At 41.5% G+C, this 72,089-nt stretch overlaps 1 protein-coding gene and 1 non-coding gene across 2 annotated transcripts; both read right to left on the bottom strand.

Moving 5' to 3' along the window:
• Window positions 1-38,508: 38,508 nt before the first annotated feature.
• On the bottom strand, window positions 38,509-43,597 carry LOC131240102 (uncharacterized). Its single transcript, XM_058238151.1, has 2 exons — window positions 43,529-43,597; window positions 38,509-40,829 (listed from the first exon to the last, which is right to left on the bottom strand). The coding sequence occupies exon 2, from the start codon at window positions 40,801-40,803 to the stop codon at window positions 39,076-39,078; it is 1,728 nt and encodes a 575-aa protein (XP_058094134.1). The 5' UTR covers window positions 40,804-40,829; window positions 43,529-43,597; the 3' UTR covers window positions 38,509-39,075.
• Window positions 43,598-57,389: 13,792 nt separating this feature from the next.
• Window positions 57,390-57,496, bottom strand: LOC131241679 (small nucleolar RNA R71). Its single transcript, XR_009169236.1, has one exon. It is a non-coding gene; the product is annotated as a small nucleolar RNA R71 (small nucleolar RNA).
• Window positions 57,497-72,089: the final 14,593 nt, after the last annotated feature.

Raw genomic sequence — 72,089 nt, 5'->3', positions numbered from 1 at the left:
CATTGACGACATGCTCGTCAAAAACATTAAAGCAACCGACCATGTAACTGATCTGGAGAAAATGTTCCTCATCTTACGAAGGTATAAGATGAAGCTTAACCCGAGCAAATGCGCATTCGGCGTGGGCTCAGGCAAATTCCTCGGATTCTTAGTCAGTCAACGGGGGATCGAAGCTAATCTAGAAAAGATTAAAGCTCTGCTTGACATGGAGTCCCCTAAGACGATCAAGGACGTTCAACGGCTGATTGGAAGAATAGCTGCCTTAAATCGCTCCGTGTCTCGAGCTACTGACAGGTGTTTCCCTTTCTTCAAACAGTTAAAGGGTCGACAAATTTTTGACTGGACAGAAGAGTGTGAAGGCACCTTCTAGCAAATCAAGGAATACTTAGGGTTGCCACTGTTGCTTTTTAAGTCCGAATCAGGCAAACCGTTGCTAGTAGTATCTGATGCAGCCGTAAGCTCGGCCCTGATTCGAGAGCATGAAGGCAAACAACTGCCCGTCTACTACATCAACAAAGCTCTCGTTCCAGCGAAGACGAGATATCCGACCCTAGAAAAAGTGGCCTTATTAATGGCTATATCATCCCGGCACTTGCGGCCATATTTCCAAGCTCATTCGATCATCGTCATGATCGATCGGCCTTTACATTAAATACTACAGAGACCAGAGTCCTCTAAGCGATTAACAAAATGGGCAATCAAGCTTAGTAAATTCGACATTCATTACAAATTCCGAACCACAATTAAGGGACAAGCCTTGGCAGACTTTATAATCGAAGTCACAGTGCAACCCAGAATTGATACCGCTGACTTAACAGAGTCATCCGATTGCTCCCCTCTCGACCCTCCCTTTTGGTCTCTCTACGTTGACGGCTCATCCAACTCTAAGGCAAGCGAGGTAGGGATAGTCCTGGAAACTCCTGATAACACAGTCATTCAGTATGCCTTGAGACTTGAATTTCAGGCTTCTAACAATATAGCTGAATATGAAGCTCTCCTCCTGGGACTCCGGCTAGCAGCCAGTTTAGGAGCCACTCACCTGAACGTGTATAGTGACTCTCAACTAGTCGTCAACCAAATAGCTGACATATATCAAGCCAGGAAGGAGAGACTAAAAGCTTATATTGCAAAGGCCAGAGAAATGATCACCGGGTTCCTTCAATGTTTTATTACCCAGATTTCAAGGGCCGAGAATGCTAAAGCTGACCTTTTAGCAAAGCTTGCCTCAGCTGAAGAAGATGATATCCCCAGGTCTATTCCTATTGAATTTGTGGCCGAGCCAAGCGTTGGTGGAATCGAGCCTTCAATCGAGCCTTCCACCTTGCTTCCCATCGATTCTGAATCATCCTGGGTCGACCCAATCATGAAATACTTAGAAACTGGCGAGCTCCCAGAAGATCGAGCCAAGGCTCGATGACTAAAGGTTCGTGCAGCTCGCTACACCGTGCTAGGCAACATATTATACAAGAAAGGATACTACGCACCCCTCCTGCGATGTCTGAACCGGGGGAAGTTGACTATGTTGTGCGCGAAATTCATGAAGGCATTTGTGGTAATCACTTAGGCAGCCAATCCCTAACTCATAAAGTCATTCGGTAGGGGTATTATTGGCTGACCGTTTAGCAAGATGCTAAGAAACTCATTTAGGTTTGCAATAAATGCCAGAGATTTGCTATATCCCTTGACAGACACCTGAAGAGCTGACGCCAATGGCCGGGCCTTGGCTTTCGCCCAATGGGGAATCGACATCATTGGTCCATTCCCTCTAGGGAAGGGACAGACTAAGTTTGCTGTTGTCGCCGTCGATTATTTTACCAAGTGGGTCGAGGCCAAACCTCTAGACAGGATAACTGAGCAGAAAATCATGAATTTTGTTTGGAAAAACATCATTTGTCGATTCGAGATACCTCGAACTATTGTCTCCGATAACGGGAAACAGTTCGACAATAAGCAATATCAGGAAATTTGCTGAAATCTAGGGATCAGGAACGTTTACTCATCCTAGCGTCATTCACAGGCAAACAGACAAGTTAAAGTCGTCAACAAGGTAATTAAACAATACCTTCAGACTAAGCTAGACCAAGCCAAAGAAGCATGGGCTGAAAAACTTTCCAAAGTCCTTTGGGCATACCGAACTACAACCCGAACTGCTACAGAAGAAACCCCCTTCTCGCTAGCCTATGGCTGGGAAGCAGTCGTCCCTATGGAGATCGGCCTACCTACTGCCTGAGTAAGTTCAGATGATGAGCAAAACAATGAGGAGCTGCTGACTCTCAACCTTGACCTCCTAGACGAAATCAGATAATTGGCTTGACTCCAGATAGTTGCTTACCAATGATTAGTGTCTCGGTCTTACAACGCCTGAGTCAAAGTCAGGCGGTTTCGAGCATGAGATTTGGTCCTCTGAAGAACTTTTCAAAACACTAAAGAAAGCGGAGCAAGAATGCTGGGCCCCAATTGGGAAGGCCCCTACATAATTGTCAATGCTATCCGACTAGGTACTTATCGACTGGAAGACCTAATAGGGTAGCTCCTGCCTCACCCATGGAATGCAGAGCATCTTAAGATATACTATCCATAGCTCGGATAAAAGTGATGCATACTCAGCTTAATTGTTTAACACTTGTAAAATTAAAGGAAGAAAAATGTGTAGAATGCTGAATAAGTGAAAAGCATATATTCATTGATCAGTAAAGCGTTACATTAGTCAGTTCATTGATTACAATTGAGTCGAAATAATACAATGATAAGTGTTCAACATTAGGATATTGATAAAAGACAACGCTTGACGCTGTTAACATGCTTGGCCCTGAGGCTCGGTGTGCTTGAAGTACTTAAAACAGATGTGGGGAGAAAAAAGGAATTGTTCTCCGCCACGCTAACTTCAGGGCTCGGCCTTGCCCATCGCACCAGGAGCTAATTAGGAGATGCTGATGGAGCTGTATCAGGAGTAGTAGCAGAGGTGTCATAAGTATATGCCTCGGGGTCAACTGCTACCTCGCCACCGGACCTCCACACGCCCTCGTTAAAGCTGGACAGATCTAGGTAGGGAAAAGCTGCCCTCTCGGTAAACCAGGGTCCGCTCCTCCTCGAAAGCCGAAGATGAAAGGAACTCTTCCACCACCTCCTCTCTTGCAGTCGTAAGGGCGGCCTTGGTCCCCTTCGCAAGCTCCTGAAACTTCCTCTGAGCCACGACCCGCTCTGTGACTGCCTGTTCAAAGGCTAGCCTGGCCTCTTCCAATCGTAAGGCTACGCGATCTCTTTTCGTTGTGGTTGATACAAGAGCAGCCTTTACCTCCTCAAGCTGGCCCTCCACAAAGAGAGCCTGAGACTCGGCAAACAACAGCCAAGACTCTGCTTCCAACCGCCGAGTCTTAGCATCTGACAGCCTAGCCTCCGCTTCCACAGCTCGCTTGGCCAGGGCAGATACTTCGGCACGGGCCTTCAGCATACAAGAGACGAACTACACAAGGAAAAAAGCTCTGTTAAAATAATAGAAAATCCAAAACAAAATGACCACGAGGGGTGGCGACATTACCTCGAGCAATAGCGTCTCGATCCTGCCGAGCGTGTTGTCCACGGAAGCCGCCTCTAGAAGGCCAAAGAACTCCCCCACGAATATCTGCCGACTCGCCTAAGGAAGGATCTCTTCAACCTTCTGGCAGAAGGCTATCCTCTCTTCCTCAGCTGCTCTTATCCTCCATGGCTCCCTCTCTTCGGATCTTAGAGCAGTGGAGGCTTCAACCGGCTCAGACTCGAAAGCCTCCCGAAGCATCTCAGAAGGCACCGTCACCGCCTCAGTTGCCCCTACCTCTGAGGCGGCCATTTTTGTCGCCTCCGTGCCTTCATCAACCTCGATAACAGTCGAGGGAGCAGGGGGCAGTCCTTACCGAGCCCTTTGAGACTGCTTTATGTCTCTTCGAGGCCTGTGAGCCCGAGCGAGGCGGGGGTCAGATTTGAGACGGCGGACGGAGAGAAGGCCGAGCTTTAGACATGTTTGCATTCAGAGAAGAATGAACATTAGTACAGTCGGATAGGCAGAAATAAAAAAGACACAAGGATAACTCCTCACCAGTCACTACGGAGTCAAAGCTCCACTCAAAAAGAAGCTCTGGCTAGAGAAGCCTCTTACAAGATCTCCTTTCCGGGTCAAGGGCTCGGAATCTCTGAATCCAGGTCAGAATCTGAGTAAAGGTTCGGAGGTTACTTCGGTATTGCTGAAAAGTAGAGAAGTTACTTCTTCGATTCGGTAAGAACGAGTTAAGAAAAAAAAAAGTGGCTAAACCACATCAACTCTACCTGCTGCGGCACAAAAGGCTCGAGGAACAAATGGGTGGATAGGTCCAGCCTCAGCCGACTCTCACCTACTGAGGGCCCAAAACCACCTATCCCTCCAGTGCTTGTTCGATGAAGGGGAGTTAGTTATTAAGAGCCCACCGGTGTTTCGTCAGGAGTAGAAGAAGAACCAACTAGGGTGCTGGGTGTGAGCCTACACTTGGTTTAAATGGAGAAATTCATTTATACTTAACTCGGGCTGTCGTGTCTCGGCCTAGAGCACCGCACAGCCGAACAAGTCCTTCCACCCGTTCAGTATGACCTGTCCCGGGGCTATCCCCAGACTGCCCAGTAGTTCCCGAGTAATCTTTTGAAGCGGCAACCGGATACTGCATTGAAGCGCAACAAGAAAAATTGCAACTGCCCCAGGTGGAGGTTGGTCGAGCAGCTCTCTAGGCCGACGAAGATTCAAAATAATTGAATCCAAAATGTGATATTTGGACCTGATCTTAGACAGATCCTTTGCTGTCATCATTGAAGGTACAGGTCCTTTAACCCGTTCTTCGGTCTCAACTTCATCCTCTTCGCCTCCCTTAGAATCATGGTGGCCGGAGGAGCCCCTAACGGCCATACAATCAGGAAGCAAATCCAATGCCTCCACTGACGTCACCGGCCTCTCTGCCGGAAGGTCCATAACCCTCTGTGAATGGTGAAAAAGGAGGTCCGCCTCTCTGGCAACCTTCGCCAACAATGAGAGTGATTCTAAAGCCGCCCAAAAGTCGCTCGCTTAGTTTATTCTCCCTCCATAGGGCTTGTGGGGCCTGACATTGTTAAAAGAAGAGAAAGGGAGGAAGAATGAGTTCACCAAGAGAAGTCCAAAAATGCCGAAAGTAGACGGTGGCGCAAAGGTTTATAGGGCCGGAATTACAAAAGGAGAGAGGAGGCAGAAGCACGAGGAAGGAAATTGAAAGAAGGCGCGAAGTGGTGAAAGCGCGTTTAGGGCGACCCCCTCTTATAGAGCTGCCATGTGGCTCTAACATTAAATGAGGAGCCGAAGCGACGCCTCCTCGATGCCTTGACTTTACGCATGGCGACTCCCCGTGCGCTACCACTGAATATGTGGCCATGTGTGTCTGACCTTCATATGCCCTGATGCTGCAACAACAACCATTCCACTCGTGCATCTCGATAAACGAGTCGACGCGTGGTCGAACGAAGTGACGTATCTCAGAAGTCGCATAAACCGCCTTATACTCAATAAATCCTTCATCATTACTCGGCTCTAATACAGTCCGACTCAATTCACATACTCCTCGATCACCTAAAAGGTAATACATGGAGTAGGAGGGCTTACTGTTGGGGAAAAAATATAACAAGTCCTTGAGTCGGCCAGAGGATCGAAAGAGTAGTGAAGCAATGGCTCGGACTCGTCGGATGCCGAGTCCGAATAAAGCCCAAAGTCCATAAGAACCCCGGATGGAGAGATGTAGCTTGGACCGTGAGGTCCCTGACCCAGCCGTAGCCTGAGCGTCTAGAGCCATAAAGCGAAACCTCTGAGGAAGTGCACCTCAAGGACTAATTGAAGCCTCACAGAGGAAAGCCTAAACCGACAGATTAAGATCAGTCGGTCCTAGAGCCGCCCAAACTTTAGTCCGACTCAAGTATTGGGTTGGTCAATGGAGTAGGCGAAGAATCAGCTATAGAGTTTGTCTTAGCATGACAATGTCGGAAAGATAAGCATCGGTCGAGCTAAATCGCTCCATATCTGGAAGTTACCTAGTAAAACTCTGGATTCTGCCCAAGGTCTTCGGGAGATAAGATAATAATCTCCAAGAATCTATAGGTAGCAAGGATTACGGATCCTCAAAGATTGAAATCTACATTTACGGGATTTACTCTAAGGAATACGAAAGCCCTACGGGGTATGACGCTATTATAAATACAGAGATCCTCATGGTAAAAGGTACACAAAAACTCTCTCCCAGAACCCCTCAATACTATAAGACCCAGATTCCTAGCCTAACTTTGGCATCGAAGGATCCCCTGCTCTAGCCAGGGTCTCCTTTGTCTTCTTCCTGTGCAGGTACTCGAAGGTCTAAAGAGGGTGGACCAAATTTATGCATCAACAGTATGGATGACACAGAAATACAAAATATCATCAAGGTGGGAGGGAGCCCCACAATAAGGGTAGGTAACTATTTTTATAGATCAGGGCATGAGCCATAAAAGGAATAGGAAGGCTGAAGTGAACTACTCCACGAGAAGTGGGGAATTGAAAGTTACCGTGGAATACTTACTGTGGTGTGGTCCACTTAAGCCTTTAATCTATCTCATTTTTGAACTCATGCCTTTAAACGGTTTGTCAAAATGGATGGACGGCATGGATAAAACATATACATCACGGTGGACCCACTAAATCCCCTGAAAGGAACTTTAGGTCCTGGTAGAGGGTAGTGCCGAACCCGCGCCCAAAGAGGAGGTTGGGCCTACTATGGATGGTCTACGGGGGTTTCTGTTTTTCTTTAAAGGCGACCTAAAGGTTAAAAAACAATCAACTTAAATGCTATTGGTAATGACTCCTTTTAAAAGAATAAAAGAAGAAAAAAGAAAAAAACGAAGAAGAGCTGGGTCATACATCCATGTGACACTCGTGAACCACTGGAATGGGCGCACCCAAGTGATGATAGCTAAATCTGAAATGTCAATCGAAGATCCTTAGTCTGGATATGGTGTTGAGTAATAATTCAAACTCGTTGACTTATCCTAAAATAGTTTGATCTCTGGCCCGCTAATGGACGGTCACAAGAGAATCAATCAACTACCACAATCAGAACCTCCATTGGACGGTGACCGTCCGATAAGCATCATTTTTTTAATGGGGGCCCAACGAATCGCACGAGTCTCATGGATGGGAGGAAGCTATGTGGGGCCCACAGAGATGCCCGTGACGAACGTCAGTTTCTCGAGACCACAAAAGACCAGGAACCCAAAAATCAGGCAGATCCAAAACTTAGGTGGGCCACGCCACACGAAAAAGCGGGAAGACGCCCACCGTTGGAAACTTTGTGGGGTCACAGAAGCTTTATATCAGGATGATATGTGTGCCTACATTTTATCTGAGAGGTAGTAACCCTATGAATGGTTTGGATTGAATGTAAACATTATGATCGGCTCTAGGAAGGTTTCAATGGTGGACATTTCTGTTTTCACTTTTTCACTTTTTGTGGTTCACGTGAATTTTATATCGTCGTGATTTTTGTAATCCCATCCTATTATGATCTTGAGAAAGTGATAGACGGAATGGATTTTTCACGGGCATCTCTATGGGCCCACATAGCGTCCGACTACAGTAACGTCCAGAGCCAGGCCATTCGTGTCTGGCTGATACAGCCCTCAAAAAGATCATGAGGTTTGATAAATTTCACACGCGTGTGGGACTTTGCATATCCGCAATTACAGTTGCATGTGTCATTATGTGATACGTGTGAGATCTGATCGCTTCTTTGGGTGATCTACAATATTTGGATATTGTGGCATACAAAATCAGGTCATTTCATACTCAGGTGGACGTCAGCCTATGAAAACAAATGAATAGCCAGAAGAAAAAAACTAACTCCTAATGAAAGTGTTTGATTTTTCAGATCTAATCATTATTTCTATCCTCATCGAAAGCTTATATCTTTCACGCGTGTTTCATACTCGTACGTGTAACCGTGTATGGATGTGTAAGGTTCTTCACGCGTGTGGAATTAGCAACCTCGGAGTAGAAGTGTGCATTTGTGATCCGATCCGGCAGATCCGACCCGATCCGACCCAATCCGGCCCGTTCCGAACAGAACCGACGGCCAAGATCGGGCCTGATCGGGTTGTGGTTTCCAGATCCAATTTTTTTTCGGCTCAAGTCCAGATAGACCTTTGTCCGGACCGACTTGACTCGGATACCCGAACCGGTGGGACCCGAACCGATAGGCGAGCGGGTAGTATAAAATATATTTTTTATTTTTTACCCTAATTTTCCTAAAAATGGATGGACGATGTAGATAAAACATATAGATTGTATAAAATATGTTGATCAAGTCATGAGGACCCAGATGAAGGGAAAAGATAAATATCAGCTTGATCGAAAACTTTTATGGCCTATATAACGTTTTTAATGGTCAAAATTCATTCAACACTGTTTTATATAATGTGGTCCACTTGAGATTTCAATATACCTCATTTTATTTTTCTAATGACTTAAAATGATCTATAAAAATAAATGGAAGGCATGGATGAAACACATACATCATGGTGGGGCCCATAGAGACCGGACGGCCGATGGGTTGGAGAGTAGCCAGTCCGTTTCCAGCATACAGCTATAACACGTCTGGCCTCCACGAGCCGCAGGCGCTTCTCGAGCTCCATGCTGTACGGACAGTTCAAAGGAGATCAAAGTTATGGACCCCACAGTGATGTATTTATCATATCTATACCGTTCATATACTTTTAGAGATAATTATAGAGTATCATGCAAAAAATAAATAATATCCAAAGATCATGTAGCCCACACTACAAATAGCAGTAGAGAATGATTTTCACTGTTAAACTATTCGTGTGGTCCACTCGATAGTTTGATCCGTCTAATTTTTCGTCTCAAGCCTTAAGACGAGATTGGAAAATGGATGAACGGTTTTGATATAACACATACCCTATGATTAGATCTACAGACCTTGCTCACTTGGATTAAAAAAACCACCCTGTACAGCAAGCAGGTTGCGTGGAAGGCAAGTTATTTATTTTCGTGCACGGCACGTTCAAGATTTAATTAAAACGCTCTATACGTTAGATTGGAAGTTCTTTCATACCCATGTAGGGCCCACCTTGATGTGTATGTTTTATCTAAGCCGTTCATCAATTGTTACATATTATTTTAGCCATTGAGTACAAAAAGTAGTTATATTAAAGATTAAAGTAGACCACACCATATGAAATAATTTAATTAAATTTATATATTCGAATTTTATCCAACCCGATCCGATTCGGTTTTCCTAACCGAGTTGGACACTGTTCAAGTAACGAAAACCATGCATCAGATCTGTCTGAATCATGTGACCTAGATCCGGCCACGGATCGGATCAAATTCGGGTCAAGCCTATAGAATTTCAGATCAGGTCGAGTTGAACCTAATCCGATCCGATCAGGACCGATGCCCAGCTCTACCTCGAAGTTTAGATTGGATCTTCCAGGAAAATTTTCTCCGCTTTTGGCGCAGTTGCCACGTGTAAAACAATTGCCAGAAAAAGGCGAATATGGCCGACCAAAGACCGTTCAATGGCGATGTTTAAATTACCAATATACCCTTTATTGAAACAATCAAATGTTTATTCCAGACGCCATGCACTATCATCAAGCGCCATACATAAACATCCCAATTAGGCGTATATGTGAGGGATCCGGTCCGTCCATCACATGGTACCTCAGTGCAAGATCCTGTGAGTCCCATTCATACGTTGAATGTAGATCGCTGCCTATCATTTTCTTAACCACCCATGTCTTGGTACATGTGCGGTCCACCTAAACCAAAAAAGTTGGCTGTGGGGACAGCCTTGTGAACGCCCCGGATCATTCAATCGTGCCAGTTTGGCACGTGTAAGGCGCTTGAAGACTGGTTGTCTGGAACTAGCATGCCGTGAAAAGTAGCAAATGAGGGCACGACTGGAAAAGGAGTGAGAGTCAACGGAGACGACTCTGAGAAGAAAACGCGTGGGAGTCGCACTTCCAAACCATGCTCTTTGGCCGTCCAAACGGGTCAAACCAGATCGTGCGTGTGAAATGAAAGATAAAGACGATTTCACGTCGAGTTTGTTTTGCCTCCGTCGCGACTCACCATCCGGCACGTCTCCGATCACTGGGGCAATGGGGCCTACATGCTCAGTTTTAACATGATCAGAACCGTCCATGCTGTAACCTCTATTCTGTACGGGCTATTATAAGATTCTTACGCTGGACGGATGATTGTGACCATCACAATCTGTGTATGAACTTAGAACAATGAAAGAAAATTTCCTATGGTTGGATCTCATCTCTAAAGTCAGAGTCGTTACAATCGCCGATAAAGGGTAACTTAGGGACAAGAGCTTATTTCTGGACGCCAGTTCCTGTGACCCAAAATTCTCTCCTAAATCATCTTAAGAAGATAAGTATATTTAGTAAATAATTTACTTATCCACTTCTAATCTCTTTCACATGATTCTCTCAACAACTTATGAAAAGTAAAAAAGCTAAAAAAAAAAAACATTAACTAAATTGATTAAGTACTTTTTAAGTTTTTTTTAAAAAATACTTGTTACTAATGATAGGGCGAACTCACTTATCAAAAATAAGTTACTTATCTACTACTATAAGTTAAAAGAAAGGGTAACTTATTTGTTGGTATCCAAACGTTTGAGCTCTTAAGGTGTGTTTGATTTTCTAAATCCCTTACAAATATCTTGTAGATGGAGAATGATTTTTTTTAAGTAATCACCGCATGGTTCCCAATGCTTAATTTGACTTACCTGGCTACGTAAACACTAAAATTGAGAAGTTGCCAAATATATATGGGGCCCAGTGTGATGTATGTGACTTATCCACACTGTCCATCTGTTATGCTAGTTGAAATATAGAAGGTTCAAATCATCAATCTCAGTAGGTGGGCCCCAATAGGGAAAAATTAACTCTTTCCCATCAAAGCATCCTTGAAGAGGGTGATTCTAGGCACAAGTGAAAACGAGACCGAACCACTCATCAACTGAGGCCTTCAACTACTATGCTTGGGCCAAAAGTCAGGCTGGTCCAATCCACTCATATGGCTAGCCACAAGTCTTGGAAAACGGGCGAAAAGAAAAAAGAAAAAAAGAGAGAGTAGTTCATGTTCTACTTGCATGTGGCCCACTTGATGAGTGGAGCTACTTGACTTTTCCAGCCACAGCATAATCATAGTGGACTCCACCTGATGAATGGCATGATATTGCATAAGTTGGCTCCGTGAATTACGTGCACCTCAGTCAGAATCTCATGCTTGAATATCCACATCGTTGTGGTCGCTGGTGGGTAACGCAAGTGCGACACACGTGGAGAGGAAGGTTCTGCCAGCCTGGTTTTAGGACTTGTTCTCGTTGATGACTTGGACGAGGTTACAAGGCCTCGATCTAGTCAAATCCCACACCACAAGGCATGGAATTTTTGAAGGGGTGACTTGGGTAGCTGGATTTGGTTGAGTCAATGAATCTGGTTGTCACTCTCTGCATGTCTTGCTAGGGAGACCAGGATCATTGACAGAGGTACAATTGGAGGTGTGGGTGCAAATGCGTTGGGTCAACCTGATAGGTGATCTAGGTTCATAATTGAGACCCATAGGGCACCTCTGCGTCCCAAAGTTGAATGTGAACTATTAAATGGGTTGGGTCTAGGTCCTCTTTAAAATCAACCCCACTTGATTCGGACTGACTTTGTAAATAGAGTTTGTTCTAATGATAGAGACATAATAGAAAATGAAAATTTTAGAAATAAATAAAAATGAAAATAAAATAGGAAGACTTGAGGCGTATGATTGTAGCTGTCTTAAAGATAGATTTTCTTATGCGGGGATCAAATCCTCAATGTACTAAGTTTCAACAATTCCGTCTCTAGAACACAATAATTCTCTTCGATGATGGATGACTTAGATCAGGTGCACGCACGGTCTTACATATAAAATAAGTAAAAACATTGAAAGAATACTGAAAATTTTGTTGTTTTTGTAGACATGAACTTATAAGACAAAAATCCTTCTAAACAAAATATATATTAAGGATACAACTTTATTTTGTTGTTTTGGTAGACAACTTGAGTCGATACAAGGCCACACCTATTAGGAGAAACATTATTTTAAAGAGAACGTCATGCTTGCAAGGCATTTTCTTAGTTTTCATTAATACAAATTATTACGAGAGAAGCTTACTATAAATATTTTCATAGTTATCTTTTTATTTGATGTGGAACAATCACTTCATAAAAATATATGAGAAAAACATGATTTTTTTTTTCCATGTTTTTAAATATAATTTTTCTTACAAATTGGTCATTTTCAATTATACTAAAGTAGAACTGACCTAGACTTAAATTCAACCCAGGCCTAAGAAAAGGTGGTTAGTTACAGCATGTGAGTTTTTGCTTTAGCAATAGTTTACCTTTTTTTTTTAAAAAAATAAATAAATAAATAAAACATGGTTACCCATCCACTGCTGTGCCAATAATATGCCTCATTGTCAATGAACAATAAACAAAAAAATCACACTAATTGAACTGCTCTGACAATTTGATTTTACCTATTGAATATAGGTCATTGGTGATTCTACCTCTTGCACCACTAATACGATGATACGGACTATTATTTGTGTGAAAACCCAATTGTAATTTTCATACATATTTCAAACCAACTTGACCCATGTGATAAATGGGTTGATCGAGGTCCAAGACCTAGACACAACCCATTAAATCAATGAGTCAACAATTTTTGACTTAGAACCTAACCCAAATTTTACTCATTATACAATGGATTGAGTTTAGGTCCAAAATTTTAACCCACTTCTTAAATGGGTTGGGTTCAGGTCCTCATTTGCCATCCCAATCCGACATGACCCATTTGCACTCTTTAATGAAGGTATTTCATTTGCACATCCAATGATACATGATACACATGTACTTGAAGCTCATAGACATGGCATATTATAAGTAATATTCAAAATTAAACTTGGGGTCAACCCAAGCCCAACCGAACCTCAAGAGGACCCAACCGCAAATCCAACCTGACTCAAATTCCAACTTCAGGTGCCCAACCCAAAGTCCTTCACACTCAACCTAACCTGATCCAAATACATTTGATTATTCCTATCCTAACCTAATGCGAACCAAGTATGCTCTACCTAAACTAAATCTAACCCTAACCCGAGGACCTTGACAACCTGACTCAACTCAACCTGAACTCAAATTGAGTCAATCGGGTTTAAGTTGACCTGAAACCAAGTTTCAGCCATATGCACTATCACTAAGCCACAATCTGACAGTCTCAATCATGAACGTCGAAGGACATCTAAATTTGGACACAATCTGGGTGGTTTAGTTCAACTTGTATGTTGCATATGCAATTTTTAAATAATTACTTAGTTAATCCAGTTAATCCATCACATTCTGCCTGAGTATCAAAGCTTTCCACCTTCATGTGAAGTGGAGCCCGCTGGTTTACCAAAACAAGAGGTGGAACCAGCTGGGTTCGGCTGCTTGAGGACTGAATTTCCTACAACCCGTTTTGACTGTTATAAGTAGCCGGGATAACCAAAAGCTCTTTGGGCCCACCACGATATTCATACTTCATTCATCATTTTCGCGTGCAAGCTTACGTTAATGTGTGAGAATCCAAAACTCAAGTGGACCAGTTGGTGATTAGTTATTATATTTTAACATATTTTTGTAGATATTTGAGGTGGTGGTTGATCCAAACACAGTTCTAGAAAGCCATTGAGGATTCTTATTCCCATTCTCCATCTTCCCCGCAATTGACTAAGAGAAATACATATTTCCATTGTATGCTTCCAAATCCTACATTTTTAAAAGCTATTTTGGGACCTGAATTTCAATGGATATTCAACGAATATGGCCGAACAAAACAATGCCGTCCATTACTGAGAGAATTCTTATACATCCAATCAGGCTTACTATAATTATATAAAAATGATATAGTCTTGCTTGTTGCATTGTGAAACTTGGACAGTCAAATTAATAAATCTAGGCTGTCCACTAGGTCTGGAATACATGTCATGGCAGGGAGCGGATTAGGTGAGACCCAGGTCTCACCCAAGACGGTGCATCTCTAATGTATCTATTCTGTATCCATGCCGTCCATCCGTTTTTCCATATGATTTTAGGGCATGATCCAAAAAATGAAGAAAATTTAATTCTCAGGTGGACCATACTCTAGGAAACAGTGGTGATTGAAAGCCCTACCATTAAAAACTTCTTAAGGTCCACCTTAATGTTTCCGTAGTGTTTATTTGCCATCCAATCAATTGATCAGGTCACGTAAGCCTGGATGAAGGAGAAAAAAATAAAATCAGCTTGATCCAAAACTTTTATGGCCCATTAATGGTCAATCACCACTGTGTCTCATGGTATGGTCCACCTGATAATTGGATCTGCTTCATTTTTTGGGATCATGCACTAAAATGATCTGGAAAAAGGATGGACGGTGTGGATACAGAATAGATACATCAAGGTGGGCCCCACGGTTAGGGCTGCACAATCTTAGGTGAGGCCGGTGTGAGCCGATCACCTATAAAATGAATGGCCATGATTGTTTATGTAAAAATAAGTCAAATCAACGATCTGAGCCATCCATTTGGTGTAGGGCTGTCAACGGTCGGGTTCAGGTCTCATTTTGTCATACCTTCTTGCCATGTTCAGGTCACACTCGAAGACTTTGGAATTGAATCAGATCCGGTTTAGGAATCCAACATATCTTTGGATTTAGGTTTCAAGTTGGGTGGAGGACAAATAATAGGATTTACAGAGTGGGTCCTATCCTATGAATGGATTAGATCGCACGCACATGTGCCAATTTGACACATGTAAGGTAAATTAACGAGCTCTTTCACATGCGCGTGGCTTAAGAAATCCAATTTTATTACTAGAATAATCAACGTATTTAATATATATAAAATAATCACATTATACTAAATGGGCCTAATCTGAACCGTATTGACTTGAGTTTATTCAATTTTAATTGAATCCAAGTTGATGGACCTGACCCGAATCCCACTAGATCGAACTTTTAAATGGGTTCAAGAAAATAAGACCCATGCTCAACCAGATTTATTAACGGTCTCAAAAATGGGACCTGGCCTTGTTAAAACTGGGTCAGGTCCATTGGGTGCCTGTGGCTTCGGGGAGCCACTGGCCATTTTGATTTGCCGGGGACTACCGTGATCGGTTGTTGTTCTAAAGCATCTCTATTGTTAGGCAATTCTAACCGTCGAAGAAGGTGATGGACCGAACCATCTCTTTGAGTGGTTTTTAAAATGTAACTTGTCATGATGGTGTGGCTCTGCCCTGCCGAGTGTTGGAGAATTGGCCCTGTAGAAGCACTTTAATCTAGATTGAAATAAATAAGAGAAAATGAAAAATTCAAGCAACTACCGAACACATAAATTTTACATGGAACTCTTGAGGGAAAAAACCACGATACAAAGTGGCAATAATTTACTATTTAGAGAAAATTACAAGGATAGAAAGAATTTAGAGTAAAAAAAATCCTCTCTCCCCTTGAAAGCTTTCAAAATACCAAAAAATAATATAAAATTATAACTATCTCTTAACCCTAATATAACTAACCTTAAAAGTTACCATTCCGAAGGAAAATGTCAAAATACACCTCCGAGAGTCCACTAACACTTGTGCCTTGTTAGCATGAGAAACATGAGTCATATGTAGAGGTGGGCACGAGACGACCCGATTCGGCTAACTCGACTCGTCTGATTCAATCCAATCCGACTCGATCCAAACTGAATGGGTGAGTCGGTCCGAACTAAGTAAGCTTCGCCCAATCCGAACTCAAATCGAGTCGAGTTCGAGTTACCTAGTAACTCGACCTGAAACTCGATCTGGTTAGACTTGACTCAATCCGAAACCCGATTCGACCCAACTCTCTAACCCTACCCAGACCCGATCCCAACCTTTCTCTCTCTCTCTCTCCCTCCCTCCCTCATCCTCCTCCTCTTCCAATCCAGACAACCACCCACCTCCATCACCCTCCTCATCCTTCTCCTCTCTCTCATCCCTCCCTCCCTCCCTCCCTCCCTGATCCTCCTCCTCTCCCTCTTCCAAGCCTGACAACCACCCACCACCATCACCCTCCTCCTCCTCCTCATCCTCCTCCTCTTCCAAGCCAGACAACCACCCACCTCCATCACCCTCATCATCCTTCTCCTCTCTCTCATCCCTCCCTTCCTCCCTCATCCTCCTCCTCTCCCTCTTCCAAGCCTGACAACCACCCACCACCATCACCCTCTTCCTCCTCATCCTCCTCTCTCTCCTCTCTACTCCCTCCCTCCCTCATCTCTCAATCCAACTCGGTGACAACTCGACCCGACTCAGTACTTCTGACTAGATCAGACTCGGTCTGGATCAGTCCAGGCCAGACCGAACTTGGATCGAGTCAGGCATGCTAGACTCGGTATTGAGTCGGATCGAGTTCAGGTCAGGCCTATTTTAAAACCGGATTGAGTTGAGTCAGCCCTAACTCGGTCTGACTCGACTCGATGCCTAGTTCTAGTTATATGAGCTCATAAAAGTGAATAAACGCGCAGTGATTTTGGTGTCACAATTTTAACAATTTCCATCTTGGTAACAAAATCCCTTTCTTGCCTTACTAATCTTCTTCTAAGCATCACCATCATCATTTTGTGCACACGTCTTAATTCCTTTCTTGCCAAACCCAAAGAAGTTGAGCAAAACTTGAACTTCTTTGTAGGAACAGCCTTACGAAGCATGTCTGTTGGATTCTCACTGGTGTGAATCTTTTCAAGAGGAACATCTCATTCTTTTAGCATTTAATGGATAAAGTGATGACGAATATCAATGTGCTTAGTCCGAGGGTGATATACCGAGTTATTCACCAAATTAATCACACTCGCGCTGTCACAATGCACAGACACAACTTCTTGCTGAAGTCTCAACTCATTCATCAACTCTTTCAACTAAACAATTTCCTTGAATGCCTCCGTCACTACCATGTATTCAGTTTCAGTAATGGAAAGTGCAAACACAAATTGAAGCTTGCACATTTGAGTGATAACTCTACTTACTAGCAAAAATGAGTAATCGGTAGTAGATCACATTATATTGTCCACATTCTCTACATAATCCAAATGAATATACCTTGTGAGTCTCTTCTCTGAATCTCTGAAACATAAGACGTAGTTTGTCGTACCTCATATATACCGAAGTAATCATTTCACTGCTTCCCAATGTTGGTTACCGAGGTTTGATATATATTTACTCACAACAACAACTACATATATAATATCTGGTCTCGTACATACCGTGACATACATAAGACTGCCATCTGGACTCGAATAGGACACATGAGACATCACTTTTCTTCATAAAGCCGAAAGTGAGTAGCGTGGGGAGTGCTAGCCGGTTTTGCTTTTTTCAATCCAAACTTGATTAAAACTTTCTAAAGATACTCTTCTTAAGACAACCATATCTTGCTTCTATCATTGTCCTTGTGTATATTAATACCAAGAATCTTCTTTGAAGCCCCAAAATCTTTTATTTCAAACGTTATATATAACTAAGCCTTCAACATATTGATTTCAGATATGTTATAGTTGGCAATAAGCATATCATCAAAATATAACACTAAAATGATGAATTTTCTGTCACTCAATATTAAAAAAATGATCACAATGATCAAATTCACTTCTGATAAAAATCTAGCTTAACATGAAAAAATCAAACTTCTTATACTATTGTCTATGCAACTGTATTAGGCCATACAACGACCTCTTCAACCTGTAAACAAGATCTGGGCCATACAATGGCCTCTTCAACCTGTAAACAAGATCTAAGCCATACAATAACCTCTTCAACTTGTAAACAAGATTTTTCTTTCCTTGCACATCGAACCCTTTCGATTACTTCATATAATCTGTTATTCTAATTTTCCATATAGAAACGTGGTTTTATCATCGAGTTGTTCCAATTCGAGATTGTATTGGGCAACCAGAGCTAATACAAATATAATAGATACTTGCTTCACCACTGGTATGAAAATTTTACTAAAATCAACACATTCATTTTGAGCATATCCCTTTGCTACCAATCTGGCACTGTACTTGACCAGATTCTTCTATAATATCCACTTACACCCAATCTCCTTCTTCCCAATGAGAAACTCAACTAGCTCACACATTTGATTTTTATATAAAGAATACCTCTTCATGCATAATTGTCATCTACTTTTCTGCTTATTTATCTTCTAATATTTTTTGCAAAGTAAATGGATCTCACTCATTTGTAATGAGAGCAAATACAACATTAGAATCATCCCTATATCTCAATGGTAACTTATGATCCCTTGGTGGATTTCTCCTAACAGGTGGTGGATCCACATCTTCCTTTATCTCAACTTGTGGCTCAGGTTTCTCAAGTGTCTCACCCTTATTTAATTCCATATCAACAATTGACTTTTATATTTCCTTTTGCTCATATTTTCAAAATAAGAAACTCTCATCAAATTTGACGTCCCAACTAATAATGATCTTCCGTGAAGCACAATCTAATAATCTATAACCTTTCACCCCATCACTATACCCAACAAAGGTGCACTTTTTTACTCTTTGTTATAATTTACCCCTTTTAATAGACAATAATGAGAATAAGCATCACAACAAAAAATCTTCAAACCTGAGTAATCAACCGCTTGACCATTCCATACTTCCTAAGGAATTTTACAATCAATAATTATATATGAAGACCTATTCACCAAATAATAAGTTGTAGAGATAGCTTAAACCCAAAGCTCTTTTTCAAACCCAGAATCGCTCAACATACTTCGAGCCAGTTCCAAAAGAGTTTGGTTCATACGTCATACCACACCATTTCACTCTAGCGTATGCCTCATTATGTTGTGCCTAACTATTTATTTATTCTTGCAATACTAATCAAATTCTCTTGAAGTAAATTCCTCGTTGTTATCTGTCATCAGAACTTTCACTTTCCACCTTTTTTTTTTCAAAAATTGCTTTCCATATATTGAAAGTGGCAAACACATTATATTTATGTTTCAAAATATAAACTCAAATCTTCCTAGAGAAGTCTCATATAAATGTGACAAAGTAAGACGATCTTCATCTAGAAACAACGGGCGACGACCCTCACATATCAGAATGCATGTAATCAAGTTGCCCTTTACTGATATGTTTCTCGATTTTAAAATGCAACATCAACTATTTCTCATATATGCAATGCTCACATAGATCTAAATTAAAGCTTTTAAAAATATGAACTAACTTATGATTAAGAAGTACCTTCATACCCAACTCGCTCATGTGGCAAAGTCATGCATGCTATAAACGTGCCGATATATTATCCACTATAGATGCTGAAGCTCTACCAGATATAGTATTTGTGATCAACCGGTAAAGATTATTTCTCTGTTATACCTTCATTACTATAATAGCTCAATTTGAAACATTCAGGACACTATCATAACTGAAAAACTTGTAACCAATTGCATCTAGAGTTCCTAGATATATCAGATTCTCCTTCAAGTTTAAAACGTGCTCACATCTGTCAAAATATGTTCCATCCCATCAAACATTTTGATGCAAACCGAACCAATTCCAATCATCTTGTATCCATGATTATTGCCTATAAGAATCAATCCACCATTATACTTGTTATATATGGTAAAGCAATTCCGATGAGGACACATATGGTACGATGCCCCCATATCTAAAATCCAATCTTGACAAAAAAAATTCGATCTTGGTCACCAATAATATATTACAGCCATCGTATCATTTATCAGATTCAACTGAATTAGCTTCCTTCGATGGATCATTTAAATTATCATCCTTTTGGGTTTTAAGAAACTAACAATCTTTTTTTAATTGTCTCATCCTTCGATGATTCAAACACTTCAACTTTCCTTTACCTTTGACTTGGATCTAGATCATGATTTTTCTTCTCTCACTTAGACAGTCTTCCTTAAGCAAACAACGCATTCGTAGAGATACCTTCACCACCGCTTTGCTGTCACAATTGCTTCGACTGAGGGGTTGTGATAATGATCTCAATGTCTAAAGTATTCTTAAGATAGCAAAGAGTATCAACCAGATACTCGAACGACTTTGGGAGATATGTCAACAAAATTATGGCTTTGTCTTCCTCGATCTCCACCTTAACACTCGTTAACTTGCAAACCAATTTGTTGAACATGCTAATATATTTAGATAGATCCAATCTTTCTATCATTTTCAAAGTATAAAACTGTCTCTTCAGAAATAAACGATTGGTGAGAGACGTCATTATGTAAATATTCTCTAACTTCGCTCATAAACCTACAGTAGTAGTCTCATTTATGACATTGTAAATGACTTCATAGACTAAGCACAATTGAATTGTATTAATTGACCTTTGATTTAGTCCATCCCAATATTCTTCATTTACAAATTCTGGATGATGTACTTTCTCAAAGAGTGTATATTGCAACATTTGTTGAACTAGGAGAGCTTTTATGTTAAATCTCCATAGTTCAAAGTTATTTTTACTCGTGAATTTCTATCTCAAACTTCACATTTGATCCTCTTGACTCTATATTTCAAATTCAAACTAATAAACTAACCCGACTTTGATACCACTTTTTGAAGAATTGACTATGGTAGTACATTAATCTGGATTGAAGCAAACAGGAGAAAATGAAACATTCAAGCAACCACACATAAAACACACGGTTTTTACATGAAAAACCCTTATGGAAAAAAACGATGGCACAAAGTGACGATCAATCTACTACTCAGAGAAGATTACAAGGATGTAAATAACTTATAATAAAAAACAGTAGCTCTCTCCCCTTGGAGGCTCTCAAAACACTAAAAAAACAATCCAGAATCACAACTCTCTCTTAACCCCAACATAACTAACCCTAAAAGTCACCATTTTTAGAGTGAAATGTCAAAAATACTCATCCAATGGTCCACTAATACTTGAGCCTTGTTACCATGTGAAATATGGGTCATGTGGTCTCATAAATGTGAATAAACTCATAATGATTTTGGTGTCACGATTTTAACATTGATTACTAGATCATTTCTTTAAGATGGATCCATGTTTTTTTTTTTTTTTGGTTTCTAATTTTTTGTATTATGATATCAAAAAGAATTTTTTACCACAAAATTAACGAGAAATCCATATTTTACCAAATAATGTCTCCATAATTAAATGGTGCTCCCTAAGGGATGAAATTACAAAAATGCTCTCATTTATTTTTTTCTTTAAAAAATGAAACTCAAGACTTATGGGACCACTTGGTATGTGTTTAATATCCAACCTGTATGCATCACCCCATGCTGATGGCAAGAACAAAACTTTCGGTCAATCATATCATTAGATGGGGTACAATTGAATTGGAATATTTTGAATGGCATGCCTTATGATGTTTTGGAGTCATACAAGCTCATTTCCTAATTATGAAGATTGCTTAATAATTTAAGTTCTCAACGCAAGTAAAGATTGTGCTAACATGTTGTGTCTTCCACAATTTCATCCAGATATGTGATGAAAGTGAGATTTTGGATGAAGAAATTATAATAAATATGATCAGGAAGATATCCCACCTTCATCTACTGAGGTCCATGGTGTAAACGAAAGAAAATTTTTTATGAACATAACACAACGTGTCATATAAAAATAGATAAGGAAAATGGATGAAATTATAGTGCGAATGTGGAATGAGTCTCATCCAAGCAACTGTAGATGGAAAACTAGATATGAGTCAAGCTTGGCCTAGAGGATTTTGGGTTGGTATTTGGTACTTGGCCTAACCATGCCATCGACTTTAGAACTAAACTCCTATAAATGCAATGTAATAGACTATTATATAGGTTGGTCATGATCAAATGCTTTTTAATAATCAGACTATTACATAGCACATCCGAAATGGGGTACTGGTTTGAATTTTTGGTCCTAGCACAAAACTCCTATAAACGCTATGTAATAGACTATTACATAGGTTGATCATGATCAAATGCTTTGTAATAATCTATTATAAATGTTGATTATAATCAATGAGTTAAGGAGTTGCTAATTAGTAAATCTTATAATTTGAAAATCTTGGAAAAAGAAAAAGACTCGACTGAATGCATACTTGAGTTGACAAAACTTGCCATATTTCATGAACATTGAGAAAAACTTGATCAGGTCACGATCTGATCAAAACTCGAGAAAAACTCAACTCTGTACAACTCAACAAAACTCAATATAAATAAACTTCACTTGACATTATTTATATATTATTTGCAATTCTTAAATATTAAATAATTCTAAAAATACTCCAGGAAATTAGTACAATTTTCAAGGAACTAGCTTGAGTTTACGAGTCGACTCAACTCGACTAGGTTTTGACCCAAGTTGAGTTTTCATGTTTTTAAAGTATGGTAAGTTTATACTATATATATTGTTGGTAGTAGGTAACAGTTTTACTTGCACAATTAATTTTATAAGGCAGATAACTTTGAATATTCAAAGGAAAAGAAATTTTCAATGAAGTTAGGGATTTTAAAAAATAAAAAATCTAACTGTTATCCAATGTACAATTAAGAGTTTCCCCAGTCAAAAAAAAAGAAGAAGAAGCTTGTAAGCAAGTTAGATCTTACTCGTAACTAACATTTGGACTTCGGAGGCCAATTTTTGTTTTGGACAAAGCATATTTACCAACTAGCTTATGTAAACTCCATAAGGCCCACTATAATGATAGTGTTACATTCATTGTGTATTTGTTGTGTTAGCTTATGTTTGGATGTTGGAAAAAAATCAAGGTAGATTAGGAATCAAATGTGCCATTTAGAACCATTCCCTCTCTTTGGGTGCCTCAAACACTTGCCTGTAGATTGCACCCTAGCATTTTTAAAACAAATGATTGCCTATTACTTGCTCAATGTGTTGGGATTTGTTTTGCGGAATTATATAGAGATAAATTTAGGATAATAATCCAAGAGCACTAAGCAAACACAAGAGAACACAAACATTTAATGTGGAAAACCCTTTCGCAAAAAAAAAAAAACTACGGCACAAAGCGACAAAAATCCACTATGAAAGCATAAATTACAAAGAGAGAGGACTTACCCGATTCGAACAACCTTGAATCTCACCCTTGCTACACCCTTTGAAAACCCTAGAACTCTTTTAAAAACCCGTATAATATCTTTAGAAGGCCTTAGAATACCTTAGAGTGGCCCTAGGGACTCCTATTTATAATTGGGGAACTCCCACTTATGCACATCCCTAGAAACTGCCTCAAATTTAGGCAGTCACCGCACAATCTAAGTAACCTTCGACTGGTTGAAGACCTTGGGAATTCCAAATACATTGTTGCTAAACTTCGAACCGAACTTTCTCAGGGCTAGTCGAAGATAACTAGATTTAAGACATCTTTTTAACAACAATCTCCACCATGTCTTCAATCTTCAAACAAGTAGCTTCTTGACTTCTTATCTTATCTTATCTTTACATCACATCATAGCTTCAATCAATGCTTCTCGTGCACACTCTGTCCTTCTTTTATACCATCGCCAAGCCCAGAGAAGTTGCATAGAACTTGAACTTCTCTATAAGAACAACCTTGGTGAGCATGTTTGCCGAATTCACGCTAGTGTGAATTTTTTTCAGTGTTATACCTCCTTCCTCAAGCACCTGTCGGATAAAATGGTGACGAACATCAGTATGTTTAGTACATGAGTGATAAATGAAATTTTTAGCCAAATTGATAGCGCTCTCACTATCACAATTAACCGGCACGACTTTCTACTGAAGTTCTAACTGATTTATCACGCATCTTAACCAAACACCTTCCTTAAATGCTTCTGTTACTGTCATATATTCTGCTTTGGTCATGGAAAGAGACACCATAGGCTGAAGCTTCGACATCCAACTAATTACTCCACCCGATAGTACAAACAAGTAACTTGAAGTTGACTTTCTGGAGTCTACACTACCTACAAAGTCTAAATCCATATACCCTTCTAACTTTTCCCTTGTATTCTCAAAAGTTAAGACGCAGTCTTTCGTACCTCGAATGTATCGAAGTAGCCACTTCACCACTTCTTAATGTTGCTTGCTAGGGTTTGACATGTATCTGCTCACAACACCGACTGCCCGTGAAATAACTGGTCTAATATAGGCCATGGCATGCACTGCCAACTGCATTCAAATAAGGCTCATGAGACATATCTTGCTTTTCCTCATCTGTTTTGAGACATTGTCCTGATGAAAGCTCGAAGTCAGCCGCATAGGGAATGCTCACCGGCTTTGCCCGGTCCATCGCAGACTTGATCAATACCTGATCAAGGTATTCTACCTATGATAACCAAATCCTGCTCCTCTTCTAGTCTCTATGAATATCAATGCCGATAATTATCTTTGCAACCCCTTCATCTCGAATGTCCCTGTTAACCGAGTCTATAGTACATAGATTTTAGACGTATCATGACTGGTGATCAACATATCATCAACATACAATTCTAGGATGATGAACGTGCCATCACTTAGTGTCTTGCAATAGACACAGTGATCGTATTCACTCCTAGAAAATTTCTGACTCACCATGAAGTAATCAAATTTTTATACCACTGCCTAGGCGATAGGTCGTATAATAACCTCCTGCAAATCTTATTTTCTGCCCTTTTAACTTTGAACCGCTCTGGTTGCTTCATGAATAACAATACTTCCAATTTCCTGTGCAAAAGTGTAGTCTCCGCATCTATCTATTCCAGCTTGAGATGACATTGGGCAACCAATGCTAATACGAATCTAATAGATACCTGCTATACCGCTGGCACGAATATCTCTGAGAAGTTGATCCCTTCTCTTTGAACATGACCATTTGCTACCAGCCTCACTGTATCTATGTTGTATCCTTTTGAAGATCCACTTGCATCCAATCACTTTCCGACTCACTGGAAGCTCCACCAGCTCCCATGTGTCGATTTAGTACAATGAATCCATCACATTGTCTATAGTCACATTCCATTTCTCAGCATCAGACTCACATAGAGCCTGATGCAATCAAATTTTTATACCACTGCCTATGTCAGCATCAGGCTCACACAGAGCCTGATGCAATCACATTGTCCATTGTCACCTTCCACTTCTTAGCATCATTGTCGATTTCACACATGATCAACATATCATCAACATATAATTCTAGAATGATGAACGTGCCATCACTCAGTGTCTTGCAATAGACACAGTGATCGTATTCACTAGAAAATTTCTGACTCACCATGAAGCAATCAAATTTTTATACCATTGCCTAGGCGATAAGTCGTATAATGACCTCCTGCAAACCTTGTTCTCTGTCCTTTTAATTTTGAACCGCTCTGGTTGCTTTATGAATAACAATACTTTCAATTTCCTGTGCAAAAGTGCAGCCTCCGTATCTATCCATTCTAGCTTGAGGTGGCATTGGGCAACCAGCGCTAATACGAATCTAATAGACACCTGCTATACCGCTGGCGCGAATATCTCTGAGAAGTCGATCCCTTCTCTCTGAACATGACCATTCGCTACTGGCCTCGCTCTATATCTATGTTGTATCATTTTGAAGATCCACTTGCATCCAATCGCTTTCCGACATACTAGAAGCTCCACCAGCTCCCATGTGTCGATTTAGTACAATGAGTCCATCACATTGTCCATAGTCACCTTCCACTTCTCAGCATCAGGCTCACATAGAGCCATCTGAATAGTAGACAGATCCCCCTCGTCTATAAGGAGAGCATATACGATTTGGAGTCGTCCATGTACCTCACCTGTTACCTGCGATTATGTGGTGTGATTGTTCTCACAGGTGGCTGCTCCACCTGCTTCATACCGGTGCGACCCGCCATCGGCGCGGTTCCGATGTCACGTCTTGCACGTCGAGGCGATACCGCCAGAAGATGTGGGCCGCGTTCAGTTCGAGGAACATCGCGCACTTACAATACCAAGAGAATCTCTACAATAGGTCAAATCAATCAAGTATATGTCACCTTACCCAAAAAGCAACCCAAAGTCAACTCTCCCTCTCTTCACCCATTCCTTTTCAAGTACACCCATCACTCACCCCATCACTCACCCATCCCTCTCTTTCTTACATCCTCTCTCTCTCATCTCTCTCTCATTTTTCTCTCCCAAGCACCATGAGAGCAACCCACGTCCATGGCTCTCCATGGGAGGAGCTTTGTGTGGCCCACTCCCTACCATCTAATCCAATCCTTCAAAGCCGATCTCAACTGTTGAATCACACTCATTCGAGCTCTAGATCGCATTGGCGGAAGAAGGAAGAGGAGATCTTAGGTGGGTGATTTTTTTTTGTATGATTATGATGATCTTAGGGCCCACTTGTGGTGGGACCCATCTTGATGTATATTTTGTATCTAGGAGGGGCCCATAGTGGCGGGGTCCCTCCCATTTTCACCGTCCTCTCTCTATCTCTTCCCCTCTCTCCTTTTTGTTGGATTGTGGCCAACTTGATCTAGACCATCCATCTGTTGGCCCCCTTTCTGCTGCCATGGATGAAGCAAAAGTACAAATATCAGTTGATCCAAGCGGTGGTGGGCCACCACATGGACCTACCTTGATGAATGTCTTTCTCCACACCATCTAGAATGTCTGGACGGTGCTAGGTTGTTTGGACGGTGCGTGGGCCACCCTGATGTATATGTTTTATACCCACGTTGTTCAGTCGTGTGGGCCCCACTATGATATATGTAATTTATCCAAGCAGATCATTAAGCAAGGCCCACACTGCTGACCATCCAGCAGCACCCAGCTGTTGTGCTGACATAGCAAGTTCGGTGGCCCCATCCTGAGGTATGTGCTATATTCAAACCGTCCTTTCATTTGGCTCGTGTGGAGCCCACCCCACACGTGCTGCACATGTGGGATGGGACCCACCTGTAATATATGTGTTTTGTCCCTGCTGTGGGACCCATGTGACGTAAGGGTTTTATCCAGCCGTCCGTTCATCTGAACGTGGCCTACTGTAATATGGGCTTCATCCACGCCAAGCCTCTCCCTGCAGCAGCAGTAGCTGCTGCTACTGACGTCAGTGGGCTATGCGTAGACCCCACACATGATGTATATATTCAACTCCGTCCACCTGCTTTCCATCTACGCTGTCAGTGAACCCCACGTTGATGTATATGTTTCAATCCATGCCATCCACCATCCAGGGGTCTGGACGGTGGAGCCTAACCAAACGTGTGGCATCCTCACCGTCCAGCAAGGATGGTGGGATCCACCGTGATGTAAGTGTTTTATCCACACTGCCTAGCAGCTATGGCCCCACACGTGGGAACCACTATGAGGTATGTTTTATATGTAAACCGTCCATCCACGTACATTTTAGTCTGCTCCATCCATCCGTGCAAGGCCCACCTTGGTAACGCATGTGGTCACTGGAGGTGGGGCCCACCTGGTCACGTGCTGCCTCCAGCACACGGGGCCCACTTTAATGTATGTGTTTCATTCACCGTCCATCTATGGAGGCTACTAGACTGACGTCCAGCAGTTGTGGGGCCCATGTGGTATGTGTTATCTCCACACCATCCATCCACGTGGGACGTGTGGACCTGACCCGGATGTATGTTTCATCCTACCGTCCATCACCTGAACGGTAGTAACAATACAGTACCAGCTGTACGGCTAATGGGCCACCATGATTTATGTATTTTATCAGCTCCGTCCATCTGTTGGACTATTGGGCAGCAGCCCAGCAGCAATTTAGTTGTTGTGAGGGTCATCGTGATGCATGTGTTTCATGCACGCCGTTCACCTGCAGTGTGCAGGGCCCACCTTGATGTATTCATTTCATCCACACCGTCTGCTCGATTGGGACAGTGGGACTCACTTCGGATGTATGTGTCCTATACAAGCTGTCCATCTATTTTTGTCCCAATCATGGGCTGCCTTATAAGGCCAACTTTTGATGTGTTTATGGCCTGTCCATGAGGCCCATATTGATGTATTTGTGGCCCATCTATGAGGCCCACCTTGATATATATGAGCTCCTATCTGTGAGGCCCACTTTGATATATTTTATGGCCCATTTAAGAGGCCCACTTTGATATACATGAGGCTTATGTATTAGGCCCATCTTGATATATTTGTGGCCAATCCCTGAGGCCCACCTTGATACATTGGTGCGAACCATTGTTGTGGCCCATCCCTGAGGCCCACCTTGATACATTGGTGTGACCCATTGATGCGATCCGTTGGTGCAGCCCACTTGATGTATACGAGGCCTATTGTGATATGTTTCCGGCCCACATGATGAAGCCCCTTTGAGATGTATTTCCGGCCCGTTTGATGCAGCCCATAGCGATGTATATTAGACAATGTAAAGTGTGATTTCACTATAATATATGTAATGATATTTATGTGGGCCACTGCTCGAGAGCGATGTTGGTTAAATGTCCACATTGATGGGCAATGATGGTTAGATGTCCACATTGCGACATTTCCTTAGGCCCTGATTAGGCTGATTGACCGATTATCGATAGATCCCAATTATCTAGCGGATTACCGATTTCGATTGACGTGACCGATTTACCGACTCTGATTATCGATCGATCTCGATTGTCGTGACCGAATTACCGATTCTGATTATCGATTGATCCCGATTGTCGTGACTGATTTTCCAACTTTGATTATCGATCGTTCCCAATTGTCGTGACCGATTTGTCGATTCTGATTATCGATCGATCCTGATTGTCATAGCTAATTGCCGATTTCGATTGACATGACCGATTTGCCGGCTCTGATTATCGATCGATCTCGATTGTCATGACCGATTTGCCGATTCTAATTTTCGATCGATCATGATTCTCGTGACCGATTTGTCGATTTTGATTATCGATCAATCCCGATTTTCATGAACGATTTGCCGATTTTGATTATCGATCGGTCCCGACTGTCATGACTGATTTGCCGATTCTGATTATCGATCGATCCCGATTGTCGTGGCCGATGATTCTGATTGACGTAACCGATTTGCTGACTCTGATTATCGATCGATTCCGATTGTCATGGCCGATTGCCGATTCCGATTGACGTGACCGATTTACTGACTCTGATTATCGATCGATCCCGATTGTCGTGGCCGATTGCCAATTCCGATTAACGCGACCGATTTGCCGACTCTGATTATCGATCGATCTCGATTATCGTGGCCGATTGACGTGACCGATTTGCCGATTCTGATTATCGATCGATCCTGATTGTCGAGACCAAGTATCGAGGCCGACTCCAATTGTCGAGGCCGAGTCCGAGTGTCGATTTCGATTGTTGAGGTTGATTTTGATTGCGAGGCCGATTGTCGAGACCTATATGAGACCCATGGTGTTATATATTTGGCCCTTGTGTGAGGCCATGGGTCCACTATATGTTAGGCTTTATGTGAGCCATTCCTTGGGGGCGATGTTGGTTAAATGTCCACATTGTCGAGGCCGATTGTCAATGACGGTTATTGATACCGATTATGAACATGTGACAGTATAACATCATGATACATGCCCATACGCATCATCTGCATGCTTGTTATGAGATGTGGTTGACCATTGCAAATGACATTAGCTAGGTTATGAGGCTCCCTGATAGGCGGAGGTTATCTCACATGAGCGCACGGTATGCACAGGATTGATGCATGATTGGATTGTATGACTCATGTATCCTACATTATGTGTTGTGATTACTGTACGCCCTAGCAACATCGGGTCGTACCTCCACAAGTATTTCGTGGATGGCCAAATGGAACACCGAAATCTGCTCTACATGGGGTGCTATAGATCCCTCGGTGAAAGTCCCTAAACCTTCTTGGTTCCAAAGGTTGCTCCAACGTCTAGCCGAGTGGATGCATGAGCGCATGAGGGTCATATACAGTAGGTCATGTCTCCCACCGTGTCGTAGTCGGTTGGAAGGGGGTACGGCCTTACCCGCCGAGAGGAGGGGGCAATGTTAGCCGAGTCGACCACTCAAGGAATGGGTCTCGCTATCGACGAGCCGGCCCGATATTGGCGCGGATAGTGAGGTCTCTTCCACTCACCTTATTGCACGCGATGGGGTGACAATTTGGTTTGGAGTGTAATAGACCCTGTGATTTTTCAAAGAGGAACCGTCTGATATGTGGACTCATTGAGTAGGAGTTGCATACTCATACATTCATTTCATTCACTATTCACTCGGCTAGTGGTGCCCAACTAATTGTTGTATACCTTCGCATGGCCAGGATTTCGGTTGGCGCGCGACTAACCGAGATCGGAGTCTACCACATTAGGTCTGATTATCTAAATTTAGGTATGGGGTGGTTTGGATAGAAACCCTTTGTGATAGACTCCGTAACTTGCGATACTACGTACTACCATCCCGACTTCACGCTTCGGCTTGGTCATTTCATTCACATCGCATATTGCATTGCATCCTCAACATGTAGAAGCTTACTGCCTCCGCATTGCATAGCTGATCTACATTCCTTCATCAATATATGATATTGGTTTATTATATTTTTGTATCACATAGCCTGGATAAGGCTGATGGTATTCATGGGCCTATTAGTATGTCTTCGCATTACTTTGATATCGCATGATTTATGAACTTGCTAGTATTTCGGATATTGTATGATTTATGTACTTATTAGTATTTCTGCTAACTCTGATTACTCTGATATTGGTTACTGGGCACTTACCTTGTGCACACACTTTCACCATCCACTAAGCTTTCTATAAGCTTATGCACGATAGATGCATGCAGGTGACACGAGGATGCAGTCATAGCTGAGCAGGAGCATGCGGTCTTCCGGAGCTTTGATTTATTTTATATATGTATTCTCCTTTGGATTGTACTCAAACGATTATATTAGTGGATATGTGATGATGATGTTGCCTTTGTGATTTGGGTAATCTTGTGGTTATGCTCATTACGAGATAAATGTACGTTGAAAAATCCTCCTTGTAGGATCCCAGGATCGGAATCCGACATACTAGAAGCTCCACCAACTCCCATGTGTCGATTTAGTACAATAAGTCCATCACATTGTCCATAGTCACCTTCCACTTCTCAGCATCAAGCTCACATAGAGCCATCTGAATAGTAGACAGATCCCCCTCGTCTATAAGGAGAGCATATACGATTTGGAGTCGTCCATGTACCTCACCTGTTACCTGCGATTATGTGGTGTGATTGTTCTCACAGGTGGCTGCTCCACCTGCTTCATATATCTGTTCACGTGTCTTAGCCTTCATGCCCTGTTCGCTCATTTGGTCATGCCTAGCATGCCACACATGTGTAGAGGTGGAATCTGCTACAGTCACCGCAGCTTGTTGAGGGTCAAATATTACATATTAGACCTTAGTTATTGCCTGATTTTATGAACATGATAATGGTTAACATCCTATTTTAATCGTGTTTATGTTGTAAGGTGAATTTAGGAGCCTGGACTGAAAAAGAGTACTAAAAGCATGGATTTAACACTCAAAAATTACCAAAATAAGGGACGAATCTTAGGGGACCGAGATCAAAGAATTCACACGCCAAAGATATGAGAAAACTTAGCGAATGAAATTAGAAAGGCCTGTAAGTCATCCTGGATGCAAGATCATAGGGTTCCCACCATCCGTTTGGCTCGAAACTTTATATATGGCCTGGGGACCCTAAATTAACCGTATAAGTCGAATTTCAGCCGTTGGATCCTTGTGAAAGTGGCCCAACGACCAGATCAGCCCATAAAATACTGATCTGGGCCCACCTGATATTTGGATATGCTTCAATTTTGGTCTCAACCCCTTAAATGGGGTGGCAAAATGTATGGACAGAGCAGATTTCTCATATACATCACAGTGGACCCCACATAAAGCGGTGCGTGTACACAGACGACGCACACCGGCGCCACATCAGATCACCGGTCTTGGTCAAAGACGGTTGACCCATCTCTTTCTTAAAAAAAAGCTAGCGTCTACAGAACCGGATGCTGGGACATGTAGTGGGCCACCATCATCATCCATTCAAACAATCTGAACCGTCTATTCACTCTATGGGGTGGCTAAAACCCTAGCCATATTGACCTTCTACATCCATGAACATAAGCACATGCAGATCACCGTCAAATGCAGGATGGATGGCAAGATGATTTGATAGAGTGGGTTGCACTAAGCTCTATCAAAACCATCCTCCCCAACTGATTTTTTGTCAGATGACCTTGACTCGGTCCCAAATTGGACCAAGTTTGGGTCAGATTATTCAAAACTCAGACCGAGTCGAGTTGGACCCAATCCGAGTTGACTTGGTCTGATGCCTAACTCTAAGTTGGGTGATCTGAACCGTTCAGACGACGCATTAGGGGGCCAAGACCCTAACCAAGGAGAGAAACTGAGTTTTTCAATGCACCTCTTGCCAAAAACAGGGTCCAAACGCGGGTCGCCTTGTGTTTTGTTGTGTAACATGTATGTGCTGCGTAAGCATGATCCAACACTGTCCCCAGCCCTCTAAACTGCCCCTGGAGCTTATAAAAGAGAGAGAGAGAGAGAGAGAGAGAGAGAGAGAGAGAGAGAGAGAGAGAGAAGGCATCTTAAAGGTGGGTAGCCGTGGAGGCAATCCAGAGTTGTGGACGTGGAGAGAGAGAGAGAGAGAGAGAGAGAGAGAGAGAGAGAGAGAGAGAGGAAATGGGTCGGCCGTTTGCATGAGTTTTTCTTTCCCTGCTTTCTTAATTTCTATTTTTATTTTTTAAGAGATTTTAGTCATCATGTCTATGATAGGCTAAACCTCTTAACTAGGGCTAAGAGGTGAAGCATGTGGCGTGATTGGGATGTTAGCTTTGTTTTTATTCATGTCTTGTTGAACCTTATGGATTCTAGTTTGATTATTAATGAGTATTTCTAGTATTTAATGGTTTGTTGTGACTCAAATTACAATGGATCTGCGATAGCTTGAGATATCTTCTTTTCATGTATTGAGATTGTGAAATTAGGCAATCCCGTTGTTCACCATCGTCTCATAGACATGGTTGAGTGATGGAATTCTTCCTAACTTTCACAATTCTCTTATGATTAGTTGTGGGTTTGGTAAATTGCTATTATTTGCCTTGTCTCCTGGGCATGGTTAAGTGACAGAATCACTTTTAAATTTTCACCACTCTTATTTATTGATGATTAGATCCATGAGAAGTTCAGAGATATGGCAAATCTCCTCTTACCAACTGGATAAGATAGGACTCTGATTCCAGTTGTGTCCTTGAATCATGCAATATAACTTCCTGATTGTTACAAGTGGATCTTTGGCACCCTAGTTTTCCACCTTTGAATTTTACAAGTTTTAGTTAATTAATTCACCATTATTCTCTTAAATTTACCTAGTTTAGATTACATCTTCTAGTTCTAGTTCTAGTTACTTTCAGAATACATACAAGGTTCAGTCCCTGTGGATTTAACCTCGGTCTTACCGAGATTATTATTGTATTGCAGCCCTACACTTGGGGTTGTGAACACAACTCCACATGTTGAAGTGCTCCCTATCAACCTGTAAAGGTTTCCGTGCCTTTGCGCTTTCATGATTACTAGTCCCCCCTTAGATACTTTAAGGACACCATCAAATCTGGTGAACTTATAACCCATTGCTTCAAGTACACCAAGAGAAATTAGATTCTTCTTCAAATTAGGAACATGCCTGACATCAGTCAAGGTACGTTCTACCCCATCAAACATTTTGATATGTACCATACCAATACCCACAACATTATAGGCAATGTCATTGCCCATAAAAACCTATCCACTGTCGCACTCTCTGTAACTAGTGAACCAACTCTGATGAGGAGTTATGTGATATGACGCCCCTGTGTCAAGGATCCACTCGTCTCTACGATCATCGAACAAGTGTCCGATCATAAACACAGACAATACATCACCTATGTTTATCTCTTCATCAGATGTGACAACATTGGCCTCCCTGGAAGAAGCCTTAGTGTCTACTCTCTTCGATTTAAGATTAGTACAATCCTTTTTCATGTGTTAGGTCATCCCACATTTCCGACACTTTAGTTTTCCTTTGACCTTGCCCTTGGATTTGGATATAGGTCTTGAGGATCCTATACCTCGATCAGTATTCCTGCCCCTTGTAATTAGTGCTTCGGAAGATGTCCCCATGTCGCTGTTTAGCTTTCTCATAACCTTCCCTTGAAGGGCTGAGATAATGATTTCGACATTCAGGGTTTTATTTGCGGTGCATATTGTGTCCTTGAATGACTCATACGATGCTTGAAGAGAATTCAACAACACATATGCTTATTCCTCATCTTTGATCACTTCCTTCATATCTAACAGTTCGCAAACCAATTTATTAAAGTTACTGATGTGAGCTTCAAGATCTCCACCCTCTGTCATCTTGAAGTTATACCACTGTAGCTTTAGGTGTAGGCGATTTTCAGAGAATTTTTTCGCATAGATATCCTTTAACTTCGTTCATAAACTAGCCGCAGTTTTCTCCCTCAAAACAATTTAGAGAACCTCATTCGTGAGACGTAAATGGATTGAGGATAAGGTCTTCTTATCAATGGTATTCCAATCATCATCAGTCATAATAAGCTTTCGCTCCTCAAGAGCACCATCTTCACCTTGCTTGGTTAAGGAACTGATCGCATTGATATTCTATAACTCAAAGTTATTTTTCTCTGAGTACTTCTCAATATCATACCTAGTGCTTCCCATTGATGCTAATCCTGCAGATTTAGATCTATGCCCCAACAATAGCTCTGATACCACTTATTGAGATTTGTTCTACGGAATCACACAGAGATGGATCTAGGATAGCAATTTAAGAGCACCAAGTAAACACAAGAGAACACAAAGATTTAACGTGGAAAAACCCTTTTGGGAAAAAATCACAACACAAAGTGATAGAAATCCACTATGAAAGTATAAATTACAAAGAGAGGACTTACCCGATTCGAACAACCTCAAATCTCACCATTGCTACACCCTTTGAAAATCCTAGAACTCCTTTGCAAGCCCTTAGAATACTTTTAGAAGGCCTTAGAATACCTTAGAGTGACCCTAGGGACTTCTATTTATAGTTGGGGAATTCTCACTTCCGCACATCCGTATAAACCACTACAAAGTTATGCAGTTCGCGTATAATCTGCGTAACCTTCGACTGGTCAAAGACCTTGATCGGGAATTTCAAATACATTGTTGCTGGATTTCGAGCTGAACTTTCTCGGGGTTAGTTGGAGATATCCAAATTTAAGACATCTTTTTAACAACATAACATCCCCTCAATCCATCAACTGCTTTCCTTGATACCAGGCCTGTAACCAAAACTCATGAGGATTCATGACTCAAGCGAGCCACACTAGAGGGAACCATGGGATTAGACACCAACTGTAGTTTTGTCAATGGGGCCACCATGGTGTTTATCTTTCATCAAATACGTTCATCATCATCATCAGGTGTGAATCACAAGGATGAAGATGGGCCACGTTGAGTGAACCTAGATATTTTAGAGCAAGTTTACATTGTTCAAATTGGTGTGGTCCAAGTGTTTTTTTTTTTTTTTTTAAATAATAAAATAATTTATTTATTTATTTAATTACCAGGCCGAAATTTTGTTTGGACGGTGAACAAGGCTTATTCCATTATGGACGGATTAGATTTGAAGTATACAACATGGTGGGTCCCATGGAGGTTGGGTGTTTTACCCTGTAAAACAAGTGTTATAGACAATTCGGGTCCCACTATCGGCAGTTTTCTAATTCCTCTTTAAAGACTGAAAATCAAGTGCTACGATTGCATGTCCAGTGTATATTTTTCTACAGAAGGATGGTCCAGGATCATGCAACATACAACCACATGATCGGATTGGAAATGAACCAAAACTAATTCGGTGTCTTCATGTATCTCGAGGAGTTATTTGATGTGCTGGTACGTTGACTGAGACTGTTGATATGGTGGGCCACCATGTGGACGTCCCACTTCCCAAAAATAAATGTGATCAGGCCGGCAATCATCCAACTAGCGGCTGAATAAAAAGACACCACAAAAGCTGTCCACATTCAAGTGAGCCAATCGATGATCATGATGGAACTCCCGCACAGGTGTCCACCACTTACTGTGCATAACCCCAAATATCACCTTTTGATCCAACAATCGCAGCCATTCAAATAGGGCCTGAAAAATGGATGGCAATTCCTTTATTTATTATTTTTTTTTTTTTTGTAAAAAATTTTTAAAATTTTTTATTTTAAAATCTCCTACAGTCTATTTTGCATCCCCTTAACATATAAAGAGGATGGATGTTATACAATGCTGGGCCCACATTTTTAGAGTATCTTTGGGTTTTCAATTTGCACAAGTGGACCCATGGTTCTGTTATCCAAACTGCTGATATGATGGGTCTGGCTCTGGAAAGCCCATGCACCAAAATTTCAAGATTAGAACGTCCTACCTATAGAATATTTGGCCTTTTTTCTGCTAAATGTCAACCATCTATTTGTTGGGCCACCTATTGAAGGGTTATTGCATGTGGGAGCTTTTTGGTGAATGGGCTCACCATATCAAAGGTTTTGGTCATTCAACCATGGATGCCACATGCATTAACTGAAAGCCTGTATAATATAATACAAACATCCGGCACAACTATTGTATAATTGCATGGAGAACAGATGGAAAAACCAAAAACCAAAAACCCCTTCAATGAGCCTTCTTAAGCTCAGTTTGGGAAATTCAGTACATGACCACATGCAAATCATCAAGAGAAATTCGTGCAGCTAGCTGAGTGTGGGGCCCACTGTGGTCTATGACGCCCAACCTGTCCATCGGCATTTCCCACCATTATAGTAGTATGCTCCCAAAATCAGGCTGGTCCTCTCATTAGGCAGATCAAAATATAGAAGACATGAGCCCCACCACCCAAAAACCTCTAAATTCACATAGAAACAACCACATAAGAACCTCTAAATTCACATGGTGGCCCACTCGAAGGTTGGATCGGCCTTATTTTCTTGTGGGTGTGAAAACCCTTCTGGATGGATTAGATGCCATAGGCACACCACGGTAGGCCCCACGCAGCTAGCTGCATGATTTTCTCACCTTCAACTAGTTGCTAAGACATTCTCTAGTCGTGGACACTTCGGTAGTTCATCATTTCAGGCACCAGAGCAAATTTCTCCAATTAATCAATACAAAACCCACTTTACCGTACTTATGCACCGCCAGAAGGGAAAAGCAAGGGGGTTAAACTATCAAGTTAGGGCCTGTTTGGGGGTGTGGATTTGGAACCCCTGAGGTTAGAAACCCCCTGGATTTGCAATCTTCCCAGTGTGTTTGGCACGCTGGCGTGTGAATCAACTTTAATCCAAAAGCACCTATCCATGGTATATTTACAGGGGTTTGAATTTAATTACTAAATCAACTTTAATATCTCTAATTAGTGAGATATGTAAATTTTGACACAGTGGTTGTAATAAGCCCGCTGAAATATATGCTTTGGTCAAAAATGATGAAATTCCATGTCTCGAATGGGCCACAAGCACAAGATCATGTTTGAGTGACTAACCAACAATTTTTAATCATTGATTTACATGGACAATGTTTGGGCCGTGCTGGACAATGTTTGGATGGTGCTGATTTACATGGACAATGTTTGGACGGTGCTGATCATCATTAGTAGGCCATGTGCCCAATAGAATGATAGTATATAGTGACACATGTTACACCTGCAAGTATTGAAATGATTTTAAGTGTAATCCAAGCTCTCACTGAGGATTACACAAACCCCCTCAGAGAGGAGAGTGGAAACCCCCTGGACTTGAAACCCACGGTTGCTTATACTGCCAAACCAGGGGATTTGAAACCCCCTCAGATCCCATTCAATCCACGGTGCCAAACAACCCCTTAGGCACATTTTCAGCTTGGGTTCACTCTAATTCAATGTTGATTTGAGAAATTTTGTGTGTGAGATCTCTTTGCCCACACCCCTTTATTAATATCTTGAGTGATCTTAATAAGATAAGTTAGAGATAGGAATAGGAGAATAGAAAGAAGGGAGAGATTTATGTCCATACACGTGTGGTGTTTTTGGATTCTCTTTCTTAATTTAGATAATTGAGTTTTTAAATACAAGTCTTTGTAGATGTCATAAGGAAATAGGGAACGGCTGAGATTGAGCTTTCTAAGAAAGGGGTTTAAAGCCTGCCTTTTCAGTCGACTCAGCAAAAACCAATCAGAGTCGGCATTTTAGTGCCTATTTTGTCAAGTGGACAACATCGCGTTTCGGCCTCAAAAAACCCTTTTGGAGGGTGAGGTCCAAATGGGCCATTACACTAACAACTGATGTGGGACGAAGCCCAGAACGCAACAAAAAAGCCTAGAGAAACAACATAAGATATGAACATAACAAGAACACTGAAAGGTTTTAAAAAAAAAAAAGAAAAAAAAAAAAGAAACACGTTTAGCTTGTATTCTCAATGCTCTCTCTCAAATTCAACATTTAGCCTTTAAGCTCAGTGCTCTATCTCAAATTCAACATTTGAGCTTCCAAGATCTTGAACGGTAGCTATTTTAAAACAGAAAAGACACCGTTTCACCTCATGAATGTGAAAAGAAAAGAGTTAAAAAACAAAATAAAAAATGAATGAATAATATATTTCTGTGTAATGTGTGTATATCACAGTGTATCTATTTTCTAGGAAACCAGGCAACAAGAAGTGCACTGCGGTGTCTTCCACTTCCTAGGAAAAGAGGAAAACAGAAGCTAAATCAGCAAGAGATGATCACCTGCAAACTGCAGTCTTTTGCTATCAGCCCATGATCCAGCTTTTTGTTTCCAGGAAACACGAGCATGTCCCACATGGCTCACCGGAGCGTCTGTCCTACATGACTGCTCGATCATGATGTCCTTCGAAACAAACCATAGACCTTAACCATGCTCCAAAAGAAGCCAAAGTCATGGACATTCCGTCTACACAGATCATCTCTCAACAAGGTTGGACTCACGATTTTCTCAGAGGGACCCATCGAGGGAGAACCGACTTTCATCAAACTCTGCATCAATCCCTTCATGACCATTGAATTCATTCAATCCAATGAATGCCTCAATCGGTACGTCTTTGTTGGAATCAAAGCCTTCTACGAGTAACCTCTGATAACCTGCAGTGGACGCTTCGAAAGATAGCTGAGTCAACACCTTTGGCTCATCATGTTTGATCTTGGTTGGCTTTTCCATACGCTTCTTGGCTGCGTTATTCATATTCTTGTTTAACTGGAATTCATCTTGACCTGATAACTGGCATTGCGATTGCAAATGTAATGGCACCACTTTTGCACTGCTGACCGATGATGGGTTCTCTTTCATCATAAGAGGCCTCTTTTTCAGGGAGATACTATAGGAATGCTGCTCAGAAGAACCTTGGGTTGAATGTCTAAGCCTCGAAGGTTTGATTCTTATTCCCGTAATATCATTATTTCCATCTTTAGTTTTAAAACCCATGACGTTTGACACCGGTGATCTTGATTTGAATACAATCCTTCTTGTATATCCTTCTTGAACCCTCCTCTGTAACATCGACCCTTTTCTCTCAGGAAGCCTTAATCTGATGGATTTTGGAGCAAAGAAGCTTTCGGGGTGTGCAATCTCCTGTATGTTCCTACGAGGAGATATGCATAAGCAATTCCATTCTATTTCAGGGTGCCAATAGGAATTACGGTCGAAAGGCCAGAAGAGTGGTTCATCGGCATCATAACCTTCTAAATCATCTTCACTACTGTCACAGATAAATTGATCTTTAGCTTCTGATGCAGGCTGAGCAGGGAAGTCAGAGCTTGAATTTCTGTCACTGAAAGAAGGAATGTTAGAATCAGATGACTCAATGTGGGGACGCTTGATGTGGTATGATGGGCTAGGAAAATCAGAATGGAAGACATCAAAATCCTGCACTTTATCTGATGCCCACTCGAAATCCTCCCCTTCGAGATCCAACAAAGAAAGCCAGATACCTGTTCTGTCAAAATTGCATATCTGAGAGGAAGAAGAATCTTCACATGTACTGAGAGAGGAAGTCCAAGAACTATCAAAAACTGATGAATCCTCATAAAGAGAGTGCTCATACAAAGATTCGGCACTTTCAGTACTTGCAAAAGAAGAATCTTTTATTTCATATTCAAGGGAATTATGTAGCCAAGCAACTACTTCTCCTACCTGCAGATCTTCTTCACAAACCTTCTCTATATCATCCGGTGTTCTGTCAAGAAACAAAGCAGCTTCCTCTAAGGGATTGATCCTAGAGCCATCAAAGATAGAGATTCTTCCATCCAAGACGACGTCACAACCTCTTGACACTGATAGCACCGAAAAGAATCGATCATTGAGGGATAGATCCCACCAATCATGATCCCAAGCGTCATGCAGCCAATGATCATTGGATTTAAGCAAAGAAGGCGAAATACAACCCGAAGATAGCCACAAACACTCATTCTGATCGGTCTGAGATTCAGTTTCGGACTGCTCAGCATCTCTGTCATCTTTTCCCAATTTGGGAAAAACAGCAGCAGCCTTCTTTCCCAGCTCATGAAACAGGCCCATATCACAACATCTCAGGCAGAGAGGTCCATCTCTATGGCTTGACAGATTAAAGCCATGAAACCTGTCGTCGGTTCGATAAGATTGGTTAGCATTTTCCTTTGAGACCAATCTACATGAAGGGGATAATCTCTCTCTTCTGTTGAAGCTCATTCTGTTGGAATTTTCGGTCAAGCTATCTGCACATTGATTTTGCCGGACAAAAAGACAAATCAGTAATAGAAAATAAAAAAAACTCACAGAGGCTTGCTGAAACCGGCATCCACCCACCACTCCAAACAGAAAAGAATAATAGAAGGTCTTTTAATTGAAGAGGAACCTGAATAAGGTCTGGCCCATCATCTCTAAATTCCCAATATGACACTAAACCAATTGAGCTTATATAATTGACAAGTCAATAACAGAATGAATAGTCTATATAGAGAAAATATATAACAATACAAGATAGAATATTTAAAAAATATATAACCATACATGATAGAATAATTCAATCCTAAAGAGAATAGAAGATTGAATCATTCACCTCTAACATTTATTTTGTAAACATAAAAGAATTCTTTGCTTACAATACCAAGTCAACATTCTTTGGGATGTTGCTTCAAAATTAAAAATATGTAGACCAAGCCAACAAAAAATAAGTTAGAGCAAGTCAAGGATGACAATGTTTTCTCTAGCATTTCTACAGCAAATAAAAGAAATGCTAACGGTTGAAAAACAAATACAAGATCAAACCTCATTACAGATGGTTAATTGAAATTTTTACTTGGATGGTTGGACTTAACATCATAGTAACTTCAAAAGTTTACTTGGATGGTTGGACCCAACATCATAGTTACTTCAAAATTTTACTTTGGCAGGTTGGACCTAACATCATATTCAAAACTAAGTTAGCCACTGTCCGATGCATCGGTATTTGATGCCTGATTAATTTATAACTAGATGTTGAATTATATTAAAAATAAGCATTTAGAAAACCATGGCAGGATCATACTTGAGTTTTGAAGAGAAAATATGCTTAAACATTAAGAAATAGGAAACAATCTTCATAGGTGCTTAAAAACCTGAACCAACCCATGCCCCCAAACTTGCCAAAATAACCTCAATTGCCCTTTACTAGCTTGGTCATTGTAGAAGCGACTTGCAAATTACCAATCATCACTGCTATTGACCGAGTCCATTGAAGCACCTCTACACCATATTAAGCCCGAAGCAGGGATAGTTGTCTTTGGTAGCATTCTGTACAAGTGGAACCTACCTTCAGTGATTTGGATTGTTAATCTGGTGAGATAATGATGTGGATGGATGACAGACAAACATTACCGCCTAGCAAATCATCCTAGTCGTCCATGGTAGGGTCTACCAGATGAGTAGGATTGTCCAATGAGGGAGGTTCTGGTTTTCATAGAAGCAGCCATCCATGGTGGGGGTCTACCAGATGAAAGGTCTGGATCCCTGAAAGGTAGCCCGCCCCATCAGTACAGAATGCTGGCCTGAACAAGGATGGAAATAATATGCAGAGCAGTGGATATTTCCATCTCAAAGAAGGGAAAAACCAGAACATATTCGAATTATCATGTTCATTAATGGCGATTCTGGGTAGAACCAATTAACCAAACATACAAGGTGACTCTATTAAGAAGAAAAATAAAAATATGCTCAATTGAGAGTCTGCTCAGCACCACAAACTGTAAGTGTAGAGCCCATCTTTCATAAAACCAACTGTTCATATGGTGGGCCCTGTGGTTGATGGGAGATGCCCCTAGATTACCTCCATCAGATGAGTCCAACTGTCTGACTTGGCCCCTTGTAATTGTGAACCATTGTCGTTGGGATCCGCCTATACCATGATGGGACCCGCCATATCAATGGCTTCAATTAAGAAAATGTGGGCCCGACTTTGCACCATTGCCGAGTTGAAAAATAGAAATCGTAACATCTCTTGATTAAGATCAATATAATACCTATTCTAACAAACCCACTTCAGAAATTAGAGAAATTTAGTTAAAGTACGAGGTAAAATGTGGCCAAGTAACCAATTACTAAAATCTCCTTATATTTATAACAAGTTCGGGGGAAAATACCCTTTACATTTCTCAAGCTGGACTCTACTAAAAATGATCAAAGTGCCGCTAAATTTAGAAAAGATTGGCCAACACATTGAGGGCATTAAAGCAAATTTAAGAGGGCATTTTGGTCAATCTAAAAATTAGCTACAGAGAAAATAAATCATAAACTCAATGATATTAATCCCATTCATTGAAATCCAAATTCAGAGAATAACTAAAAATACAAAATACAGATTAAAAAGGGAGAAAAAAGAAGAAGAAGAGAGTGAGGAAGAAAATGCATGAAATATGGCTTTGAGATCTAAATCACCACAAAAACAGACAGGTATAGAAATCAAAATATCGTCAAACAAACACCAGGACCAAAAATCGTCATTGAATTAAAATAAAAGATCAAGAAAAGATGGAAAATCAAAGATCCGGAAACTTCTCCACAAAACAAAAGAATCGAAGACCGGATTCTCTGAAAATGGCAGAACTGAAACAATGTTCAGGTCTTTCAACCTCTTGAAAGTCAAGATCCAAACCGATAATAAAAACCAACAGATTTACAAAACCGAAAAGTAGAGGAGTCAGATATTACCAGCACAGAGAAAGATCGATGACTGGAATTTCAAGAAAACAGTAGATAATTGGGAAAAATAAGCAGAGCTCGATTATAAAAACAGAAAAAAAATAATCGTACATTTCATCCGAGAGAGAGAGAGAGAGAGAGAGAGAGAGAGAGAGAGAGAGAGAGTCAAGATCTGTGATCGAGAGCTTACAAATCTCGAAGTGCAAATGGAGAGAGATTGAGATTTGCATGAAATTACCTGGATATTTCTAGGGCATTTTGGAGAGGAGATGAAAAGAAAAAATACAGATTTGAGAGAGAGAGAGAGAGAGAGAGAGAGAGAGTTGTTTTTATAGGGGATGGGAAGAGGGCGAGGGAAGAGGAGGCATTTCCCGCGCGCTGTGTTACACAGCATGGTAATGGGAGACTCGCGCGAGGAGCTGAGAAGAGATTGACGAGGTGATTCGCAGCACACGTGTGGCGTCTCCGGTCTAGCCAGCTATCGGGTAAAACACCCAAGCTCCGTCGGGCCCACCACCCATACGGTTATCTTCTCGATGATGGGCCATGGAGACCAGAATCCACCAAATCCAAAACTCAGTTGGGCCATGTCAGTTTTTAATACGGCTGATCTTTTTCGTATACATGAATGTGAATGTACGGCTTCTCATCTGACGGATGGACTGGATTTACATATACAACATGGTCGCCCCACAGAGCTTTTTTTTTTCTTCTTGTTAACACACGCACACACACCCTACACACTCATGCTAGTAGAATTTGAACCCTGACCGGGAGTTGAAACTCCTGAGAGTCTACGCAGAGCTTGAGAACAGGTATTGTGGACGATTCCAGTCAATTGTAAAATTCACTTGGCCCAAAAATCTCCGCTGATTGGGTGGACCACATGGGTATATTTAACTTAGGCCACTGATCACGTTCTCAAGGCCGTTTTTTTTGTGCATGTGGGGCCCACCTGATGAATCGATTGGCCGGGAGCTGATTGCCTGTGACTACTGGCACATAGATATCTCTGTGACAAATCCACTCCGTCCATCTGTTTTGAAAGACCACAATAGTTTAAGACTGTAAAAAGCAGGCATTCCCAAAACTCATTTGGACCACACCAACAAAACAGTGGAAATAGAAACGTCCACCATTGAAACCTTTCTGGAGCTGCCCATGATGTTTATATGCCATCCAAACCCTTCATAGAATTATTACCACTCAGATAAACTGTAGGAATAAATATCATCCTGATGCAAAACTTCCGCCACTGCCAGGCGTTCAATCCCAACGTTTGCGTGTGGTATGGTCCACATGAGTTTTGGATCTCCCTGATTTTTAGAATCCTATCCTTTCGTGGTCTTTCAAAACAGACGGACGGAGTGGATTTATCACGGACATTTCTACGGGCTCCACACAGCTCTGGCCAGGTCACAGGCCTAATGAATTTTGTGCCAGGTCTTTAATTTTTTTGTTGCTTACAGCTGACGGATGGTTCAGATCTTCCTCGCATCTGCTGGACCACTACATGTTTGCAGGCACACGGACCAAGGAGCAATCCCTGTGGGATTGCGGTCTGCTATCATCGGACGGAGGCCACTGAACAGACCCAAAAATGAAGATCCACTGTTATTTAATGGAGACCGTTGGTACGTCTTTTTACTAACCGTCTATTTTTCTAATGCACGCATGGCCCATCTGATAAGTGGATATGATTGCTTCTGGATCACTGCATGCTTTTTGTGGCCCCCATCTGATGAATGGTCAGAATCTCGCACCTGTCTGCCACGTTGGCATGGGTTCCACGAACGCTACTCACCCACAAGGCCGTGAAACCCAAGCTGTCGTGATGCGTGAAGTGAGCTCCGGTAAAACAGGAAGAGAAAATTTAGATACTCCGGTATAGCGTGATGTATGATACGCATGCCATTAAAAATTGATTACTTGAGATATATTATATCAAATTAAACTGTTAAAATTATGTTTCCTATTTTATATGAATACTAAATAAAAATTAAATTTTTTTTATAGATTATTTTACTATTGGATAGTTGGAAACTTATTGAACGGTCAAAGTGAGAATATCCAATGGCCCAATTTCAACAAACTGACATCCACGAATCATAGGCTATACTTGTTTAAAAAAATATAATTTTGGTATTGTGAGTTATAGACAGTGGTTAAAAATATTTAGTCTGTTTAAGTTGATATAATGCATGCCACGTATACAAATTTTGAGTGCCTGTGTATCAAGCATCATACGCTGCCTGAGTATTACAGGTAACGGCACTAGTAACTACCAGAAAGCCTGTCGTTACGTTTCTGATTAAAACTACGAATTTACCCTTGTTGTTAATAAACTATGACGAATTTATCCTGGCACATGTATATTAGATCCGAGCTGTTGGATGGACAGCCTTGCATGTTTTCTTCCATAAAATCAGGCCCTTTTGCTCATTAGGGTTATACTTGTACCTGAAGGTGTGGGGAACGGTTTGGGAGGACAAGACCGTCGGGCCGGCCTTGATGTATTGTGGTATATCTAAGCTGTCCATCCATTTTTCTAGATCATCTCAAGGTATATGACCAAACTAAAGTAGATCTAAATCTTAGGTCAACCACAGTAAAGGAAATAATGATTATTCAACGCCCATTAGAAGACAAAAACTAGAAATAATAAGTGGTAGCGGGTCTTTTCAGTTGGAACGATGAATGATATGGAATTCCATGGCATCAAAGAGCTGACCAAAATACTAGTCTCCGGAGAAGAATCAACTCAGAAAAGCCAACGTTACTTTAAAACATATGCACCTTTCAACTACTCTCTTGGAGCACGTACATTTGAATTATTCTACTTAATTAGAAAGGAAATACGAAAGTGAAAAGTCTGGCTCTCCTATTTAGAAGAAGGCTCTTTCCCATTAATTTATTTTCTATCATAATATCAAGCAGTGCAACACAATTCTACTTTACTAAGTCCCGTGCTCGTCCAAAGGAGAATGTTGCTTGGGGACTTCCAACTCCAGCTAGTTCAAGAGTCTCTGATAGTCGAACAGTGTCTGGTAGATCCTTGTTTTGTTCATCCCTTTTGTTAGTTGCTTGAACTGGATATTATTACCTAGGTCTCTAAACTTCACCGGAGGAAGACTAAGAAATAACAAGAAAGAAGGTTGTGGTAAATTCCAGTCGAAGAGTTTCCAAAGATAATGCATAAATATTTTGTATTGGCATGCAAAGGTTTTAACCCTTTTACTCCAAACTATGAACACCTGATCAGATATGTCAAGAACAAGTTGACGACCTGACTGCAACCCCTAAACCTAGCTTATAGTAAGCCAAAAGTGTCAACTTGAACCTAATTGGCTAAAAGAATATTGAAAATAGAGCAATTGCCAGCCAGATCAACAAATGCCTTCGAGTGCTCGAGTGGGAGCCCTAGTAGAGAAAAATAGGTTCTTTCTATGGGAGAACTCAAGTATATCCGAGCTTGACAATGACGAAATACATATCAGGTTGAAGAGAAGAGGTTAGAGTGAATGTTCAAATGATGAAGGCCTAGTCCCCCAAGCGAGGAGGCTAGGGCCATGGACAAGGACGAGGAAGGAACAATGACTATCAGGGGCAGAAGAAAGAGTTTGAGCAACTAAAAGGTTGCCCACCCACTTTCACAAGTAGATAGGAAATCTGTGGAAAGAGATATGAGGCCATCCAATCAAAACTATTGGTAGGGACTTTGGTTAAGGACTGGTAAGCACATAGTGTAAGTGAGCGAAGCGACCGATTAATTAAGAATAAAATCTAAATGTTGAGGGTTGCACCTACACATTATGAAGACTTCTGTAAATGACTACATAAAGGGTTAGTTTGGCTAAGCCAACTAACATAACAACCATTGAAGTTGTAGAGGCAGATTGACCAACAAAAGAGCATAAGAATGAAGGCCATAAAGGCAAATACATACATAAATATCTTACTGTATTAGGCACTGTTGGCCTAAGATTTTATACATTGGACTGCCAACCCCTTTCCTTCTCCTTACTAGTTTGATCTTTGAGAACCATCAATTTTAGTAGTTAGAGCGAGTCTAGGCCTATCAGTCGAGAAGTGTAACAACCCTCTCTTATGGCATAATTGCCGAATACTATTATCAATCCAAATCGTTCATTGTTTATAGAATTAAAAGCAAGCCTTAGTGCAAAAATTGTGTCAATCTAGTGATGTTAAGTTTTTAAGCAATGGCATGTAAATGGACAATTAATATTGACCGGAGAAATAAAATAGGTCCAATCATCATATTGAAACATCTAATGCATGGATCCTAGTTTGTATTTCTTATGATTATAAAGCAATACTTTGATTTGATAATTCTAACCAATTCATGGCTCATGAACGATGAATGATTGTAACAAATTAGCCACATTTAAAGAGTTAGGATCATCTAATCGACGCGATTCATTCACCATGGCTTGCTCTTAACTGTATGAATAAATGGATGGTTTAGATCGATGATAGGTCACCTCATGCGCCATTGAAAAGGTTTAGGGACATTACTTACATGCTTGAAGGTAAACATGTTACCAAAACCATACAAAAACATTCATTTGACCATATCACATATTAATAATTAAGAAGGAGAGAAAGCATATTTATATTTGAGCATAATCAGTGTATTTCCTTAGCATTTGGTTGAAAATGGCATACAAAATCAAAGAAATGTAGAGAGGAGCAAGAGTGAAAGGGATCACTATGAAACTTGACCTAACTCATGGACATCTTAGTGGGACGATTTTGTCATCTGATTATGTTAAGAACCTTGCCAATATCTCAAAAGCCCCAAGACTGATAAAACATAACAAGTTATGCTCTTTAAATCATTAGGATATCAAACATTCAGTTGCATGCAGGAAATAAAATTCAACTGGGCAGGTCACTAGTTCTCTACTACAAAGTAACAAATCTTCTCATGTCAAACAACAATATATTAACCTAAGGAAATATATTTTGTATTATTGTCATCCTTATGGTATTGCTCCACTTTACTCTTAGGGCCCGTTTGGATACCATGAAATAAGTTACTTTTTCTACTTACAAAAGTCGATAAATAACTTATTTGAGACAAGTAAGTTTGGTTTAAGATTAATTATAAGTAAATTTTTTTACTTAAAGTTAATTATTTCAACTTAATAAGTAGAAACCAATATAACTTACTTAAGGTATAAGTGACTTATCTTAAGTAACTTACGATCCATATGCTCCCCTCAATGACAAAATCACAAGAGCAATCAGCTTGTTAAGTCCTATCACACACATTGATATTTTGGAAGTCATGTAGCTCCTAGGCAATGTGGAATTGGATGTTAACATAGATTTTAAAATGTTGGTTGGTTTAGCTAATTGTCTCTTTAGAAGTCTTTTCAATTTAATATTTCATATACTTAGCTGAGAATCGCACAACAATCAAGAGAAAGTAAAAGGAAAAAAAAATAAAAAATAAAAATTCAATCTACGGACAAAATAGGACTTGAAAAATATTTTCCCATGCGTACTTGGAAACTCCTATGACAACATGGATGTGGGACAATATATTTCCTTATTGTTGTTTGTTTTACATATCATATTCCAAGGTAAATGTTAAAAGGCTAATGGTCAAAATGGGAGAGCTGTATCTCCTAATTGTAAAAATCTATATTTAAGTATTTAATATGTTTTTTAAGAAATTGTTTTACAGGTTTTTAAAAAAAAAATCAGGAAAATGAAATTGATTTCCCCATCTTTTCTTATCAAATAGAGGCAATTGTTACATTAGAGATTCTTCAAAAAGAAAAAAATGTTGCATCAAGGAAATTCGTATTGTTTTCAATGATATTTTAAGATTTTCTCTCCAAACAAGCAAGCCCTAATGGAAATTTGAATATTGGCAGCTCTTGTTGTTCATCACCATAAGTAGATCTTTTATGTTGACTGCCTTCCGTTTATTTGATTATTGAGAAGTGGTTTCTTCCTTTATGGTGAAGTAAATAAGATTTCTAAATGAAGTTAATGTTTATAATAAAGTCACGAAACAATGCATATATTATGTAAAACACTACCTGAGGATGAAAAGGGATTAGTGAAAAACGAAGGGGAAAATGGCCCCCTCGTTCTCTTTCTTTCGGGATGAGTTTGGATCATCTGTATCTATCAAACAGGAATCCAATCAAAAACTCGAGTGGTCTGACATACAATAGAGAGGAATGTATAAAAATTATCTATAAATCATATGTATTCTATGGGCCACCTAAGTTTTGAACGGCTTGATTTGGTGCATCCCTTGATCCTCATGAATGGGTTAGATGACACTATACACTATACGGTGGGCCCCACATTATAGATGGAAGTTTCTACGATGGGCATCACCTACCCAATGTCCCATGTTGTTGCATCTAGTGTGTCCCACATGAGTTTGTATTTAGCAAACAAGGATGTTTGGAGAGAAGATGGAAAGTTGGGAGAGAAGTGGAGTTGCTGGGAAACAACTATTTTTATTGTTTTTCTTTTCCTTTTTCCTTTTTTTTTCCATTTGATAATGGCTATATTTTCCTTTTCTCTTTAAAAAAATAATTAAAAAAATCTACAGTGCTTGGATGACGTGGACCAATAAAAATACCACAAATAGACACTCCCTATTTTCCTAAAAACAGAGAATTTGGACTCTCAGAGAACAATCATGACAGAGAAGCTAGCGTTACGTTCAAATACATATACCTTTCGACTACTCTCTCGAAGTATGCATATTCGAATTGCTTCACCTAAGTAGAACGAAAAGAAAGAATTGGAAATTCAAAGGAGGGGAGAACCAGAAGCTTCACTTCAAGTAGCTTACTAGATCTCCAAGTTAGAAGAAGGCTCGCTCTTTTCCATTGATTTGTTTTCTCTCAGAGCAACAAGCAGCAGAACCTAATTCTCATACTTCCATTCCTTGATAAAAGAAAAGAAAGAAATGAGAGTAAAGAAAAGAGAGATGAAAAGGGAGAAGGAGAAGAGAAGGAGAAGATTATAGTCGAAACCTCAGCAAACCCCCTCTATGCACATTATCACCCGAATTTGAAACCACTCCTATGTAAGTGCATCTCCTCCATCTACATATCATCTCTCTCTTGTTTATGCATTTGGGGGCCACCGAGGGGTGGGCCACATGCAAGGACAGTGCATTGCCTGCTACCCAACAGTGAAGTCACCTCACTGTCACCTCGCTGTGGAGCCCACCATGTTGTATGGGTTTTATCCATACTGTCCAGATTATGTGAGAACTATGTGATGTTTATTTTTGTCCAAACTGTTAATATGGTCATATAAACTTGGATTAAGGGAAAACACTGATAGCTAGGTTGATCCTAAAACTGACATGGGCATCATCACTAAAATAGTGGGAACAATCCCCACAAGCACAACATTAGGTCATTCAGGCCAAGATGAAGGGAAAAAACAAAAATCATCTCGATCCAAAACTTTTATGGCTCCCAAAATGTTTTTAATGGTTGACGCTCATTCAACACTGTTTCCTGGAATGTGGTCCATTTCAGATCGGGATATACCTCGTTATTGGTCTCATGCCGTAAAATGATCTTTAAAAATAGATGGACGGCATGGATGAAACACATACATCATAGTGGGGCCCACAGAGCACCCACCACTAGCCATTGGCTGGTGTCAGGGGGAGTAGTCAATCTGTTCCCATTCTGGATCACTGTATGGTTTCTGTGGCCCCCACCTGATGAATGGTCAGAATCTCGCACCTGTCTGCCACGTTGGCATGGGTTCCACGAACGCTACTCACCCACAAGGCCGTGAAGGCGTGAACCCCAAGCTGTTGTGATGCGTGAAGTGAGCTCCGGTAAAACAGGAAGAGAAAATTTAGATACTCTGGTATAGCGTGATGTATGATACGCATGCACTTAAAAATTGATTACTTGAGATATATTATATCAAATTAGGGTTATACTTGTACCTGAAGGTGTGGGGAGCGGTTTGGGATGACAAGACCGTCAGGCCGGCCTTGATGTATTGTGGTATATCCAAGCTGTCCATCCATTTTTCTAGATCATTTCAAGGCATAAGACCAGGAACTGAAGTAGATCTAAATCTTAGGTCAACCACAGTAAAGGAAATAATGATGATTCAACGCCCACTAGAAAACAAAAACTAGAAATAATAAGTGGTAGCAGGTCTTTGCAGTTGGAACGATGAATGATATGGAATTCCACGGCGTCAAAGAACTGACCGAAATACCAGCCTTAGGAGAAGAATCAACTCGGAAAAGCCAGCGTTACTTTAAAACACATTCACCTTTTAACTACTCACTCAGAGCACGCACATTTGTATTACTCTACTTGATTAGAAAGGAAATGAGAAATTGAGAAGTCTGACTCTCCTGGTTAGAAGAAGGCTCTTTCGCATTAATTTATTTTCTATCATAATATCAAGCGGCGCAACTCAGTTCTACTTTACTAAGGCCCATACCCGTCCAAAGGAGAAAGTCGATTGGGGACTTCCAACTCCAGCTGGTTCAAGAGTCTCCAATAGTTGAACCTTGTCTAGTAGATCCTTGTTTCGTTCATCCCTTTTGTTAGTTGCTTGATCTGGATATTATTACCTAGGTCTCTAAACTTCACCCGAGGAAGAATGAGAGACAACAAGAAAGAAGGTTGTGGTAAATTCCGGTCGAAGAGTTTCCAATAAGATAATGCATAAATATTCTGTATTGGCATGCAAAGGTTTTAATCCTTTTACTCCAAATTATGAACACCTGATTGAATATGTCAAGAACGAGTTGATGACTATAGGGTAAGTGGCTGACTGCAACCCCTAAACCTAGCTTATAGTAAGCCAAAAGTGTCAACTTGAACCTAATTGGCTAAAAGAATATTGAAAATAGAGCAATTGCCAGCCGGATCAATGATTGCCTTTGAGTGCTCGAGTGAGAGCCCTAGTAGAGAAAAGTAGGCTCTTTCTATGGGAGAAGTTGAGTATATTCGAGCTTGCAACAATGACGAAATACATATCAAGTCGAAGAGAAGAGGTCAGAGTGAATGTTGAAATGAAGGCCTAGTCCCCCAAGCAAGGAGGCTAAGGCCATGGACAAGGATGAGGAAGGAACAATGACTATCAGGGGCAAAAGAAAGAGTTTGAGCAACTAAAAGGTTGCCCACCCACTTTCACAAGTTTATAGGAAATCCACGAAAAGAGATATGAGGCCATCCAATCAAAACTATTGGCAGGGATTTTGGTTAAGGACTGGTAAGCACATAGTGTAAGTAAGAGAAGCGACGGATTAATTAAGAATAAAATCTAAATGTTGATGGTTGCACCTGACGCATTATGAAGACTTCTATAGATGACTGCATAAAGGGTTAGTTTGGCTAAGCCAACTAACTTAACAACCATTGAAGTTGTAGAGGAAGCTTGACCAAGAGCATAAGAATGAAGGCCATAAAGGCAAATACATACATACATACATGCATACATACATACATACATATATATCTAGATATATATATATATATATATATATATATATATATATATATATATATATATATATATATATATATATATATATTGTTGATGCAAAAAATTGGTAACCCTTCCTCCGATCTTCCACCTGCGCAAGGATGAAACAAAGGAGACCCTGGCTAGAGCCGAGGACTCTCTGATGCTAAAGTCAGTGATGGGACAATGTAGGAAGGATTTTTTAGAAAGGTTTTCTGCGTACCTCTCAACTTGGAGTGTTCTCCGTATTCATAGGAATAGGAGGATCCCATCGTGCTAGGATTCTTTCCCTGTTATTTTGGAGATTTGATTTCAATCCGTTTTTGGTTTCCATCCGATCCCGAGATCCTTAAGATCGGGGAGCCTTTTATGAGATTTCTGGGACAGCGTTTTCATTCATGCCTTCTTTTCCTTGCTCGGCCCAGTTTTGACTGACTCTAATAATGAGTTAATCTGGACCAGCTTTCTGGGTCAAGTTGTTGCCATCTGTCGGGTGAGATGGAGCCGATCCGTAATCGAATCCTCTCTTACTCCGATAGCTGACCTTATAACCGACCTTATTGGGTCAGTTTTACGGTTAGTCAGGCGGCTTCTGAACTTAAGGTCTTAATCGGCCTTTTATATGTTGCTGCCTCATTGTCTGAGTCAACTTCATACATCTATGTAATTTGCCTTTGGCTCATGACTTTATAAGTCTCGGTTGGAGTTTCCATTCCTTATAAACCAAGCTAAGTCTCTCCTTTAAGACATTGAGGTCTCTTGCCTCGGTTAGGCTTATTGCTTCGAACTCCTTGGCCGAGTCAATAGAGTTGGTCCATTTCATAACCGGGTCCCCAGACTTGTCATATTTTTCCCTAACAATAAGCCCCCTTACTCGCGTCAACTATGTTGATGCTAACGAGTAGAGTTTTGGGTTGGATTGGACCGGAGACCGATATTATTATGGGACATTTAATGTTCGTATGTCGTCCTGAACATGTGTTGATTCGTTGGTTGAGGTCGCATGTGCAAGAAGTCATCAGAGCATTTCTTCGGCCAACGAGGTTCGGACGCGTGGCGGGAGCGGCTCCTCCATCAGTCGGCGTGCTGTTGTGGGTCAAATATTGCATATCAGACCCAGTTATTGCATGAATTTACAAGCATGATACCGTTTAAATGGCCTGATTTAATTGTGTTTGTAATGCAGAGTGTATTTACGAGCATGGACTGAAAAAGGATGCTTAAAGCATGGATTTAACGCTCTAATGACACCAAAGCATGGGATGGACCCCAGGAGACCAAGATCGACTGATTTGCACGCCAGGGATCCAAGAAAATCGAGGAATTGAAGCTCAAGTGGCCTGAAAAGTGTCCAGAATGCAAGATCATAGGGTTCCCACCATCCGATCAGTTCGAAACTCCATACGTGACTTGAGGACCATAAATGAACCGTACACGTAAAATTTCAGCTCCTGGATCACTGTGAAAGTGGCCCAACGGACAGATCAGCTCCTTTAATCATTATGTGGGGCCCGCCTGATATCTGGATATACTTCAAAATTGGTATGGACGGTTTATAAGATATGACAGAATGGATGGACGGCACAGATTTCTCTCAAACATTACGATGGACCCATATGTACATTGCATGTACATAGGGTACATGTGCACGAGCAATGCACCGGACGGAGAGTCCGGTCAAAAATCGAGTTGACCCGAAGTCCGTCCTTAACAAGGAAACAGCGACCGACGCTGTTTCGATGGGCGCTCGATGTGGGCCCCACTCGCGCCTCATTTCGACAATCCGGACCGTCTAGTCATTCCAGAGGATCCAACCGACCGTACAAGAGGGGTTTCTCCAAACCCATACATGCATATGTGCGTGGGTCTCTGTTTAAATGCAGGATGGACGGCTGAGTTGCAATTCAATGGGCCGCATCAACGGACAACCAAAACCGTCCATCTCCAACCGGAATTTCGAGGCGAATCCAACTGACGGAGTGGATTTCCTCTCCAGCATCGTTCATGGCCGCAAGCCCTGCGTCCATGAAAACCGGACGCTGTGGGCTGTTCTGTGATCAAGGGCACGGTCGGATCCATGATCCGGACCGTCCGCATGCTCGATCAGGTGGTCTTGACCCCTCCAAGAAGCCCGATTCTGATTTTGGACGATCAGTCGTCCAAAATCTCGATCCAAACACAAGATGTTTTGCGTTTCACTACGCATACGAACGTAGTTTGAATAGCTGGCTGCGTAAAAATGGGTTCTGCAACCTATTCCTTTTGGGACTCCACAGCAGCTCCCAGGGGAGGCCGTTCATCTTTAAAAAGGGGAGGAAGAGGTTGGCTGGGGGGAGCGTGGGAAGGGAAAAATGGGGATTGAAGGTGGGTTTTCTGCTGGCTCGTCTTTAGTTTTTGGCAGGGACGTGAGAAGCCGTGAACAGAGGAAAGCTTGGCTGCTGCTGCACGTCAGGGAGAGTGAAAGAAAAACGGGAGAGAAAGAGGGGTGGAGCAGGGCTGAGCTCTGGCCCTGGGAGCTGACCCGGTTCTCCTTCTTCCTCTTTTTCTTCTTCTTCTTCTTTTTAATTGGAATTTAGCCCATATCATGTGTGGCTAAACCTCTTAGCTAGGGCTAAGAGGTGAAGCCTGTAGCGAGATGGGAGATTTTACTATGTGCCTTTAATTCATAAACTGAATTTGATTTAGTTGATTATTATAAGAAATATTTTTCTTAGTCTTTAATGGTCTGTTGTGACTGAAATTACAATGGGTTTGCAATGGCTTTGAATATTTCTTTCCCCTTTTTATGTTTATGAAGTCAGGAAGCCCTGTTGTTCATCATTGCTCCATGGGCAGGGTAGGATGACAGTACCCTTCCTGATCCTCATACATTGTTGATTGGTTGGTATTAGTTTAATCCTGTTGTTTGCTTTGTCTCCTGGGCATGGTTAGATGATGGAATCCATTCTAATTCATATACCTTCCACCTCTTGAAAACTATATCAAAGGAAGTCTAGTTAATTTCCATGATTTCTGATGCAGGCATAAGATCTCCCTGATCTCTACAAGTGGATCCTCTGATTCCCTAGTTTTCTTCCTCTGAATTCCTTAAAGTTTTAGATAATTATTCCACAATTATTCCTTAAACTCTATTTGGTTTAGATCACATCTTAGTCTAATTCTAGTTCTACTTGGTTTCAGATAACGTACAGGTATCAGTCCCTGTGGATTCGACCTCGGTCTTACCGAGTTTATTACTACATCACAACCCTATACTTGGGGTGTGAACAAGTTTTTAGCGCCGTTGCCGGGGACTGATAGTTACGATTCTCTAAAATTAATTGGTTTTAGGATTAGTTTAAGATTAGGATTTTACTAACCTTAGTTTTTTATTTGAGTTTAAAACTAACTTGTTTCCTGTTTTATAGGATCTTGACATAAGTTTCTCAATTGGTAATTCCTTCCTAATCTCTCTACTTTTTCCTATTTTTAGAATTAGGGTTTAAATTTTAGAAATTTTCTAATTCTACTATCCTCCCTTCTGTAGGAAATAGTTTATTTTTAGAAATTAGGTTATTTCTTTCCCTTTTTAGAAATTAACTTTTTATTTTTATTTTAGTAACTTTCTAATTCTAACTCTCTTAGAATATAATTTGTTTCCTAATTTATTTTTAGAATTTTTGTTTAGAAACTACCCTTCCTATTTTGTAGGCCTTTAAGATAGAAATTTCTAATTCGGTAAGCTCCTTCCCTACTTTCTATTTTTCAGTTCTCTTTTAATAATTTACTTTCTAGTTTAAATCTTTCCTAATTTATTTTAGAAATTTTCACTTTTTTTTAGGAATTCCTTCTTTTAGAAATTAATTTACTACTATTTTTCTTTTAAAGGATCGTTCTTCTCTTTTTAAAATCTAACTTATTTTGTTTTATTTTGCAGGTTTTAACTTAGGACTCCAATTTGGTAATTTCTTTCCAACTCTCTCTTTCTTTTTAGATTTTCTTTTCCTTTCTTAGGATTAGGTTTTTAATTGAGGGCTGTGAGTGTTTTCATGCCCAAGTGGGCCCGTGACAATACTCGACGTCTCTTGACTGAAGGAGGATTGGTTGAGGGGTTGACTATCCATCGCAGGACTAGACACCGTTCAAAATCCCCTGAGTTAACTGAAGTTATGGCTGAAGACCAACCTCCTCTACTTCCACCCAGGGTGGAGGATACCCAAGATGAGAACGAGGTGCAACAGGCACCCCCGTCTCGTACTTTACGAGATTATCTACAACCGGCGGGAGTAAGTATGCCCTCATGCATGATTTTTCCTGAAAACACAGGACAAATGGACATCAAGGCAGGAGTTATCCAACTCCTTCCCAAATTCCATGGACTTGAATCAGAGAGTCCATATTTGCATTTGAAAGAGTTCGATGAGATTATGGCTACTTTATGTTTTCCTAATGTATCTGAGGATACAATTAGGCTGAAACTCTTTCCTTTTTCCTTAAAAGAGAAAGCTAAGACGTGGTTACATTCACTGCGTCCTAGATCCATTGGCACATGGAACGACATGCAGAGGGAATTCATAAAAAAATTCTTCCCACATCATAAAACGATTACCCTCAGAAAAACAATCATGAACTTTGCCCAAAAGGAAGATGAAACATTCTTCCAATGTTGGGAAATGTTCAAAGATTTGGTCAGTTCATGCCCACAACACGGATTTGAAACGTGGCGCATTACAAATTTTTTCTATGATGGACTGACATCTTCCATGCACCAAATGGTCGAGACAATGTGTAATGGAGAGTTCATCAACAAAGATGTTGACGAGGTATGGGATTACCTCGATTGTCTCGTTGAAAAAACACAATCATGGGACTATTACCCAATGGCGAACACCACGTCTAGGCCGACTCAATTAAAGGAGAAAGGTGGATTATATCTCTTGAAAGAAGATGATGATCTCAAGTGTAAAGTGACTACGCTCATAAGGAAAGTTGAGGCCATGGAAGGAAAGAAGGATAAGGTCAATGAAATTGTTTGCGGCATCTGTGATTGCAACATTCACACAACTGAAAACTGTCCTACAATACCTACCTTTCGAGGAGTGTTGAATGAACAAGCCAATGCCGTAAATAACTATCAAAGACCTTTTACTGGACCTAACTCCAATACATACAATCCTGGCTAGAAAAATTATCCAAACTTTAGTTGGAGGAATGGACAAACGGCTACCCCTTCAGGTTTCTTCAATCAAAATCCAAATCAAGTGAAACCTCAAGAGGAACCGGTTCAAAATCCCATACAAGAGCTGGCTCAGGCAATGCGGGGAATTACAGATTTTATGCAAAAGATAGATTCTCGTATGACGGTTATAGAAAAGGGGATGCTTCCTGCACAACCTCTCCCCAATCCTAAACCGCAGTACGAGAGTAATGATCCCAGCTCTTCAAATCAGATGGGGCATGTTAAATCCATCACCACTCTTAGGAGTGGGAAAATCATTGATAAAACTCTTCCGGTTAGGCCCGAAAAGCCTCAAGAACCAGAAGAGGACAACAATGATGGATCTAGTGATGCCCCACAAAAAGTAGAACCGGAACTTCTAGAGAAGCCAGTTGCACCATTCCCCCAACGGTTGGTTTTACCAAAACCTCTCTCTAACTCTCAGGATATCCTAGAGGTGTTGAAACAAGTGAAAGTCAATATTCCTCTACTCGATGTCGTTAAACAGATACCTTCATATGCCAAATTCCTGAAAGACTTATGCACGACCAAAAGACGGAAAATTATTCAAAAGAAAATCTTCTTGACTGAGAAAGTGAGTGCCATCCTGAAGCAAGACGTGCCGCAGAAATTCAAGGATCCCGGTAGCCGAACCATATCATGTGTAATCGGGAACCATCGAATTGATCATGCACTTCTTGACTTAGGAGCGAGCGTCAATCTGATTCCCTACTCGGTATACAAATAGTTAGGTTTGGGTGAATTAAAATCCACCCTAATCACACTACAACTTGCTAATCACTCTGTTCGTGTACCAAGAGGGATAATTGAGGATGTGTTAGTCCAGGTCGATAGATTTTACTACCCTGTAGATTTTATCATCCTGGACACCGAACCCATCAATAACATGAGCACTCAGATTCCCGTCATTCTTGGTCGTCCATTCCTTGCCACGTCAAATGCAATTATCAATTGCAGGAATGGTGTGATGACTGTCTTTTGAAAATTTGACATTGGAGTCAAACATTTTTTTCAATAACGCAGCAACTCAGAGGATGATGACGATTTCCACGACATTAACATGATTGACTCTTTCGTGGAAGATACGACACCGCTGACCTTATCCTCCGACCATCTGGAGACGTGTCTGGCCCACTCCCATGATTTTGATGATGACATGATTAGGGAGACGTGTGCCTTGCTTGATATTACACCGGTACTTGAAGTTAACCGGTGGAGGCCACAATTTGAAGAATTGCCACAAACCGATGTAGTGCCTCTACCGTCTAACCTCAAGCCGCCGAAGCTTGACCTAAAACCTTTGCCCTCTGATTTGAAATATGCCTATTTAGGTCAAGATGAGACATACCCGGTGGTGATCTCTGCCCACCTGGAGAAAGAACAGGAGAGTATGCTCATATCTACTCTCATTGAGCATAAAGGAGCCCTGGGATGGACGATAGCGGACCTCAAGGGAATCGATCCCTCGATTTGTACTCACCGCATATATCTTGAGGATAATGCAAAAACCACTCGGCAACCACAACGTAGACTAAATCCAAACATGAAGGAAGTGGTTAAGGCCGAGGTTCTTAAACTATTGGACGTAGGTATCATATACCCTATATCTGATAGTCAATGGGTGAGCCCAACTCAAGTGGTCCCTAAGAAGTCCGGAATCACCATCATAGCCAATGTTAATAATGAACTCGTACCAACTAGAGTCACTACTGGTTGGAGAATGTGTATTGACTACAGAAAGTTGAATACCGTCACAAGAAAAGACCACTTTCCTTTACCATTCATTGATCAGATCCTGGAAAGGTTAGCTAGTCATTCCTATTATAGTTTCCTTGACGGGTATTTGGGCTACAACCAGATAGAGATAGCCCCTGAAGACCAGGAAAAGACCACATTTACATGTCCCTACGGCACTTTTGCCTATCGAAGGATGCCATTCGGACTATGTAATGCCCCTGCCACTTTTCAGCGATGTATGCTTAGTATTTTTTCTGGCATGGTGGGGCAATATCTAGAGGTCTTCATGGACGACTTCTCTGTTTATGGTCCATCTTTCAGCAAATGCTTGGAAAGTCTTAAATGTGTGCTGAAAAGATGTGAAGAAAAGAACTTGGTACTTAATTGAGAGAAGTGTCATTTCATGGTTCAGAAGGGAATTGTCCTTAGGCATATCATCTCGTCCAAAGGAATCGAGGTAGATAAGGCAAAAATTGATCTTATCTCTAACCTACCTCCACCCAAAAACATTAGAGACGTGCGATCCTTCTTAGGACACGCAGGATTTTACAGGCGATTCATAAAGGACTTTAGTCTCCTCTCTCGTCCTTTATGCACTCTTCTTCAAAAGGATGCTCCGTGCGAGTAGATTGAGCAATGCCAGGAAGCTTTCACCAAGCTTAAGGGCATGTTAACCACTGCACCTATCATGCAGCCACCCGACTGGAACCTTCCTTTTGAGCTTATGTGCGACGCTTCTGATTATGCTCTTGGAGCGGTTCTAGGCCAGAGAAAGATAAGAGGCCCTACGTCATTCATTACGCAAGTAGAACTTTAAATTCTGCCCAGGTGAACTACTCGACTACAGAAAAGGAACTCTTAGCTGTAGTGTTCGCCTTGGACAAATTTAGGTCCTACTTGATTGGATCCAAGATCATTATCTACACAGATCATGCGGCACTTAAGTATCTTCTTTCTAAGAATGATTATAAGCCCCGTTTGATACGATGGATCCTTCTACTTCAAGAATTTGATTTGGAAATTAAAGATAAAAAGGGAGTAGAGAACGTAGTGGCCGATCACCTTTCTCGCCTTAATACCTCTGATTCCCTTGAGACGCCCCATATCAACGACATGTTCCCTGATGAACAACTGTTCAGAGTCTCCCATTCACCTTGGTTCGCTGATATTGTTAATTATCTTGCTACAAGTGCCATACTGACACAATGGACCGCGCAAGATAAGAAGAAATTCTTCACCGAGGTGCGCAACTTTTTCTGGGATGATCCTTACTTATTTAAATATTGCCCAGACCAAATCCTAAGGAGATGTGTACCAGACGATGAGCATCAGAGCGTCATCTCCTTCTGTCACTCACAAGCCTGTGGTGGTCACTTTTCTGCTAAAAAGACCACGTCCAAGATTCTGTAGTGTGGCTTTTACTGGTCCACTATGTTTAGGGACACTCATGAGTTTTGCAAAGCTTGTGAGCGTTGTCAAAAATTGGGAGCATTGTCCCGTCGAAATATGATGCCTTTGAATTCCATCCTTATCATTGAAGCATTTGATTGCTGGGGCATCGATTTCATGGGACCATTTCCCCAATCGTTTGGAAATTTGTATATTTTGCTCGCCGTGGATTATGTCACTAAATGGGTTAAAGCGATTCTGTGTCGAACTAATGACCATCGCACGGTCATTAAATTCCTAAAAGAAAACATCATTTCTCGATTCGGAACGCCTCGAGCCATCATTAGTGATGGGGGCTCACACTTTTGTAATAGACCATTCGAGAGCTTAATGAAGAAATACGGTATCTCTCATAAGGTGAGCACCCCGTACCACCCACAGACAAGTGGGCAAGTTGAGATTTCTAATAGGAAAATTAAATACATTTTGGAGCAAACGGTTAACCCTGACCGTAACGATTGGTCAATCTAATTGACCGATGCCTTATGGGCATACCGTACTGCCTTTAAAACCCCTATTGGAATGTCTCCCTTTAGAGTTGTCTATGGGAAAGCTTGTCACTTGCCTGTGGAGCTGGAACATAAAGCGTACTGGGCGATCAAAAATCTTAATTTCAATCTGGACAACGCTGGCTCGCTACGCAAACTTCAATTGAATGAACTTGAGGAAATCCGGAATGATGCGTACGATAATTCGAGAATTTACAAGGACAAGATGAAAGCATTTCATGACCAACACATTTTGCGAAAATCATTCACGCCTGGTCAGAAGGTCCTTTTGTACAATTCTCGATTACATCTCTTTCCGGGTAAGCTTCGATCTCGTTGGACCGGCCCTTACATTGTTCTCACTGTTTTTCCGCATGGGGCCATTGAGATAAGAGATCCCGACAATGGCAAGGAGTTTAAAGTCAATGGACATCGATTGAAATCATTTGTCGAGAAATTTGATTCAGAGGACATGTCCATGCCTCTGACTGATCCTGTTTACCAGGATTGATCTCCTAGTCTGATGGAGGTTTAGGTAGGTTTCCTGTTTTCTTAGGACTAAGGTAGTTGCTTTATTTGTCTGGCTGAAGACGGTAAACTTAGCGCTCCTGGGAGGCAACCCAGTTCTTTATTACATTTCATTTTTATCATTAGTTAGTTCAATGTTTGTGGGTAACATTACTGCAAACCCTCACGAGACTACAACTCGTCCACTAGGGGCAACCTAGGGGTTTAAAGGCTTGTTGCATACGCTAAATGCAATCAAGAGCACCTACAAAAGTGGTATAGGTAGGATTTTGTCTTTATTTTTTGGTTTCTCTCTTGTACTTACGTAAATATCTGTGGAAAGCCTCTTGATTCTTTCAGGTATTATCTTCCCATCACTTCTCATTTACTTATTTTGTCCCATGTGCATTGCATGCTTATTTCTTTTACATTGAGGACAATGTAGATTTTAGGTTGGGGGTGGGAGATTAGGTTTCCTAATCAGTATTTTCTTAGTCTTGAGCAGAAATTGTGAAAATTTTTAAATTTTTCTAGAATTTTGTATGAATTCGAAGCGATTTTGACGGCCATCTTGGATTTAGAATTTTTTTTTAAAAGATAAGTGATGTTGGAATTGATGACTCTTGGATTCAACTATTTGTTAGATTTTACAGTTAAGTTAGAACTATTAATCCATGATTAGAAGTTTTAAACATTGATTGAATCATAATTTTACATGTCACATCTCGCTTTCACATTAAGGTTTCAGTTTGATATTGAAAGATTTATTTGGTACTCACTAAACATGAAAGGAACCAACTTGAAAAATTGAATGGATTGGGCGAATAGTCTTTACCATAGGTTTGCTCCCTATAGGTGAGGATTCGATTCCCCATGGATGATATTTGAAAAGGAGTTGGGTGTACAGTCTTTACCTTAGGTTTGCTCCCTATAGGTGAGGTCTGATCCTTCTTCTTGGCATTACTTCTAATGAAAAAGTCAAAAATTAAAAGAATAAAGAGATAATGTGTAAGGCAAAGTTGGATTACCGTGAATTCTCTTATTGGTCTCCGATAATATCTTTAAATAGAGAGGTGAATCTTAATGTTGATAAGTCAAGATTAGACTTTACATCCATGGAACTCAATATTTAGAATCATTCTAATTAATGGATTAATATTTGAGCTTGATTATGAAGTACCGTGAGTTTAATTCTAGGATAAAGTAATGCCAACATTCATAAATCTTAGAATTCGAATATCTGAATTGTTTTTCATAAATCATTCGAGTTTATAGAAATTGTTCTGTAATTCTCAACTTACTTTTCGCATACCTTGCTCGGGACTAGCAAGATGCTGGTTGGGGGTTGTGTTGTGGGTCAAATATTGCAAATCAGACCCAGTTATTGCATGAATTTACAAACATGATACCGTTTAAATAGCCTGATTTAATTGTGTTTGTAATGCAGAGTGTATTTACGAGCATGGACTGAAAAAGGATGCTTAAAGCATGGATTTAACGCTCTAATGACACCAAAGCATGAGATGGACCCCAGGAGACCAAGATCGACTGATTTGCATGCCAGGGATCCAAGAAAATCGAGGAATTGAAGCTCAAGTGACCTGAAAAGTGTCCAGAATGCAAGATCATAGGGTTCCCACCATCTGATCAGTTCGAAACTCCATACGTGGCCTGAGGACCATAAATGAACCGTACACGTAAAATTTTAGCTCCTGGATCACTGTGGAAGTGGCCCAACGAACAGATCAGCTCCTTTAATCATTATGTGGGGCCCGCCTGATATCTGGATATACTTCAAAATTGGTATGGACGGTTTATAAGATATGACAGAATGGATGGATGGCACAGATTTCTCTCAAACATTACGATGGACCCATATGTACATTGCATGTACATAGGGTACATGTGCACGAGCAATGCACCGGACGGAGAGTCCGATCAAAAATTGAGTTGACCCGAAGTCCGTCCTTAACAAGGAAACAGTGACCGAAGCTGTTTCGACGGGCGCTCGATGTGGGCCCCACTCGCGCCTCATTTCGACAATCCGGATCGTCTAGTCATTCCAGAGAATCCAACTGATCGTACAAGAGGGGTTTCTCCAAACCCATACACACATATGTGCGTGGGTCTCTGTTTAAATGCAGGATGGACGGCTGAGTTACAATTCAATGGGCCGCATCAACGAACAACCAAAACCGTCCATCTCCAACCGGAATTCCGAGGCGAATCCAACTGACGGAGTGGATTTCCTCTCCAGCATCGTTCATGGCCTCCACCAACATCCCAGCGCAAGAACCGCGCAAGCCCTGTTACGCGCAACCGGGACTTCCAGGCCGTTCCGTGATCAGGACGGTGATCGGATTAGCAATCCAAATCGTTAATTCTCATCAACAGGGAGCCGTGACCACCTCCAAGAAGCCCGATTCTGATTTTGGACGATCAGTCGTCCAAAATCTCGATCCAAACACAAGATGTTTTGCGTTTCACTACGCATACGAATGCAGTTTGAATAGCTGGCTGCCTAAAAACGGGTTCCGCAACCTATTCCTTTTGGGACTCCACAGCAGCTCCCAGGGGAGGCCGTTCATCTTTAAAAAGGGGAGGAAGAGGTTGGCTGGGGGGAGCATGGGAAGGGAAAAATGGGGATTGAAGGTGGGTTTTCTGCTGGCTCGTCTTTAGTTTTTGGCAGGGACGTGAGAAGCCGTGAACAGAGGAAAGCTTGGCTGCTACTGCACGTCAGGGAGAGTGAAAGAAAAACGAGAGAGAAAGAGGGCTGAACGTGAGTGGGCGGCTGGAATGACGTGGAGCTGGTTTTTGTTCCTTCTCTCTTGTTCTTTTCTTTCTTCTTTTTTCTATTATCACTTGTTTTGAGTTTAATCCATTCATGTGTGGCTAAACCTCTTAGCTAGGGCTAAGAGGTGAAGCCTGTAGTGAGATGGGAGGTTCTACTTTGTGCCTTTAAAATTCATAAACTGAATTTGATTTAGTTGATTATTATAAGGAATATTTTTCTTAGTCTTTAATGGTCTGTTGTGACTGAAATTACAATGGGTTTGCAATGGCTTTGAATATTTCTTTCCCCTTTTTATGTTTATGAAGTCAGGAAGCCCTGTTGTTCATCATTGCTCCATGGGCAGGGTAGGATGACAGTACCCTTCCTAATCCTCATACATTGTTGATTGGTTGGTAATTAGTTTAATCCTGTTGTTTGCTTTGTCTCCTGGGCATGGTTAGATGATGGAATCCATTCTAATTCATATACCTTCCACCTCTTGAAAACTATATCAAAGGAAGTCTAGTTAATTTCTATGATTTCTGATGCGGGCATAAGATCTCCCTGATCTCTACAAGTGGATCCTCTGAATCCCTAGTTTTCTTCCTCTGAATTCCTTAAAGTTTTAGATAATTATTCCACAATTATTTCTTAAACTCTATTTGGTTTAGATCACATCTTAGTCTAGTTCTAGTTCTACTTGGTTTCAGATAACGTACAGGTATCAATCCCTGTGGATTCGACCTCGGTCTTACCGAGTTTATTACTACATCACAACCCTATACTTGGGGTGTGAACACGTGCGCCACGTGTCGGGCGAGGGAGTCGAAACGACCGTCTATACGACTCCTCCTTAAATGCCCTTACCACGTGGCCGGGCTATATAAGGAGGAGCGGGACGCCCCTTCCTCATTTTTATGCGTTTTCTCTTCTTCCCGTTTTCATTTTCACAATTCTCCCGCCCTTCGCCATTTTCATTCTTCCTCCTTGATTTTCGTTTCCACATTCGCCCCTTTTCCAATCTGTATCGCCATCTCCGGTGAGTTTCAAACTCTCTACCTCCCTTTCTTTTTGAATTTCAATGGCAATGCGTGGTTCTTAGAGTCCCCGGGAGGGAGCTTTTGGTGACGAGGGCGAAGCGAGACATTTCTGGAATGTCTCATAATCGCCCTCGCTGCTGGCGGAGATGGCCATTAGTGCCAATGAAGCCTTCTAATATTCAGAGAGGGTAACTGGATCTTCGGCGGAGTGCCCTGCTTCTGTGGGTCCCTCTCGCGGAGAGGCATCTCTGACGACTGCCCCTGGCAGACCTAATCCTCATGGGGAAGAAATGGAGGAAGAGGATGAGGGGATTGAAGGGACCAGTGAGTCGGTCCCCACACAGAGACCAGCAAGAACTATTGAATCGGCAGCCGAGGGAGGAGAGGTAGGAGATGAGCAGAAGGGTCTGGTTCCCTCGATCCTGACCGAGGTAGATCTGGATAGGACTAGGGCCAGGTATCATGTCCCGGACTCGTTTATCCTTTGCCTTCCTCTGCCGAGTGAGTTACCTGACCATCCTCTGGCTGGGATGGTCGCAATCTTTTAGGTTGCTCTACAATGCGGCTTGCGTCTGTCCCTTAGGACATTGCTTGGGATTTACTTTTCCGACTCCAGATTGCACCGGAGCAGATAGTTCCGAACGGATAGAGGAACTTGTTCGGATGCTCGGTGTTGTTGGCTAAGACAGAGCAACCCCCGCTGATTATCGACGAGTTTCTCCATTTGTACCAAGTACGACCGAATCCGTAATAGCCCGGCTGGTATTTTTTGTGTGCTTGGAGGAACAAGGGCAGGCCTTTGATAACCGACCCTCCTACCTCCAACAAGCACTGGAGAGATAGATGGTTCTGGGCGTGTGGCCGTTGGGAGACTACCGAGCCAGGACTCTTCGAACCTCACGTTCCTCGGGCGTTCTCCCAAGCAGATGACTCGGCATGCCCTTTTTCTTTATCTCCTTATACCATTGTGTTTTTTGAGCCTGACTGATTACGTTCTGCAGATATCCCTACGTGCAGGCCGAAACTAGGAGCCGACGCCCTAGAACGGATCAAGGATCTGAAAGCGTTGGATCAGGAGAAGCGATCTTGGAAGACACTTCTCCAACCAAGCATTTTCTTCTCTTGGGTTTAGACTCAGCTGTGACAGGTAACTTCTGGATGCCTGGTTGCATTTTCTTCTAACTTTTTTGACTCGTCTTGCTTTTCTTGGTGTAAAGATGGCTGAGGTAAGCCCATTCTTCATCCTCCTTCCAAGATGAAAGCTCCTCCTTGGTCGGAGACTCGATCCAAGACTCATCCTCAGAAGAGACCAAAGACGGTCTCAAAGGCTAAGGGACAAGCCACACCGGCTGTCTCGACCGAGGTCTCGACCATAGACTTGGAGGAAGGGGCGGAAGTGGCAGATGCGGTGGTGGAAGTGGTAGCTCCCGACTCTCAGGCTCAGGCGGCTCCTGAGCCTCAAGTGGCCTCTGAGCCAGGACTTATTGTAGAGCAGGTCCTAAAACAAAGGGAGGAGCAAAGAGGGGAGCCCTCAGGAGGGGAGATGACTCAATAGGAGGCGTTCTTCCAACGGGCTGTGTTGGACATGGTCCCTTAGGCGCTTTCCCATGGGAGCGAGAAAGAATTCGCTGCCCTCTTTGAGGATCCCCAGAGGTGGACCCTCTCTTATGCTGCCAAGATCCTCCTCGAGGTAGACTTGGACTTCTCACTTGTCTTGCTGATCCCTTTGTCTTTAATCTGACTTTGCCTTTTCTTTTCTGCAGTTCACCCCTTGCTTACTCAGGGCCAGTATAAATCTGGCCGAGGCTCAGAGTCGAGCGGCGGATGCTGAAGTGGCTCAGAAACGGGCAGCGGAGGCGGCATCACAACTTGAAGCTGCCATGGCTCGGGTCGGCCTACTATCTGGCGAATTAGGGCTTGCCTAGAAGGCCATCGAGGATGTTAAGGTCGAGTGTGCTCACATAACCTCGCTATTGAAAGAGGCCCAGGAAGAGAGTCAGCAGAATCGTTTGGCACGTGCCTCTTCTGAGGAGAAACTGGCTCAGCGTAAGGCCGAGACCAGAATTGTCCTTGAGATGGCCAAGGAACAGGCCGTAAAGGCATTTCTTGAACCCCCGGAGTACTTGGATGAACGAGATTACTTGTTTCAAGACGGCTATATCAAGTGTGTCGGACTGATGAAGGAAGCCTTCCCCGACCTTGATCTCTCGGGATTTGATGAAGTTGCCTCAGGGTCTGAGGGTTCGGAGGCCGAGGCAATTGGGTTTGCCGATGCTGCGCCTGGTATCGAGGTCGAGCATGAGGCAGCTCCAGAGGTCACTCTAAGCGGTGGTAGCAACTGAATCCGAGCCACTTGTTATGTTAGCTCCTGATGAACCTTAGAGCTAGTTTGAAGATGTCAAGCACTTTAAGCACACCAAGCTTTAGGCACTTCAAACACACCAGGCGAGCTTGAGAGCATCTGTAACCGAGAGGGGACACGACGTATTATGGCTGACTCTTTCTACTTTTATCTTTATGGTTTTATCAATGTAATTCCACGGTAGATAATCATGTAACCCCATGTAAAAATCATTTAATGAATGAATATACTTAGTCTTTTTACTCATTAGACTCAGCTTACAAGTTTTTCATTTTCTGCTTGATCGAGTTTCGAGTTTTCACGGATGCTTAATGGCTGACCTAGGGATAATAGATCTTCAGATGCTCGGCATTTCAAGGATGGGGTAGTAATTGCCCAGTTAGGTCTTCCAACCAATATGTTCCAGGTTGGATGGTGCTTAAGACGACATAGGGTCCTTCCCAATTAGGTCTCAGTGTGCCCACACCAACCTCCTTAGTGTTTAAGAATATTTTTGAGAGGACCATATCTCCCACTCGAAAGCGTCTAACCTTGACTCGGGTGTTGCAGAACTGAGTCACTTGTTGTTGCTGAGCCAACATCTGTAGTCGAGCTTTTTTCCTTTGTTCTTCCGAGAGATTAAGTCCGAGAGCCAAAAGTTCTTCTTCGTTAAACGAGCTGACTCGAGCTGAAGGCAACGCGATCTCGACCAGAGTGACGGCTTCCGAGCCATATGCAAGGAAGAAAGGGGTTTCTCCCATGGCTATTCGAGTGGTAGTTCGGTATGTCCACAGTATTTTAGGAAGCTCTTCAGCCCATGCACTTTTAGCTCGATCGAGTTTGGTTCAGAAATGCTGTTTGATGATCTTATTAACTGCCTCGACATGTCCATTCATCTGAGGATGATGTGGGGATGCATAAACATTTTCAATCCCGAGATTTTTACACATCTCTCAGTAATGCCTATTGTCGAACTTCTTCCCATTATCGGTAACAATGGTCCGACGTATCCCAAACAGCCACAATATTTTTCCATACAAAGTTTGTGATCTTTTATTTGGTTATCTTAGCCAATGGCTCAGCCTCGGCCCATTTTGTGAAGTAGTTTACTACAACGACGGTGAACTTGGTTTGTCACTTCCCCAGGGAAAATGGTCCGATGATGTCAATTCCCCATGGTGTGAAGGGCCAAGGACCGGTCATAGGAGTCAGTTCTTCGAGAGGTTACTTCGGAACGGCTGTGAGTCGCTGGCATTTATCGCATCTTTGGATGAGCTTACAGGCATCATGCTGGATAGTCAGCTAGTAGTACCCTTGACATAATACCTTATGCGTGAGAGATCGTCCTCCTGAGTGATTTCCGCAGATCCTTAGTGGATCTCTCGTAGCATGTAATCAGCTTCATCGGGGTTTAGACATCATAGCAAAGGAGTGAAGAATCCTTTTTTGTATAACACCCTGTTAAGTATAGTGTAACGAGAGGCACAGATTTTCAACCATTTGGCCTTGGCACGATCCTCAGGTAACTTTCCACTGCCAAGATAATAGACGATTGGGTCGAGCCAAGTGGGTTCCGAATCGATTGAATGTACGGTCGAGTTAATCGGGTCATCGATGCTCGGCTTAGCAACGTACTCGATTGGAACGAACCTAGGTATGTCGTCTTCGTCAGCAGAGGCAAGTTTTGTTAATAGATTGGCCTTGGCATTTTCTGTTCGGGGGATCCGAGTCACAATATATAATTGAAAACCGTCGATTAACTCTCTAGCTTTCTCCATATATGCTTTTAGTTGCTCTTTGCGTGTTTGATACATGTTAGTAATTTGATTGACGACCAACTATGAATCGTTGAATATGTTGAGATGAGTAACTCCCAGACTGGCTGCAAGTGGGAGACCGATCAATAAAGCTTCATATTCTGTTGTATTGTTCGAGGCTTGAAATTCAAGTCTTAAGGCATATTGCATGTAAGTTTGATTGAGAGTTTCTAAGACGACTCCTGCCCCACTTACCGTAGAGTTGGAGGAGCCATCGACATATAGTTTCCAAGGTATTGGGCCGGGTGATGACTCATCGATTATTTAGTTCCAAGCTCGATTAGTGAGTCGGATTGTGGTGTAACTTCAGCTATTAAGTTGGCCACAACTTACCCTTTTATCGCTACTCTCGGCTTATACTGAATATCGAATTCGCTAAGCTTGATTGCCCACTTCGTTAGTCGGCCAGAAGCTTTTGGCTTTTGAAGGATCTGACGCAGTAGGAGGTCGGTCATGATAACGATAGTATGAGCTTGAAGGTATGGCCGAAGTCGTCATGAGGAAACGACTAGGACTAGGGCCACCTTCTCCACGAGTGGATATCTTGTTTCTGCCGGCAATAATGCTTTGCTGACGTAATATATAGGTAATTATTTTCCTTCATGCTCGCGTATTAAAGCCAAACTTATGGCCGTGTCAAAAATCACCAGGTACAACAGCAAAACTTCCCCAAGCTCGGGTTTCGATAGGATAGGTGGAGATCCGAGGTATGACTTTAACTATTGAAATGCTACTTCACACTCTTCCGTCCATTTTACCGCTTACTGACCCTTAAGTTGTTTGAAGAATGGGAGGCACTTATCGGTAGCTCGAGAGAGGAAGCAGTTGAGTGCGGCTACTCGTCTAGTTAGCCTTTGTATATCTTTGATCATTTTTTAGAATTTCATGTCGAGTAATGCTTTAATTTTCTCTGAGTTTGCCTCAATTTCTCGTTAGCTGACCAGAAATACGAGAAATTTACTTGAGCCGACTCCAAAGGTACACTTGCTCGGATTTAACTTTATCTAGTATTTGCGAAGAATAAGGAACATCTCCTCTAGGTCGGCAATATGATCGGCCGCGTGTATAATTTGGATGAGCATGTCATCAATGTATACTTCTATGGTTTAGCTGATTTGCGGAGCGAACATTTTATTTACCAATCGTTGGTACGTCGCTCCTGCATTCTTTAGACCAAATGGAATCACTCAATATCAATAAAGTCCTTTATCGGTGACAAAGGTAGTTTTAGATTTATCTAATTGATGCTTTATAATTTAATTGTATCCAGAATAAGCATCCATAAAACTAAGAAGCTCATGCCCTGCCGTGCTATCTACCAGTTGATTGATCCTCGGAAGAGGGAAGCTATCTTTTGGATAGCGTTATTTAAGTCAGTAAAGTCAATACAGACTCGCCTTCCCATTGGCTTTCTTCACGAGGACGACGTTGGCTACCCATTCCGAATAGTAAATCTTCTCGATGAATTTCGCCTTGAGGAGCTTGCTGACCTCTTCCTCAATGATGGCGTACCTTTCAGAGCTGAGCGGGCGTCGTTTCTATCGGGTCGATCGGTAGTTCAGATCTATGTTGAGCCGGTGAGTTATCACCGAGGGATCGTTCCCTAACATGTCTTTATAGCTCTATGCGAATACGTCAGCGTATCATTGAAGTAGTGATATCAACTTGTTTTGTAGAGGCGTCTGCAGAGACGAGCTTGAATCCACAAGAATGCGGAATACTTTATGGTTTGCTACGTGAGGGTGACGACCAATATGTCATCATGCTGATGATAGATGCCTCGAACATCCTCATCAGCGAATGAAATGTAATATTTTTCACTTTTCTTTTCTTTCGAAGGCCGAACTAGTATCAGGATTTCGAAATCGGGCTGACTGATGCTCCTGGTATGAATTTTCAGAGCATTATTCGAATCG

The sequence above is a fragment of the Magnolia sinica genome, chromosome 3, assembly GCF_029962835.1.
Source record: "Magnolia sinica isolate HGM2019 chromosome 3, MsV1, whole genome shotgun sequence".
In the NCBI taxonomy this organism is placed as follows: Eukaryota; Viridiplantae; Streptophyta; class Magnoliopsida; order Magnoliales; family Magnoliaceae; genus Magnolia; species Magnolia sinica.
Note: the sequence above shows the minus strand (reverse complement) of the source record. Positions and strands in the feature narration are given on the sequence as shown.

Excerpts from the sequence above, each read along its gene's own strand:
- LOC131240102 (XM_058238151.1), bottom strand. The coding sequence starts at position 40,803 with ATGAGCTTCAACAGAAGAGAGAGATTATCCCCTTCATGTAGATTGGTC.